This window comes from Gavia stellata, unplaced genomic scaffold (genome assembly GCF_030936135.1).
Source record: "Gavia stellata isolate bGavSte3 unplaced genomic scaffold, bGavSte3.hap2 HAP2_SCAFFOLD_146, whole genome shotgun sequence".
NCBI classification, from domain to species: domain Eukaryota; kingdom Metazoa; phylum Chordata; class Aves; order Gaviiformes; family Gaviidae; genus Gavia; species Gavia stellata.
In genome coordinates, this window is record NW_026776880.1 from 100,315 (window position 1) to 151,104 (window position 50,790).

The window sequence follows — 50,790 nt, forward strand, 5'->3', positions numbered from 1 at the left end:
GGCATGTTTCCAGCTGAAAGTTGTGTTCAGTTTGTGAACTGCACTCCACGGTCTAAATGTGAAAATCTTTCAAGATTCAAGCCCCCACTGAAACGTAATAAAACTGGGACAGTGAGTTATGCTTGGGCCCATGCTAAATTGCCAGTAGGATGGTTTCTTCTCTGTGGAAAGAGATCATATGCCTATATCCCTGCAAACGTCACTGGAGGACCATGCGCAATGGGAAGGTTAACAGCAATGTTACCAAAAAAAGGAAGGCTCACATGAAAAGAAAACTGTTAGCCAGAAGAGACAAGTCTCTACTCTGTCTCCAGATTGTAACTCTCAATTGACATTATGGAGCCCTAGTGAAATCATGGCAGCTGCCATCCTTGCACCTGGAGTTGGGGTAGCTATGAATTATCACCATATAAAGAGACTAGCTTGTGAATTAGCCAAAACTACTAACTTTCCTTCCCAGGTGCTCGCTGCCTTGGGAGAAGAGATGACACAAATTAGAGAAGCCACATCAGAAAACCGAGTAACTATGGACTCTCTGCTTTTAAGACATACCCATGGATGTGAGGAATTTAAAGGAATGTGTTGTTTTAATTTGACAGACGATTCTCAGATCACAGAAGAAAAGATCCAACAGTTGAAAGAATTAGCGGAAAACACCAAAGAGAGAGAAGGCTTGGATTTTTCTTGGCTGACATCCTGGTTGCCCAGTTTTGGATGGTTAAAGCAGCTGTTTATAGCTGGCCTCCTCCTGGTATTTAGGATTCTGATCAGCTGTTGCATGATACAATGCTCACCTTTAGGTTCTAATTGGCTGAAATAATCTCTCAGAAAAAGCCTTCAAATAATATTTTAATGGTGCAAAAAGAAATTAACCCCTTTGTTGACAAGATCGAACAGAAGGCAATGGAAATTAAGGAGGTTGAGACTTGTGGGAATTGTAAAACATATCCATAAGCCTCAAAAGGGGGAAAATTGCTGTATCTGGAACCAGATTAGAGCAACGGAATTCAGGTCTCCCTGAGGACGGGGACGGAGACTTACCCTGGTCGCTGGGATACGTGTCCTGGCAAAGACAACGGTGCTGTGCGAGGGCCTTCGAGTGGGCAACAAACTGCTGAGTGTGTGCGATGGCGTGTGGGGACGTGGGAGTTGTTGTGGAGAAGGAGTCTGGGATTTCATCAAGACCCGTATCCTAAACTAACCTCAGTTAGTGATTTTAATAGTAAAAGATGCCCCCCTCGGAGGAGATTTTAGGTGCAAGTACAGGTCCGCCTCAGTGTATCGAGTGACATTAAAACGAAGACAGGCGCAGACGGACTTTGGTGTGAGCGACCAGTCCGTGACTGCAACGTGATTCTGTCTCTGTCGCTGTTCCGTACGAAGGACCCCGCGTGTGTCCCAGGGGTGCGCTGGCTGATGGGCAGTGCCCGGCACCCCGCTCTGCAGAGCGGCGATACGGACCGAGGTCTCGGCCCCCGGTGCTGACGGGCGTTGTGCACAGCGGGCAAAGAGCCCCGGTGTAGGGACAGGGACCGCACCCGCAGCCCGCCCGGCCCCGCCGCCTCCCGCGGCCCCCACCCGCGCCCCCGCCCGCCCCTTCTCCCCCGCGGGTCTGTCCCCGCGGCAGCTGCAGCGGGATGGCGCTGCTGCCCATCCCCAGCGTGCGGGGCAGGGCTGCGCACACGGAGCCCGAGGGGTCCCGTCCCGTCGGGCAGAGCCCGGCGGAGACCTGCGCGGGGGACGGGCGGGAGCGGCGGCAGCAGGAAAACGCTCCCGAGACGGTCCCCTCCCGGGGCCGGCCCGGGCCGGGCTTCCCAAGCGGGGCGCGCCCCCGGGAGCGGGGCGAGCCCGGGCGCGGCTGGCTACCGAGCCCGGCTGGCTACCGAGCCCGGCTGGCTACCGAGCGCGGCGGCGGGGCCGGGCCGGCCGGCAGCGCCGAGCACCGGGCGCAGTCTGCCGCGGGTGCGGCCGAGGGCCGGCGCGGGCTTCGTCCCGGCCGGCACCGTGCGCCTCCGGGGAGCGCCGGGACGGCGGCAGCCGGCTCGGCCCCTCGGCCTCGGCGTCCTTATCGCCGCCCGGGACACGGGGACCCCCGGGGCGCTCCCCGGCCCCCGGCAGCGTCCCGCTCCCCCACCGCCGGAGCGGGGCAGGACGCGGAGCTGCAGCGCCCGGTGCGCGGTGCCGAGGGGCCGGTTCCTGCCCGCCACCGCCTGCGGCGGGAGGAGCCCGTGGGCAGCGCTGCCCGACCGGCCCGGCTCGGCTCGTCCCGGCTTGGCTCGGCTCGTTTTGGCTCTGCTCCGCCTCGCTAGCTGGGCTGGGCTCGGGTCGTTTCGGCTCGGCGGGACTCGGCTAAGCTCGGGTCGTTTCGGCACCCGCGTGTGCATTTGCTTTTCCTCGTTTCGCAGCAGTTTGTAATAACGGGGCCCAGCCGGGGTGCAATTTCTCCTTAATAATGTCATAATCCCGATTCTTTGCAGTAAAGCACATTATCATTAAATTGCCGTGACGGCTCTGCTCTGCTCTGAATTGTTTACTGCACCGGGATTTCAAGCGGAAAAAACCTCCAAGTCCAATCATCAAGAAAAAGCACCAAAAAAGGCAAAGTGTCCATTGGAAATGCTGAGAAACAGTTCAGTAACACCTGAATATATTCTCTGTTTTCACTGTGAGACTCCAGCTGTGAACGGGGGGAAGCAGAATACAGAGATCCGGTAATACCACACTATACCATCTTTAATTCTCAACAAAACCTACAAAACTCATGAAAATATCCACTTGCCACACAGCTTTTTTGTCAATACGTAAGACACAGGAGCGTACAAACCGCATCAGTTGTGTCTCACCGCAGCTGGAAAACATTTGACAAAGCGAGCGCAAGTTCGCAGCGGCCAAGCAACCTCATCGCAGACAAGGGCGAGACCTCAACCTTCAGACAAGCGAGAGCGCAGCGTAATACGCAGCAAGCTGCAAATGCAGTGTCCTTCACTTACAGCAGCTGAAAGCATTTCATTCCCATTTTTTCTATCCCTTGCTGGGTTGGGGATAGTTTGGGGTTGGGGTTGGCAGAGACGCTCGCCGGCGGGGGGGAGCTGCCGGCTGCCCTCCCGGCGCTTCCCCCCGGGCCGCGGAACCCTCGCGGGGGGGTCCGCAGACTGCCCTCCCGCACGGCGCGGGCGCTGCCGAGCGACTCCCGCCGGCCCCGACGAGAGGGGAGAGCCGCCCCCGAGGAGGGGCCCCGCCGCGGAGGGCCGGTCCCGCCGGGCCCCCCGGCCCGCGCTGAGGGCGGCGGGGCGCTGCCGGAGCCCTCCCCGGCGCGGGAGGGGCGGGCGCGGCTCGGCGGAGGTGGGGGGGGCGGCGCCTTCCCGCGGGGGTTCGGCTCCGCTTCTTCCCGGGTGGACGGCGTCCGGGAAAGGTCTTCTCCGCACGGAGCGGGGCGGGCGGGCGGAGCAGACGCGGGGCTGGGGGGCGGCTGCGGAAGAAGTCCCGGCTGGAGGTGCTGGAGAGAAGGGGGGCCCTGCCTCCTTCCCTCGGGCCACCCCTCGGGTTTGCTCGCGGGGGGGGTGCGCGGGGCGAGGAGCCCCAGTTCAAGTCCCAGGTATGAAATTCGTGTCTGATTTACTTCGTTTAGTTACTGACGGCTGTGGATCCTTCACCGACGTGTGTTTGCGATGCTTGTTTAGTGCTGAAAACGGCTTTAAAAACGTTTGAAACGGAGATCTCGCCAGCTTGTGTTCTGCTGGCACTGGCCCTGGACACATACGTCTTTGTGTAACACCACCCCCCCAAAAAAAACCCCACTCCCCCCCGAAACTGAAGTCCCGTTCTGGACCCCTTCTGTGCCTTTTAGCGGGGAGTCATTTTCTTTCAGGTGATGTGGGTCCAGACGTATATCCTGTGTCACTTCACTGTTGAGCGCACAGACTTCTTGTAAACCTCAGCTACTCAGGTCACATCCTCTGTCGGTGTCGGAATAAGAATTTCAGGTAAGACGGATTGATGTCTGCGTGCTGCGGGGATTGTATTTGGGAGATCACAGATGGTCTTCAGCTTTGAGGATCAAATGTAACCGTGATTCTAAATGAGAAGTAGAAATACCTTGTATATATTTGTACTGAACAATAGACTACAACACAGATCCTGAACACGTGAAACGGAATATTAGAAGTTATCATCTCATCTGACCATGAGGAAAATGTTTGTAGTACTTGCGTTACAAAGAGGAGAGCTGCTGATGCCTCTGCTGAGGGAAAGCGGGGGGAACACAACTTGATGTTCTAGACAAGTCAAATTGTTTTGGTCTGAATGCGACAATACGGATAATCGTGTTACTCAAAGCATTTGATAGATTTTTCTAAATAGGCTCGAAGCCTTGTAACTGTCCTGTGCTCTCACTGATTCACTTACTCTGAATCTTTGAGAATTGAGTGGCTTTAGGTTGTACAGTATTTGAACAAATATTACTGCCTAAGACTAGATTAATCTGAGAAGCTGTGCTTACCTGAAACATGTCATTAAAGAGTTTTAAAGAACCCTTTGCTTCCTGCCTGATGAAGAATGTCTGCTTTTGCTTTTTGATCAAAGTGTTTCTAAATACTTCACCATTTTCCATGGGAGATCATAGTGACGTGTGCAGAAGAAAATGACTTGTTATGGCTGACCTGCAACTCTAAATGTACTCCTGGTAGAGGCCACTATGGTAGAGCACAAGTTAGAGCTGAAGACTAAAGTGGATTTCTTGTCACTTTGTCACTTGCAGCTTCCTGCGCTACCATGGCCATTTACAACACTGCAGTGGTTACCAGCAGGGGCATCACCACAGAACAGTGGTGCACACCGCTCCTTTCTGAGGAAGGTTGATGTTGTGAACGTAGGGGAGCGATTTAACCACTTACTTCTATTGGTAAATTCGTATTTCTAGCAGAAATTCTTTTATTTCCTACAGTTAGGGAAAAAAATCCTCCCACCTTATACTCGTTACATAGGTAGCATAACTGAAAAAAATTTGCATCCTCCTGTTCATAAAGCTACTGTGAAAACTCAGTTCAGTTAACAGCATTTCTCAAATGCAATTTTGGTACACTTACTATGTGTATTTACAGTGGAATTCCTCTTGGAAAAGTGTGCAAGGTAAATATGCAGTAGAAGGCAACAGTGCTTTAATGAAGAGGAAAAGTTAATGTCTGGGGGAAGGAAAAGTGTGTAGGAAGAGGGGAGTCCCTGTGGTTCTTAGGTGCCGCTCAGAGCTTCGGTGAATACCTTCTCCATCTTCTGCTGTGTGGATGCTATTATCCCTGAATTCATGGGTTGTATGGATTTCCTATCTTGTGACAGATGAGTGAAGGCAGCAAATTCTGTGCCTGAGCCTTAGTCCCTGTGCATACAGGTATTGTAAATACTCTGATTTTCTAAAATAATCAAAATATGATCATATAGAAAGGTTAAATTTGATTAACAAATAAAATAATAAAATACAAAGGCATAAGTTAGGATTGTTAAGTTAGAAACAATAACCATAGGAACCTCACCAGGGAGTCGCTGTTGCATATTAAGGAACTAACAGTAACGAGATGGAACGATGAAGAATGGAATAGAAAAGTTTCATCTGAGTCCTGTGACAATGTGACCTGATATGCACCAGTGATGCTGCTTGGAAAGTTCCTTACCTTTCCCACCTTGATTCGAATATCAAGAATGCCAATCAATCGATATTAATAGAAATAACCATTGATTGTTTTAAGGATGGATATTGGTAGAATGGTATAATCCAGAGAGCGATTAATAAAAATTAAATTATATATATTCTGTATGAAGGTAACTAGGTATGATTTATCTGTGATTTAATCATAAACTAACTGCTGAACAATGTAGCATCGTGAATAGGTAGAATTTGCTTGTCAAGACAATGATAAGTTGTAGGCCTGGTCAGTAAACCGAGGAAAACTTAAGAAGATTCCAAGAATGGAATTTTACAACCAACCTGAGCATGCGCAAAGATTGGGTTCAACTAAAGGACACCATGAGGAAGACTATGGCCGACCACCAGAGGACCTTAGACGACCACCTGTGTCCCTGGAGGCGCATGCGTCACGAGCATTTACATATATTAATGAGTTCTCAGAAATGGTATGAGTATGTTAATTGTTTCTTGGAAATGTGATGAATATGTATACTTTGATTGTCTATAACTTTTGTAGCAGAGAAACTAAGCACGCACACGAGGTGGAGCGATCCCCTGTGCGTCCAGCGCTGCAATAAAGAAGTGCCTGCTCACCCTCGTACAGTGTGTAGGTGAGTTTTTATATTACAGATTTGTAACACAGGGAACAGTGAAGTTGTAAAAGAATGGGAAGGGGTGGGGGGAGCTATCTGCCTAGATCATCTCTGCCTAGAAAACCAGAAATTTTAACTAAGTCATAAGTAGGTTCTGACACAAGTTTTGTTTAAAAGAGAAGTAATTGAGCAAGCAAGACAGTAAGAATTACCTTCTTTGTAAGGTGTTGATGAAAGGTTGGGTGGAGCCAGACAAACTCCACTATTTCATCTGTTGGATAGCATTGCCCTCATCTGACCTAGGCACAGATCTCAAGTTTGGGACACGGAGAATTCGTGGTTTGATGGTCACAGTGGCATCTCATTGGGCACATGGAGACTGCATGCCTCTCGGCCGGGTTAAACGAGGCCTTCTGGACTTCTGTTAAATGCCAGGAAGACTGATACTCTCCTGGCAGTGCAGAAAGGAGAAGTTGCAAGCTTCTGGAAGATTGCATTGGGTTAAAGATGAGGTCACTTGCATCTTTAATGCAGCGTGGATGCGGCAGAGCAGGTGGCCTGTGTGTCCACAGACCGGCTGGAGCCTTTTTCTCTGGCTGAGTGCTTACGCTTGGAGCTGAAATGAGGTGTTCTCCGGGTCCTGATGGTTCCTTATGCCCTGACACAGTGCCCCCTCCAGCTCTGCCTGTGCCTGATAGCTCAGCTGAGACGGTCTATTTTATATAGCTTTGCTACAAGAAAACACTCACACATGTTTAACATTTTTAACATGCTTTGCTGAACTTGTGATTATAAAGGCAATTTACAATAAAGCGATTAAACAAACAGTAAGTTAAAACACCACACATTTATACAAAGTATTTCAAAGGGCTCAAATGACTATCAGGTTCCAACTCATTAAGACTTCAAAACAACATCAATCTTCAAAGTGTATCCACACCCATACTTAGCATTGTAACACTTTTGAAGACTCCCAACAACGATTAAGAGCACTACACGAGACAGGCATGAATGATGTGCTTGAAGCTTCCTGGGAAATACGGGTTTTACCTATAAATTGAATTGACTCTTTGGACAACAAATTGTAAACACTAGCAGCCTTTCTGGAGTACATGAGTGATACCCTTAGTGGGAACCAGTCTCCACGTCCCTCACTTAACACTGTAGTTTCACAAATGTTTCAGGTTAGTGCTGCCTAAAGACATACCCCACCTTTCTCCGGCCATCTGTTCCCATGCGCATCTCCTGCTACCCTTGAGCCAGTGCAAAGCACTTGTACGTTTGCTCAGTGAACCAGCCAGGGAAACTGATTGACCTTCAAGCTAATTCAGCAAACAAACATGGCAGAGCGCTAGCTGTAATTCTCCTTGATTTCCCTGGTCATGTTCACTGTGCAGATGTGCTGGCACCAGAAAGACACCAGCACAGGGGAGGGACACAGTGCCTGGGAGCAGGAAGACTATTTCTGTAGGCAGCAGTACTGTTAAAAACACCAGTTAAAACCATCTTGTGGAACTACAGCGTTCAGCTTTTTCATTTTGAAACAAGAAATGTGTTTTCGAAACAATTTATAGTGCCAATCAAATAGTCAGGAGCAAAATGGTGGACTACCAGAATAGACAATAACTTTTTACGATCTCTCTCATCCCTCTTTCTCTCTGCCTCAGCCAGCCGGTGCCCAGGGATGGAGTGGACTTCAGGTTCTCATCTTGAAGGGTATATGGTGTAAAGAGTGCAGGGCCACCAGGCCGCAAACACAAAACAATGCTCCAATACTGTAAACGGGATCTGTTCCTCCTCTCCGAGTACGGAAAGCCCACAGGATAGTTGGTACAACAGGGGCTGCTACAGTATCTCTTCTTTATTCCTGTCTTGACATACCCAAAGGCTTCATCATCATGAGGTTCTGTAAAATCACGTTCTTTCACGAAATGGTTTTCATTAACTCCGTGCTCCACCTTCCTGCAGGGAGACTCCACAGGAGACAAAAGGATGGCAGCGTTTAAATGACTTGGAGTTAAGTCCACTACGATACCAGAGTCACTGAACCTTCCAGGAGAGAATTCACCCAGTTCCTTCAGTGAAGATGGTGGGCTTAGAGGACAGGCGTCTTGAGCTCTGAAGATGTTTTGAATGAGCTGCTCCACATCTAGGCTAGATGGCACCACGTCAGTCTGGATGGCCTGTTCCACCATCACATTGCTGACTTTCTCCTCCTCCTGGAAAGAAGTTACTTTCTCATCCAGAACACTTTCAAGCATCTCTTGAGTCACAGCAGAACTGGAGGGAGCTGGATCACTCAACTCAGAGGTTATGGTGGTCAAACTGTCTTCACAGGAATCAGTCCCGTTAGCTGTGCCCTCATTAAGAAGCAGCCCACTATCTGCCACCTCCTCCAGAGCTTGGTCCTCTGTGGTGAGGCTGTCTGGCATTGTGGCACACAACACCAACGGCTTCCCCTCTGAGTCACACCTGTGCTCCAGGCACTGCTCATCTCTCACAGAGCTGCTCTGAGCCATCTCCATGCTCTGCAGCAAAGACTCCAGTTTCTTGTTTTCAATGCTTATGTCTATGAAGTATTGCTGCATTTTTTTGTCTTTCTCAGCCAAGCTGTTTTTCATGCTTTCAATAACCTGCTTGAGTTGTTTAACTTCCCTTCTTGCTTCCAAGGCGGCCAGCTCTGCCTCCACACGATGACACTCTTCCTCAACCCAGTCTTCCTTCATCCGTCCCAGCTGAGCTTTGAGTTCTTCTATTTCCACTTCCCTGTAGCAAAATAAAAAAGTTATAACGCTTCTGCTGACCGGTCAGTTAAAGAGTCAACGTGAGGCTCCACTGCACTGGGATGGCTATGCTGCAGAGATGCTCCAAGAAAGAAGCAAGTTTTTCCATGCAGCACTTGCTGCTGCCTTCGACGGAGCTGGCAGAGATGTAAGTCGGCTGCCCAGACACGCCGGCTGATTGCTAACTAGAGTGTATTGGGTTTGCGTGGCAGCGCTTTGGTAGCAGGGGGGGGCTACAGGGGTGGCTTCTGCGAGAAGCTGCTAGAAGCTTCTCCTATGTCTGATAGAGCCAATGCCAGCCGACTCCAAGACGGATCTGCCACTGGCTAAGGCTGAGCTAATCAGCAACAGTGGTAGCGCCTCTGTGATAACATATTTAAGAAGGAGGGAAAAACCGGGAAGCGGCAGCCGGAGAAGAGAGGAGTGAGAATATGTGAGAGAAACAACTTTGCAGACACCAAGGTCAGTGAAGAAGGAGGGGGAGGAGAGGCTCCAGGCGCCGGAGCAGAGATTCCCCTGCAGCCCGTGGTGAAGACCATGGTGAAGCAGGTTGTCCCCCTGCAGCCCATGGAGGTCCATGGTGGAGCAGATATCCACCTGCAGCGCAGGGAGGACCCCACGCTGGAGCAGGTGGATGCCTGAAGGAGGCTGTGACCCTGTGGGAAGCCCATGCTGGAGCAGGCTCCTGGCAGGACCTGTGGAGCCGTGGAGAGAGGAGCCCACGCTGGAGCAGGTTTGCTGGCAGGACTTGCGATCCCGCAGGGGACCCACATTGGAGCAGTCGGTTCCTGAAGGACTGCACCCCGTGGAACGGACCCATGCTGGAGCAGTTCGTGAAGAACTGCAGCCCGTGGGAAGAACCCACGTTGGAGAAGTTCGTGGAGAACTGTCTCCTGTGGGAGGGACCCCACGCTGGAGCAGGGGAAGAGTGTGAGGAGGAAGGAGCGGCAGAAACAACGTGTGATGAACTGACCGCAACCCCCATTCCCCATCCCCCTGTGCCGCTCGGGGGGGAAGAGGTTCGGGAGTGAAGTTGAGCCCGGGAAGAAGGGAGGGGTGGGGGGAAGGTGTTGCTTTTTAAGATTTGGTTTTACTTCTCATTATCCTACTCTGATTTTGATTGGTAATAAATTAAACTAATTTCCCCAAGTCAAGTCTATTTTGCCCATGATGGTAATTGGTGAGTGATCTCCCTATGTCCTTATCTTGACCTACGAGCCTTTTCCTCATATTTTCTCTCCCCTGTCCAGCTGAGGAAGGGGAGTGAGTGAGCAGCTGTGTGGTGATTAGTCCGGCTGGGCTTAAACCACGACACTAGAGTCACCAACCTCGCCACACAGCCAGCAGCCTTGTGGGCTGTGCTCTGATCCTGGACATTCTGAGGTGCAAGTGCTGGCTCTAGGTAAGGTCCAACCAGTGCAGCGCTTAACATCTCACCTACTGCCTCCCCCTGGAGGAAATGGAAAGCTGGAGGCTGGAAAGCTGCCCGGCAGAAAAGGACCTGGGGCTGTTGATCGACAGCCGGCTGAAGATGAGCCAGCAGTGTGCCCAGGTGGCCAAGGCGGCCAACGCCATCCTGGCCTGTATCAGAAATGGTGTGCCCAGCAGGAGTAGGGAGGTGATCGTGCCCCTGTACTCGGTGCTGGTGAGGCCGCACCTCGAATGCTGTGTTCAGTTGTGGGCCCCTCACTACAAGAAGGACATTGAGGTGCTGGAGCGTGCCCAGAGAAGGAAGGGCAAGGAATCTGGTGAGGGGTCTGGAGCACAAGCCTGATGAAGAGCGGCTGAGGGAGCTGGGGTTGTTCAGTCTGGAGAAGAGGAGGCTGAGGGGAGACCTCATCGCTCTCTACAGCTACCTGAAAGGGGGTTGCGGAGAGGTGGATGTTGGTCTCTTCTTCCAGGTGACAAGTGATAGGATAAGAGGAAATGGCCTCAAGTTGCGCCAGGGGAGGTTCAGGTTGGATATTAGGAAAAACTTCTATACTGAGAAAGTGGTGAAGCATTGGAACAGGCTGCCCAGGGAGGTGGTGGAGTCACCATCGCCGGAGGTGTTCAAGGAATGTGTGGATGTGGCATTGTGGGACACGGTTTAGTGGGCATGGTGGTGTGGGGTTGATGGTTGGACTTGATGATCTTACAGGTCATTTCCAACCTTAATGATTCTGTGATTCTATGAAATGAGGAACTGCTGCCTGGATGCGTCCCCCGTGCCTGCCAGCAGCTCGTCACGTACAGCCAGAGCCAACACCGGCCTCAGACAGCAGGAGGGCTCGGGGCTGCAGGCACCTGGCTTGCTTTGCACCCACCCAGCCCAGCGTGGAGCCAGAGGCTGCTGCCTTGACTTGCAAGCAAGTGGGGAGAGGGGGCCCTTACTGAGATCCAGCCCTCCCAGATGCAGAGGTCGGGCTATCCCGAGCTGGTCCAAGTTGTCCCTGGGACTCTGCCTTGGGGCTCCACTCAAACACCCCTTTGTGCCCGCTTGGGCTGTGTGTGCTGGAGAGCCAGCTCTCAGAGTGCAGCTTTAGCAAAAGAGATGACGTCTGTTGCTGTGGAATGCACGTTGTCGCTTCTTTGCTCAGCATCCATACAAAGGGCTCTTGCAAAAAATTCAGTATCTAAGCGACAAAACCACAAGCGGGCACACTGGTTTGTGTAAGAGCTTTTCTTTCATTAGGGGAGAAGGGGGACAGCTGTAGTCATATTTCACTGAGTAAGGCAGAACAGGAGACTAAGCTAAGACATGCCTGCAGGTAGAAACTGGTTTATGTAGAAAAGGTCTCAATGCTAAATCAGACTGGTAAAAAATGACCCTTTAAAAATATTCTGCTAGGGAAGTTCAAAAAAGGGAAAAAGAGACAGCCATATTCATAACTAAACTGCATGGTACGTATTCACGGAGCACGCTATGAAACCTGAAATATCTGAAACCAACCAAATCAGATTGATCACATTTCAAATTTCTTAATGAAGACTTTATGTGGCCAAGAAATGAGTAAAAACATTCAGGATTCCCACCCCTAAATGCTCCTGCATAAATCTTTCTGCCTCTGATTTCTGAAGTGAAATATACCTTTCTTTAAGTCTGCCCTCAGATTCCTTCAGCTTTGTTTTCAAATGCCGTACTGTAACTTCTTTCTGCTGCAGAGAATTTAAATACTGCTCTGGATTTTCTGGCTTCATGCTGTGATTGTCACCACAAGAAATGGTGACAAGAAAAAAAAACAAACATCACATGACATCACTCCTACAGTTCTTCAGTCCTGGCAAAAAGAAAAACATCCCATAGACTGATACAAAGCTTGACTCATTTGGGGCTCCTCAGTGTCCGCACTAGTGACTCCCTCTGGCAAATCAAAGTACTTGAGGAAATGGCTGATTTGTGGCTATAGTGCAAAATCTGCTATTTATTGTACTTGTTTTCAGTGTAGGGAGACATTTAACTTTAAAACACCCAGCCAACCCCTCACCCTAAACAGGTGTGGTGTGCCCAAGGGCAGGCAGCCGGGCCACCGGCAAAGGCACCCAGCTGCAGACACGGTCAGGTGAGGTAGTGTAGGGACTGCGTTCAGCTCCACATGTCAGGTAGGAAGCTGAGCACCCTGAAACCTAGATTCATCCTGTCTAGCTTTAGGTGCGCATCTGATAATGCTTGGCTGTTAAGAGAGAGAGAGGGAAACAGCAGCAGTGTGGTGGCAATTTCTTCTCTGCAATACGGGTTGCATGCTCTGACAGGTATCTGTTTTCTTTCCTGTACAGGAAACTGCACAGAGAGGTGCCTAAGGCTGGGCAGGGTGAATTTTCACCTGAGTGGATCATATTTTCTATACTACCCCAGCCAAGACTCTCCAAAGTGAAAGGACCCTTATACAAAAGAACCAGTAAATCCACATGGGAATTGATGCCATGAAACCCCATGAAGGAGCTTGCCTTGGAGTGACAACCAACTACAAAGGGCTTTGACTAAAAGTAACCTTGAATTTTACAGTGCTGAAACAATAAAGGTTTTACAGGGGATGGAGCACCCTGTTGACTGGCGAGCCACCAATATGAGGAGTCACACCTATGCTGAGGAGCAAGTTGACCTGCACGGCAACCGAGACAGCCAATGCCACATTACCGTGCAGAGACGGTAAGTCAGTGCGCTGAACACTGGCATGCTGAAATAAAGACTTGCCTCATCACTGAGCTGCTGTCGCTTCCTTTGCGTGAGCCTGACTTGCTCCTGCTGGCTGAAGAAGCTCTGTGATTCTGGCGGACGTTAGCAGGACACAGCTGGCTTTTGCCCAGTCTTGACAAAGGGTCCTTTTCACAGGAAGCAGGTGGGCTGGCTAAGAACTTGTAGGATAAGGATCCATTATCCCGACCATAAGGGCCACGGCTGCAGGGGAAGCAACACGGTTAAGACATATTGGATTATCCTCATCACGCAACCCATTATGCGTCTTATTTTACACACAAAGTTGTCTAAACACTAAAACAGACAGGAAACTGTGAGTGGCTGTGAAGAAAGTCAGTCCCAAAGTCATCAGCCACTGCACGTTCTTTCACTGACTGTGGGGCACTCAGTCTGAATTACGTGATCTAGGAAAACCTCGGCCATTTTCACATTTCTCAGTGGACAGCACAATTCCCAGTGATTCCATCAGATCATCCACGTTCCCTGAACCTCTGACTCCATTAAGTAATGAGAGAACTGCAGCCTGGACTAGTGCCAGAAGAACCACGCTTCAGCCTTTCCCAGCCAAGTCTGCATAGAGATGCCTGTCCACGGAGGTCTGCTGTAAGACTGCTTTCAAGCTCCTCAGCAAGCAGCCTGAAGGATCACAGCGTGCAGTGAAAACAGATTTTGGTTGAGCCACTGTTCTTTCCTGCCTTTGGCATACCGGCTGCTTCAGCTGCCATTGTCAGCTATTCACTTGCTTAGATATAGTTCAAAACCCACTGTGAGCAGTCTGAAAGAGTATTAGAAAAGCACAGCCTTTTCTTTCTTCCTTCCAGTTTCCCTCGTACATATCTACCTTTCTTTTCCCACTCTTTACTAAAGAATCGGACTGTCAGCTTTGTGCTTGACAGCAATTGGTATCTGCATTGCCCGACAGCTGCCAAAGGGCTGGGGTGCTCTGAGGACAGCTTCTCGAGGGGCATTCCTCAGTTGCTCACTTGCTTTGCCTTCTGCACTACTACGCTGCTAACTTCATCCTCTCATGCCAGTTGTTCTTCTAAACTGTAACGGAAGGGCTGTTTTCAAAAAAATATGGTAAAAGGCAAATCTAGCCAGCAAAAGAGAAAGCTTAAACATAAAAATTGAAATACCACAGAATTATGAAGCAAGCTCTCTTCTCAAAATCATCTGACTTGGTTTCCTCCCTTCTCCGAAAATGGAACCGTTTATAAGGAACAGGTGGTTGAGTGGCTGCTGCAGACCTTCATCGCACTGCTGCCGTTTGGGTCATTTTATAACCATTTCACAATGAAGTGCAGGACTGTGGCTTGTGACAACGTGGAAACGTTTCACAGCGACTTAAGCCAAACAGTTAAAAGAGAACATATTGCAAAGGAGACATCTCTTTCCACTCGGTACAGTACAGCATCAACTCTTGTGTGAGGCAGAATTTGCCCAGACTGTGCGTAACACAGCCATGCATTGGAAGGAGCATTCTTACAGAGGACTTCTGTCCAATTAAGTAGGTCAGTATGCTCTAACGTAAAGTTATATTTAAATGCACAATAATCTATGAAATGATACATCATCTTACTGCAAGTAAGGTGATTTTAGGGCTTCATATTATATCTAGTATTGCTTTTTCCCCCAGCCAGTACCTTTACTTTTTAGGTATAACCTAGAGAGCACTTAAGTAACATTTATTTTTCCAACAGTCTCATGACACAGACAGGAAACTGCTCATTAAGCATCATTCTGCCAACCTCTGTACACTGGGGCACGCTGCGACCTTGGAGACGTGTGTGCCTTAAGCACAGGGCTATCCCACTGCCAGTCCCAGCCTGCCTGCCAGCTCTTCCACAAAGGGCAGGAAACCAGTCCTGTATGTTTGAACTCTTTGGTTTTGGTCTCCAAACACAGCATTTGTATTTTTTTTTCTTCTTTCTCATATCACAGTTCTCATCAACATAAGTACTGCCCGAGAGCACAGCATCACCCAAATTGTTTTAAAACTCACAATACTGCTATTGTCTGTATTAGCTGCAAGACCTTACAGAGTAGTCTACATCTGCACTAGTGACGCTTGCACTATTCACGAAAGATTGCTTTGCTTACTTGAGAGAAAAAGAAGATCTTTTGCTTCCAGCAGCAGACACATGGACTTCAGGCGCTGAAATACCGCCCATGCTGCCTGAAGCACTGAAATCGGCTTCACTCCCTGGCAAGGAAAAGGGAAGAGTAAAAACATGATGATAACTCAAAGTCTGTTTTCAAAATAACAATGAATCACAAGCATCCTTCCTTTGTCCGTCCTGAGTGAATTTTAGAAGTCGCATGAATTTTCAAACATCCCTGAGGACAAGCGCTGGGCTTGTTCCAGATTTTCAACATGTCTTCAGATCTGGCACTTCAACAAGAGCAGAAAAAAACATTTGAACACAAAACCCTCACACTACAGAAACCATTTTAGGATGTAGCTAGGAACATTTGTTGTGACAACCTGTTTGCTTTCTCACAGCCATCAGCACGTGAATGAGGCTGCTCACGTGGCTCCTTCAGAAGCCCAGTGATTCGGAACACACAATTGTGATGTCAAATGAGAACCAAACATAGAGTGAAGGCATCTAAAACACAACCTCCCCAGGATTTAGGTATCTAGGTACATAAACGCAAGTAAAATCCCAGTGTTTAAAGGGGCCAAATGTTCAAAATGCCACTACTATCTCTCTGCAAAGACCTGCTTAGGTCTTTATGGTCAAGCTTCCACTTTTGAGCCCAGTAACCACCACTTACCCCATGGCCTTATACCACAGTGGAATCAAGTAAGTGAGATGTGCATGACTAAGATAAAGACATTCCCTTTGCTTTCTATGCCTACATATAAATACAGATACGTAAACAGAAGGAACGTACAGACATATCTACTCAACACTGCTCAAAAAATATTAAAAGGAATCGCTCTGAGGGAAACAAAAACTTTTAGGGAAGTAATTTGGCCACCAAAAAACAAAGTTCAGCGAACACTGAAACTATTTATGATTTGAAGTCAAACATGGACAGAAAATGGAAAACCAGAATTTTCTTTCTGTCTGAAACGACAGTTTAATTTTGAAAACTGTCAAATTTCTTTCTTCTTTTAAAAAGGGGTGAAAACATTAAAAAATCTCCCCAGTCATTCTAAATATTTTAGGTTGAGTATCATCTTTGCTCAGTCTGAAACAGAGGTTTTCTTTAATGTATTGATTTGGCAGCAAAGCCCCGAATCAGTTAGTCCCATAGTTCCACTTTGAACATAACAAGGTGTCAGACAAAAAAAAAAAATAGGGGATGTAAAGGAAAATAGAAAAAGAAATAATCTACCAATTCCTGAGTAAACATTGTTCAGAAAACAGTTCCAATCCCAGGATTCTCATTAAAAAGGCGTTAATAACCTGCAGGAATCCCAAAAATGTCAACAACAATTATAACAGGATTACAGGGCACTGTTTAGGAAGGGAGATGACGGGAATTTGTGTATTCTAAGATAAAAAGAAATACTGGCCACAGTTTGTCACAAGGAGGAGGAATACAGCTGGAAAACTGTGAAGAAAACCAGGTAACAGCAACACAGGATTCTGGCTGTGATGCGTGTTATTTCATGAAAAATGACTTGAAATAAAATCTGATGGTCGGTGGGAGTTGTGCATAGTAAAATGTAGCTGGAGTAGGTTTGGAATATTTGAACCAGAGAATCAGAAAGCTGTTTTAAACACTGGCATAAATAATGAAGATTGTAGTTTACAAGCAGAGCACACACACACACACACACACAAATCTCCTAAGGGAAGATTCATAATGGCCTCTTTCATATGCACAGTATTTCTTTCTGTGGAGGTGGAACTGGCTGAAAGTCACAGAAAACAGTCAGAAAGAGCAGAAAATTTGCTGCAGTAAATACCCAAATTGCAAACCATGTTCTAGCTTGACCTCACACCTATTTTAAAACAAATACTTAAGAGTGCGCAGTGTGTGTAGCATCGGCTTCTCTTTTTTGACTCATCTTCCAGACTGGATTAGCAGAGGAGAGAAAAAAAAACCTGCTTGAATATACAAAAAGGAATTTTTTTGACTAAAGATCACAGCTATTGCCATCTTCCATACCTGCCTCAACTCTGACCTCAAAACCCCAGGGCCCTTCTTATGCCAGAACTCAGCCATCTTTTCCAGATGCAGGAGCACGTCCCCACAATCCCCACGAGACCTGCATCTCTACCAAAAGGCATGTGGAGCTAAAAGATGAATTGGCTGGCATGGGTCTCACCCTGTCCAGCAGCCCGGCGGCTCAGGCGCTCCCTGCAAAAGTCCCATCTCTGCATCCCCTACTCACTCAGCTTTGCAGTCGGAGCCGTGGCTTTCTCATGGACCAAGCGTGAGGCTAAGCTCGAGGTGGCAGGCATCCTGAGGCGAGAACCTCCCTTTAACGGTGGGCATCCCACTTTCTGTACATCTGGAGCAGTATCGAGACCATCAATGGGCCAGAGAGAGAGAGAGAGAGAGAAAGGAGTTATGGTGTGCCTGCTGGGAACTCGGCTTCAAACCCTCAATAAAACCGTTACTGAATGATATGAAGTGGAACAGCTTCCCTGGAGCAGACTCCCCACATCCCCTCAGCCTGCCAAGCAGCCTGCTGTTAGGGCACCCTTCTCCTCTGTCCTCAAGTCCATCCTCCAAGAGGCAAACACATCTAAATAGAAGTTTCTTTTCCCTTTACTGAACTAAGTAAAAGGGATCTCTTTTTATTTTTTTTTTTTTTCTGTGAGGAAGGAGATAAGTACCTAACTGCGGAAGATTTGTGCCCGACACCCTGAATTGCAGGTGGCCTGTGCCGCCAGCCCAGGGCTGAGCAGTTCATTGTTTAGGACAGATGGGATTCAGGCTTTTGCCTTTTACTTGCCCATTCCTCCTTTGTAACTTGCTGACTTCTTTTTTGCATTCTCCATTTTTGCTGTGACGTCTGGGTGCTTCCTGCAGCCTGAGAGTCTTCTGAACAAAAGGAGATACATGTCTTGAGAGGCCACAGCCCAACCACGAATTGCCTACGTCTCCACTAAGCAACAGCAGCCATTTTGAGACAGGGGTGGCTCATAAATATTGCAACACAGAATTAAAAGATCATTTTTCCAGGCCACTTTAATACAACAGGAACTTGTAGATTTGGGTTCAAAAATACAAAACACTTTAAAGCCGAAACACTCTTTGTAGGTGCTACTTTGCTTATTCTCGTTTGAAAGAAATGCTTGGCTATTTGAACATGTTTTCCACATCAATTCAACTAAATTGGTTTAAATTCAAACTTTAAAATCTAAAACGTATAAAAATCCAAACTAAAAAAATAGCACTATGCTACTAATTTTTACCAAATTTTTAAGCATCTTTTGCTCAAAATATTTATATTCCGATTATATTCTAATATTACCTCTTGGAAGCTACAGAGCACCTTTTTCACTTCAGTGCAATTTAGTTAGCTTATGTCCTAAAAATAATTCATTCCTGCTGACTAACAAAGCTCATGGTGCGAAATGAGATGATACAGAAATTTCCCTGTGCAATGCTAGGCGCCTTGGGCAGCGGTCCTCAGAAACAGGACAAAAAAACAGAGAGTGCCTAAGCTTATTACGGATCAACGGAAGAGGAAAAGGCATCTAATTAGACCTACTTGAAAGATCCAAGCGTGATCTTCAAACACAAACTTTCTTCTGCAGCTGAATGCCCAAGACTGACTTTCTGTTCAACGAAAAAAAACCCCAAATAAACCTCCCTAAAAAAAGGAGAAATAGAAGAGACAGAGACTGTACTTGGCTTCCATAAGGGCTAACAGCAGAGCTGTCAGAGACCTGATGAGGACCACAGGAGACTGGGGTGGGATTCATCTGACTAAACACAGATGTCTCTAACGTAGACACCCACGTCTGAGCCAACCTCGGTCCCATTTATAGACAACAGAGAGTTACTCAGTAGAACCAGTGAGTTCAAGGCACTGCTTACCTTATCCTAAAGTAAATGCTTACATATTTGGGCAGAAAGACCGCACACTAGACTCACTGATTTTATTTGTTATATCTCCTTTAAAACAAAATAGGACCTCAGTCCACTTCCGCAGGCGGAGACAATTACAGCTACATTACAGATACACAACTGAGGTCAGACAAATGACAGTCCATCTCTGCTCTATCCAATTTGGCTCAAGACCGTGAATTTACATCTCCCTCACCTCCCAACAGCTCCCGTAACCCCCAGGAGAAGGGAAATGGCAGATTCACCTCTTAAAGCTCTTCCACTTAGGAAGTGGAAAGAGAGACAGTCCCCACCCACAGCCCACAGCTCCTGAACGTCATCTGAGACCTGTAGATTCAAATGTCACCTCTTCTAAATCACAAACACGGAGGGGTTTATGCCAGAGAGAGGAGCTCCAACGGGATCCACTGGCTGTGCTGGGTCCGTTGAGCCACCTGGGAGGGACCACTCACAAACTGCCACCGGAACCCAAACGTTCTGAAGCGTGCGGGGGAGGGCGGGGCTATGCAAATGACGGACCCCCCAACAGCCGCATCCACCCCCCACCACCCACCAGACTTCACAGTGCTGGTGCCTTCCAGACCTCACAGCTCCAACTGCTACAACACACCACACCTTCCCAGGGTGACGCCCCTCCATGCCCAACTCCAGGACGCAAGCTTTGAGGATAGCACGGGCTTGAACCCGGACATGGCGTCCTCGCTCCTGGAGGGCGAGATATGCGTGTTCATCTCCCTCTGAAAGAGGAAAAAATAACTTTAGAAACCCTCAACCTGACACGACAATAGCTTTAACTCATTTAAACCAGACACAGAAGATGTTTCTATGAACTTCTGATCCTAGTATTTAGGAACAAAAATACAGGCTTTAGACAAGTATGATTAGTTGAAGGAAATCACGCCAGATAATCTCAATGCCACTTTCAAGAGGATTTCATATTGAAGCAAGCTGGGAGGGGATTTTGTCAGCTAGGAATCCATCAGCAAGCACTTCAGTCTTTAAGGGAACTGATTTTGGAACACTGAAGGGATATTTTTAATGATAAAACCATTTACTCTAAACAGGAGAAGATCATTCATTGTACACTCACACTCTGCTATTCACACACCCCTCCCTCCCCGCCCTTTTTTATTAATTAAAACCAAGTTCCACTAAGCAGTATTTCCAATGGAAGGCAAATGTGGGTAAGCCTTCCAGAAATACAGGCAGCTCAAATAAGTTGTCCTCCAGTCCCACAGAGAGCATCCCAAAAGAAGACTGAGCTCCCCAACATGCCTTGCACAACTGCAACCCCTCCGCAGGAAGCCCAAAGAGAAACATGATGCTTTTGAAAAATCCCAGTCCTCCGCACTTGATGGTGTCAGAGCAAAAGTCTGGACAAGAACAAGAGCCCCACTTGAGGCTCTTCCATAAACGGCATTCTCAAGCCGAGATCCTCGAGAACACGACCTTGCTGCTCGCTCTCTTCCCCTACAGAGCCTGAAGGAGCTGCCCAACGGCTCAGGCAATCACCATTTTCAAGAGAGGCAGAGTCCAGCAGTATGTAAGGCTGCCAGATCCAGAGACATCTCCTGTATGGATCCTTCCCCTGACATACAGGCCCATGCTGGCCAGTCTGGTATTTATGACTGGAGCTGAAGTGCTCTGGAAGGTCTGCACACACTGGCCACGGAAAAGCTCTGCTCAGTGCTACCAGATGATTTCTAGTCAAATTCAGCAACAGAAAGACAAACGGGGAGAGGCCACAGTCCCGCGTGCAAAGGGAGCAGAGAACAAAACAAAAGATACCGGGGGCAATTCTGGAAGCAGCAACTGGCCGTCTGGCAGACGCATTTTTGCCCTCACCTGGTTCAGGTTTTGGGGGGAAGATCTCCGAACCAAAGTCTTCTTTAAGCAACTCCAGCAGGTGGAGAGGAAGGCAGTTGGGAATGGGGACGAGTTAGCCGTGTCACAGGGAGAAGAACTGCAGGAATAGAATGACAAGCGTTAGAACCACAAACAGCCAGGGGAATGTCCTAAGAGAAATCAAACTAGAGCAGTCTTCAGCCTCACCAAGATGAAAAGAAAGGACAGGAGGAAAGAGGTCAGGAGGCAGGCAGGGAGATTCCCAGTTTTGAGTTGTATGTAGATGATCTTCAAACAAATCCTTTGTCTCCTTTTTAAACAAAAAGAATGATATTGAGCAGGAATGTACATGTGGGACAAGGAAGCAAGGACTGAGTTCAGCAGGCTGGATCAAAGCAGTCAGGGAACTTGTTTCAGAATTCAGAAAGAACTTGCCCATGCAACTGAAGTCCTATCTCAGAGCAAGAACTTCCGACATCTTCTACCTCTGACTTTGCAGATTTGTTAGTGAGCTACAGAAAACATTTCCCCAAAGAACTGGAGTCAGGCAGCTGCACAGCTATAGCCTAATGGGTTTGACATCAGTAGTATGCAAGGCTCTGGAGAATTTGCAAAGGAAAGAATTAATCAACACCATCAAACTAAGCAGATGGAGTCCTACGTGCATTCACTTAAGAAGGAGCATGCCTGACTGACCTGCGTCTTTTCTCTGACTAAATGACAGACTGACTATCTCATTACAAGAAACAGAGTAGCTATAATTGTGCAAGTCAGAAAAGTGGCATGATCTGCAGGGAAGGGGGCAACAAATCTACTCCTATAGCCTAAAAATACTGTATAAAAGTTCTGACCTACCTTTCAGAAAAAAGGATTCAGATTCTCTCTGTCACTTTCAGGACTGGATGAAATAGTCCTTGGGCCATCTGGTTTTGAGGAGGAGGAGGAGGACCTGAAGAGCTTGACTAGGCAGGCTAACAAAATGAGGCTTCCAAAAATAAGCCTCGGTTTGGTGGGTTGGTTTTGAGGTGGTTGCTTCATGGGTTCTGTTTGCTGAGAAGACATCTGCAGAAGACAGCTGCACGGGCACAAAGAGAAGACCAGCAAGGGGGTGGAAAAGAGTCTCTTGGAAGTGGCAGTCTGGGACTTCTCTTTTTGCTTGCCACGTTTGCTCATGGTGTTTGGAGGATTCATTGAACCACTACATTCCCAGAAAGTCCCAGGCTGGACAGCTCCCAAAAAACCAAACAGCGCAGGACTGCAAGAAAAACAACCAGGTGGTGAAGCCCTCCTCCAGAGCCATATGGTGATGTGCTCCTCACACGCTTCAAAACTAGTGTGGGCAATCCCAGACTGTGGGCAATCCTAGAAAACAGCAGTGGAACAGGTATTTTTATTCCCATTTGGAAATTCCTAGCCAACAGCTGTACAACGTTCCTGCAGTCTCCTAGAGACAGTCATTCCTAGCAAGTCCTGTGAAAGTCCTTGAATGCATCCCAATTCTTCATCTCCTAGGGCCTCCTGGGAAAGTCCTCATTTCTCCCTCGTTTTGCTGTGCCAAAAAGCCACACTGCACATTCCCACAACGGAAAGGCTGCCTGCGCAGAGTCGGACTACACCTGATGAGGACACAAATGCCGCACCTCTTCCCAGACCCCTCCTGTTTATTGCACAGGGATTAGTCAACTCTGCGGCCCACCGCTCTTAATGCTTCCTAGAGAGCTTTCACCCTTCACAGGTGGCATTGGCGCAGGGGTGCAATCCACTTCTCTGCCTTTGAAGAAACCTGCAACTCACAGAAGGCCCCTTCTGGCCGAGATAAAAGGTGGCCCCCAAAACATTCCCCTCAGCCCCTTTAAATGACCACCTGGAGAGCTCCTGTTTCACCTGGGAGCCACCTCCCTGCTCCTCTGGTCACTCTCACCTCGCCCTCACCCGCTACCTAAGAGATACACAAGCAGCACAAAGTCCACGTCTGTGGCAACACAGAAGGCTCAGCCGAGCTCCCCAGGCTGAAGGTAGAAGACATTCAGACAGCAGAGACTTGGCAGACTGACAAAAGGGTTTCGACTATGTCCCTGCTTTCCATCTACAGCTTGAATAGAACTAGACACTATGTTTACTGCCTACACTCAGAAGAGTCTGGCTGAGGTTTTTGCACCAGTGAACAGGGCATAAACAAGAAAGTGTGTATTTTGCACTGAAGCAAAAAAGCCTCACCTTGCTTAGCTGAAGCTTTCTTCATTTTAGTTACAATATCTGTAGGTTGCGTATAGTCTACATACAGAACAAGTCCTGCGTTGCCCAAGCGAGGGAACTTCTGTCTGGATATAAAATACACACAGGTATGACACCATCTCGGTACCTTTATAGGCATAGAATATACACAGAAAACATGCAGCAAGTATAAACAGAATCATACGCATAGACGCATAGAGATACACATAAATATATGTCTTTTGCAAACTCAGATACACACCCCCCCATGCACGGTCTATACAGAACACCCACAGACACTATATTCTCTGCCTGCAGGAAGAGAAGCCTCAGCTGACCTCACCTCGCTGAGGCTTTTTTCCTCTCTTGATTCAGAAGATAGATTATCTACGCATAAAAAGAGTATACAGACACAGGAAGCACAACCATGTTTTTCTCTCCGTAGATGCACTCTCTACACAGAACACACACATAGAACATGCAGAATAGACATACAATGTGTTAATTGTGTACATACTACACAAAACAGTCAGGTAAGGGGAAGCTACGCTTCATGTCTTTATGTTGAATACGAATGTCGATGTCTTCATGTTGAATCGATACTGTCTCTGCACGGAACACAGACATTTTCAAGGTCAAGGGAGGAAGGTCATTTTTCTCTGTGTGTGGAGCATACGCTGTCCTGACTTGGAACACATGCACATGAATACGCACACTTTACATGCAGACATACACAGAGAGAAAGGCAAGGTATGTTTTTTCTCTCTGCATAGAGCTCACGTATTGCCGTTATATAGAATATGTCCTAACTCTACGTAGAGTAGATACAAAGAGCTGAGGCAGGTCTTCTCTGCTTACAGAAGAGAGCCTCTTTCCATAGAAGACTATAGAAGACCCATACAGTCACGCTTTTCTGTCTTTATGCACAAGAGATCCTAACTACCAAATACACACAGGGCTGAAGAGAGGATTTGGTTTATCTCTATCGAATATATTCGACAGGAGAGGAAGGCTTGTCAATCTTTTCTTTGAATACAGCCTATGCATATGTGGAATATAGGCAGGCAAGGTGATGAGAGGCTTTTCTGTCTGCATAGAGAATATATGGGCTCAATATAACACATGTACATATAAAGGCAGTGCCTCACCTACCTCTACATCTAATAACGACCATCTGTGTGCACACAACATGCCAGCAACAAGGGGAGGCTTTTCTGTCACTATACAGACTACATACTGTCTTCCTCAAGACTACGCATGGACGGGCAAAGCCAGGCTTGCTTTCTCAGTATGCAGCGTATACCAGGATATACTTTGCCTATCAGAAAAGAGATGGTGAGGCTTTTCTCTCCAGATACAGACTCTAATTCTTCTGCAGATAGACTGCATGCAGGCAAAGCATGTCTACTCATGGACTAGATACTGCCAAGGCAGGGCTTTTGGGTCTGCTTATGCAATGAAAACTGGCTGTATAGAGAACAGAAACCAACAGAATATGAAGGTGAGGCAATAGCTTTCTGTCACCATACAGACTATAAAATGGCTGTATGAAGAATACATATGGAGAGCACTACACACCACTTTCCTGTTGGGATGCAAAACGTATTCTGGTGATGGAGCAGAGACGGGCCAGGTGAGGCAGGGCCTTCCCACCCACCTGTGTGTGACATCTGGGGAGTGTCTCTGTACATCAGGCACACTCTGCCTATAGAAGCACACAAACAGGGGAGGTGAGGCTTTTCTCTTTGCAGAGCAAAGACTTGGTGCACGCAGGTAGTAAGTATGAGGCTCTTCTGCCTGTATGCGGAATACAGGCTGTCTACAGAGCAGAGAGGTATCTCTGTACTTAGAACATACACTGCTCATCTGCACAACAGACCCAGAGAGGCAGGGGACGGTGGGGCGCTCCTGCCCATACACAGGCAATGCCCTCTTTGTAGAGCACAGGCAGAAGGGTGAGGCAAGGCAAGGCAAGGCTGCCGGGGGGCTGGCAGCTATCAGAGCTCTCCTCTTGCAGCTAGGTAGAGGCACCCTTCTGCCAACCTGGCCTGAAGTTTCCAGTGGCTTGCAGCTCACTGGGTGCTCAGGGCCACCATGCTCCAGGGAGGCTGAGGAGGCTCATCAGGCCCTCATCCCAATGACATCCAGGGGGAAGAGCCCGGGGCTCTGGCAGGATTGTCCTCAGGAAGGCTCAAGTAGGAGCAAACACATCCTGCTGCTTAGCACCACTGGGCTGGTGGCACAGTCAGGGCTTCGGCTCCTATGACCACAGGACCCTTCCTCAAGGAGCACAAGGAATAAGGACTGCCGGCCCAGGGACACGGCTCCCTTGACTGAGCGCACAAGAGAGTCTCTGCGAGCAGGCTGGCTAACCCAGTGAGGAAGGCCTGCAACCACATACACCACCACAGCCTTCTCCGACCCTGCAGGCACGGTGCCGGGGGCAGCGAGGAGGCATCCAGGGGACAGCAGCACAGAGCAGTATCGTCTCACACCCCATGTGTGAAAGCAGAATGACGGGGCCACTGTCTCCACCCTCCGCTGGACTCCCTGTCCACAGACACAGAAAAACTGACCAAGGTTAAGGGCATGCTGGGCTGCGGCCACCATTCGGCTGTAGAATTTAAAAAACTGAGGGAAGTGAGCAAACCAGCAGGATCACAATGCTGGACTTCAGCAGAGTAGACTGCCGCTTCCTGAAGAGCTTCTAGGCAAGAGTCAACAGGAGACCGGCCTGGAGGGCAAAGGGGCCCAGGGCAACTGGTTGAACTTCAGGGACCACAGCCCCCACCTCCCCAGGCACCAGAAGGGTCCATGCCAAAACACAGGGTCCGTCACAAGTAGCAGAAGGCCAGCACTGACGGACAGGAAACTCCTGAGACACCTCAAACACCAAAAAGGAAGAACACACGAGGCACAGACAGAGATGGGATACCCAGGAGGAACAGAGAGACATTGCGCAAGCATACAGGAATGGACTGTGGAAAGCCGCTGGAGGCAAACTAGGAAGAGATGAAGGACAACAGGAAGGACTTCTGGAAGGCTACTGGAAGCTAAGGGAAATGCAAGCCACTGCTCAACAGGAAGGGAACTTACTGGCAAAGGACAAAGGAAAAGCTAGAGAAGATGCTACACGGGGCAGAGGTGTGTGGGCAGGGGGTTGGGTGTGTGTTTTGGGGGGGTGTTTGCCCCACTTCTCTCTCCTACTTCTCTCCCTCACTGGAGGAAACAAAGCCAGACTCTTCTTGAGGGGCACACTGGATGGACAAGGGGCAATGGACAAGGTGCAGATTCTGACTCAAGACAAGGGAAGTTGCTCACCACGAGGCTGCCCAAGCACTGGAACAAGTTGCCAGGGATGATGCTGATCTCCCTCCTTGGAGATACCCCAAACGGGACTGGACACAGCCCTGAGCAACATGATCTGACTGGACCTGCTCCGAGCAGGAAATCAGACCAGATGGCATCAGGAGGACACCCCCCCACCTACCAAATTCTATGAATCCCCAGAGATTTCTCACGTCACTCCAGTATTCTCCCAATTCATCACCAGCAACTGCTCATGTTAAGACCTCTACAAAAGCGTTTGCGGAGCACTACACTTGCTCCGAGGACATCAGGGGAGTTGCTGGAGACAACCAGCCTTACCTTCCATCACTTCTAGAGAACAAAAGCATGGCAAGCCTAGGCCACACTAAAGCCATTGCAAACAGGTAACAGAAAGGAAGGCAGAGTTTCAAGGCTAGGTCTTCCCATCTGAAGCCATCTGAGGCCAGATGGGGCAAGTAAAACAGTTCTGGAAAGCACAGGGCTGGCAGGAACATGAGAAGACACAGGACAGCTCCTCCTGGGGAAAGCTGGCCGTGTTCAGCTCAAGTTCCTCCCCCCACCTTTCTTTCCCCTGGCAGGAAGAAGGAAGCACATTCAGCTAACCTTGCTTTCACCCTGTTGTGGAGGGCACCCAGGAACTCAGTGAACTGGTCAGACTCTTGGGCAGTATCTGATACAGAGACATACCCCTTCGGGCTAAATAGAAGAGTCTTTATATCTATTTTATAGAAATCTACAGACAGATATCATTATTTACAGAATTATAAAATATCAGTACTTTTACAGAAATATCTTTCCTAAAAGCATTCCCATTTAAATATAACTGCCGGCAGGACTACGCTTCAAGCACAGAGAACCACATACAGCAAAGGGAAAGCATGTGGACTCAGGACAGCTATCTCAGGATGGCTCAGATGCGATATTGCTCTGCAAGGGTCCACAACAACTACAAACCTCGCTACTGGCCTCCCCACAGGCAACAAGTGTTCCTCGCTTGCTTTTCCCAAATGCAAGATGCTACCATAAGCACCAGATACGACACTGACTTTACCAAGCAGAAAGGGGAATCCCTCCACCCTACCAAATGAATTCACCTTGGGAAGGCAGAGAGGAAGGAACCAAGGAGATTGCCCTTCAGGAATGCAATAAGCCTTGGATAGAATAGGCAGATCTAAGAACAGAGATGAATTTTTATTAAATGCATCAAGTGGAAGGTATTTTGTTCTTGGCCTTTTCCCACTTTCTAGCAAGAAGTAATGCATTTCAAAGCAAAGGTTATTCTAGGATAATCTGAGGTGCTGCTGCTAAATGTCCCCATTTTGTGTGGCTGGGTGCAAGCAGACCTGTCAGACAGACAGACAGGAGGTGCCAGGTACTGGTACTGGCAGGATACGCACATCACAAAAGCTAGGAGAAGGGAGAACAGGCTACACATGGGTTTCAGTCAGGTCAAAGCATCCCGCATCGCCACTGAGCACGAGTGTGAACACGAGCTACAGCTACACTAGCTTGTGAAATCTGGACTAGGTGTCAGCTAACCACGGCATTCGTTTCTACCACATTTTGCTTCTGCTCAGCTTTTCACCTCCACAATACTCTTGCTTTGCAACTTGAATTTCTTACCATCAAGCTTGAAAGACATCTGAGAGCGGGTCCCCACTCTGTATCACAGAGAAGCCCACTTGGTGACCAGTCTGCTCTAGTCTCCTCACCTTAGCTTCAAGCTCATCAGAAGATGCTGCAACAGACGAACAGCATCACTACACTGCGATACAGAAGAAAAACAAAGCAGAGCGACTCATTTCTGGGCTGCCAAACACCAGAATGCAGCAAATTCTGCAAGCGGGTACTTAGCAGGGAAAGCAATGTGCAAGCCAATGCACTTTAAACTAGACCCTACAAGACTTTCACAAGCAGGAGGGCAGGGAGGCTTCTCTGAAAGCGAGTCCCCTCCTCCCACCGTGAGCAGCAGAGATGGGAGAGCAACAGGCACCCACACCACAAGCAAAGACACGCTCATGACACTGCTCTGAAAAGGTGACTACATACCACCATACTCCATACCATTCAGCACTGCCACTTGTTAAAAAGCAAGCAGGGTTTTACTAAAATGAAATAAGGACGGCTTTCTCATCAGGTAAGTATTAGCAAGTATCTCCAGCACTCTCAAATGCCCAAAAAACCAAAGCAGATCAGCTGTGGCCCATGCTGATGTGCCCGTTCATTACAGGGCATCCTGTGATTAGGTTCATCACCTAAGAACACACCATTCTTTGAAGTTTGCTGTCAGGTTCCTCTTTTGGCTACTAAAGAAAGGAAAGTTAGTCAGGACAGAGCACAGCCCAGCAGAAGTGTCATTCAGACAGGGTGCTACAATGAAAGACTGACCTATTAAAATAAATACTGTACTGTAGGACAAAAACTACCCTCCCACACAAAAAATCCCTGTTTTGTATTGAATGATTCCTGAAAGATTACCCAGATAAACTGTTCTAATTGTGATTATGAACCATTCCTTCCCTAGAAAAATGTCATCAAGACTGGTATTTTTATTCTTAAACAGAAAATTTGTGTATTTCAAAGGATTTAAATATTTTAAACCATTGTTTCCATAAATGCAATTTCTCCTTAATAATGTCATAATCCTGATTCTTTGAAGTAAAATACATTATAATTACATTTCCATGACTGCTGTGCTCTGCTCTGTAGTATTGTTTATTGCATTGAGATTTCAAGTGGAAAAAATCTCCAAGTCCAATAATCAAGGAAAAGCACCAAAAATTGCAAAGTATCTCTTTGAATTCTTGAAGAACAGACAAAATGTAAACAGTACATCCCCCTCTGTTTTTCAACAAGTCTACTTACTGGAATATGAAAGACTAGAACATTTTAGAATAAAACCTCAGACTCAGTTTTAATTATATTCCCTCCAAACCTCAGGAGAACACCCACGCAAAAGTGTGTTCTCTCAGCAAGAAAATCCCTGGTCCAAAGAAAGATTTTAAAACAGAAAAAAAAGATGGCAGGCATGCTTGCAATATTTGTTTTAGAGCATCCCAAGACTTTGGAATTGTGTGTTACCTGAGGATTGCCTATCAAAAGAAAAATAAGAATAAAAATTAAGTATGAAATCCATTTCTGTGCACACATTTTACTACGGGGATGGGAGAAAAGCTATAGAAATAATTTACTGCAGTAGCCATTTGAAATGCTGAGAAACACTTCGGTAACACCTAAATATATTCCCTGTTTTCATTGTGATACTCCAGCTCTGGATGGGGGGAGCAGAATACAGAGATCCAGTAATACCACACTATACCATCTTTAATTCTCAATAAAACCTACGAAACTCATAAAAATACCCACTTGCCATATGGCATTTTTGTCAATATGTTAGATAAGGAGCATACAAATCACAGTAACTGAGTCTCACTGCAGCTGAAAAACATTTGACAAAGTGAGTGTGAATGAAGGGTTAAATCACTGACGGTCCCTGGCTGAGACCCTACTGTCATACATAAAAGCTTTACTTGCATAGTTTTAGTTATTTGCTGAGTAGAGTTGATAATAGGATGTCTCAAGACGTCTGACTCCCTTCCTGACAAGATCAAATGGGCCTTGAGGTAGCTCATTATGCCTCCTGAGTATATCCTTGATGACAGGGACTCGGGACGTTTGTGTCAAGATAAGTGCCAAAGAACTAGTTCAAAGTGACCCTTTTGTAACATTCCGAGGCCAAAGGATGGATGGGCCAATTCCATGACCATGTATGGACAAAGGAAGCCCGAAGTTCAACTAGCAGACGGTGTGAGGAAGGCTATGAACGACCACCGGAGGGTGAAAAGACCCTAATCCTAATTTCACTGCGCATGCTTGGACTATGCAAATGAATTCCGGGAACTCATCCACATGAGACCGCCCTTTTTAGAATCCTGATGAATATGCATGATGTTTCTGTATCTGAACTGAGGTGCTTTGCTAACCCGTTGGAGCACTCGTGGTGGACAAATCCCCAGTGCTGCCCAGCGCTGTATTAAAGGATGCCTGCTTAATAACCAACTAGTTGTTACTGAGTTACTTTGTTGTTTCAGTTTCGGCGACCCCGATGGGACAATCTCTGTCCGGCTGCAGGAACCTCTGAGTCGGCGACTCCCTAGGCCGGCCCCGGAGAATTCTCTGGAGGGACTCACCGGTTCGGCGGATCCTCGCGGGGGCAGACAAGGACCTCTGGTAATTAATGGTTGGAGTTAATGGTTGTTATTTTACTGTGATAGTAATTGTTAGTTGTGTGTAGTGTTCGTGCCCCGACCCCTGTCCTTGTGTCCTATAAATTCAGAATGGGGAACCAACAAGGCGGAGTGTTGAAAAAGAGCCCTTTGGGCTGCATTTTAGACCACTTTAGAAAGATATCGGGGGACCACCTGGAGGGACTGTAAATCGTGAGACCTTCATTAAATATTGTAACCAGTGGTGGCCTTTAGACAAGCTAGATGATGGAGAAAAATGGCCTTTTAACGGAACTTTAAGGTACAACACTTGGTTGCAGCTTATGTTATTTCTGCGCCGAGAAGGAAAATGGGATGAAGGGGTTTATGCAGATACGTTCTTCACTTTGCGAAATCACCCTGAATGGCAAAAAGAATGCGGAATCAATTTAGCACCCCAGGACCCTATGGTCCTGGCGATAGAAAAAGAGAACAAGAAGCAAAATAGGAAGCTAAAAAGATGCTGCTCGGCTTGCAGCATTGGGCAAAGATGTTTAAAGATTGGTTGACAGAATGAGAGATTAGAGGATTGCTTGCCTCCACCAGAAGGAGAAGGTGATAGAGAAGGAGATGCTGGCACTGTTGGGGGTGAAGAATCAGAGGCAAGGGAAAGGGAAGAGATTAATGTTAAGTTTTCTCCCATCATTACCAGAATGCAAAGTAAAGTGGGACCTATCATACAGGCTCCACTAAGACAGGCAATGGGAGGACCTGTCAGAATTAAAGTACCTTTCGCTTTAGCAGATTTAGAGGGATGGCGAGCTACTGCAGGTGATTACCGGGATGACCCCGAAAAGGTTGCTAAAGGCTTTGAATTGATTGTTAAAACCCAGGGCCCTGATTGGGAAGATGTGGATGCAATGTTGGATGCGGTGTTTAGTGAGTCAGAGAAGCAGATGGTTGTGAGAGCGGCTAGAACCCAGGTACAGGCTCTGGTTTTGGCTGGAACTCTGCCCAGAACAGTGGATAACCATGTTCCGATTACTAATCCTGGTTGGGCCCCTAATCAGATGGGAGCCCGGAATTTGTTAGCGCGGTACAGGGAATGGATTGCTTATGGAATGAGAAATGCTGTCCCAAAATCAGTGAAGTGGTCTAAATTGTATGAAATTAAACAAGATAGAAAAGAATCCCCTGCTGATTTTTTGAACCGATTAAAAGAAGGAATGCAGAAATATACCCCTTTAGACCCTACCTCTCGGGAGGGAAAGGGTCATTTGACATTCCTGCTTTTGGGACAGTCGGTGGATGATATCAGGAGAAAGTTACAGAAAGTGCAAGGGACAGATATGAGAGATTTAGAGAAATTGTTGGAGGCTGCCTGGCAAGTGTATCGGAATAGGGATAGTCAGAAAGAAAGAGTAATGAGCAAAACAATTGCCAATGCTACAGTGGCTGCCTTACGTACCACGGGGGGCCAGGTACCCCCTCGGAACCCATCAAGAAACAACACTGTTGGAGGGAGGGGGGCCATGAGAAGCGGTGTAAGTGCCCCACCTAGGGGAAATCAAGCCCTCCTGAAAGATCAGTGTGCTTACTGCAAGCAAATGGGGCTCGGGGCTCACCTGTGGGCAGGGCATTTTGCCAGACGAGGTCCAAGCAGTGCCGGCCAAGGCCGTAGAGGGGCTGGAGAGAGCTGGGCAGCTCCAGGATCTCGGCGTGTTAGCCCCGGGCAGTGATGCCCCCTCGCCAGCTAGGTGCCAGCTGAGTCTTCTGCACTCAGCCAGTCCCTGCCTGCTCCCCCGGGGCTCCCGCAGCTCCTTCCCAGGGTCAGATCCAGCTCGCTGGCAGTGATGCTGGTGCTGGGGCAGTGATAGTGATGCCAGTACCGGGGCGGTGATGCTGGTACTGGGGCAGCGATGGAGGCCTCTGTCCTCCTGGCATTGATGCTGATCAGAGTGATGTCTCCCACGGGTGCCCGCCACCCGGAGCAATGCTCCATCTACCCATCCTCTCAGTGGCCATCCCCAGCCCAGCTCAGCCACCCGCGGGGTGGGCAGGGGCTGCATTAACCCCCCCATCCCCCCTCCCGCTGTGCAAATGACCGCCAGCAGAGAGAGGCACTACAAAGCAAAGAGCCAACTCTTTTAATGAATTAAGCCAAAAAGGGGGATCTGGGAGAGGGCTGGGGCTGGAGCATGTGGGTGCAGGTCTCTGCCTCCAGATGTCCTCTGCATGCGGGTGCTACGGGGGACGGTGCCAGAGTGGCGGGTTATGGGTACCGTACTCGCTGGCTGTCTCCATGTTGGTCTCCCTCTGCACAAAAAACTGCCGCTGGCCCAGTGACTTCTGCAGGGCCGCCCGCTCCCACTTCTCCTGGGCCAGCTTCTTCATGCGCTGCGCTAGGGCCGCTGCTCAGGTGTGATGGGCACCGACTCCTCCTGCTCCTCCAGTGGGGTGGGTGCAGCCGTGAGGACCCCAAGGCCCGAGGGGTAGCACAGACTCTTCAGAAGGTCGCGGCAGCCACGGCGGCACGTGCAGCTGCTGCGGCAGCCCCTCACATGGGGTTTGGCCCCCCGTGGGTGACAGGCGCAGCCAGCTCGGCTGCTTGGCTTTGGCACACTCCCTGGTGCGCGCCTTGCTGCTCGATGCCGCTGCCGGTGCCGTCTCCTTCTTGCCATCAGCCGGGGCCTTGGAGGCAGCCGACCCCGCGCTGGGTCTCGAGGCCACCAGCAGGGCACTGGGGACCCTGGGGGGCACAGTGGGGCCGGCCTGGGGCTCCGGGTTGGGCCGTGGGCGCACCGGTCCCACCACCATCAGTCTTTGCCCCAGTGGGTGGAAACTCTGGATGGAGTTGAGCAAGTACACCCTCAGGTTGGTGCGGGGCGTCCTCAGCCCCAGGGCGGGGATGCTGTTGTGGGGAGGCCGGTACCAGGCTGAGGTGGGGCTGCCGGTGGTGGGGCTGCCAGTAGCAGGATGGGGGAGAGACGGCGGTACCAGGGGTGCTGGTGCCAGGCCAGGGTGGGGACGCTGGATCCGTATCAGTTGTTCCTTTTTGTACCGGCGAGGTGGAGCCACGGCTGCAGCCTGTGCCAGGCAGGGGGCATGGCCACCTCTCCGGGGGCAAGGCCGGTGAGGGCGCGGGGCTGAGGTGGCAGAAGCGGAAGTGGCGGCTTCCTCCCGGCCCGGGGCCTCCCGGGGCTGCCCCTGGTCGCTGCAGCGGTGTGCGGCCCAGTGCTGCCGGGAGCCGCGGGCCCAGCCAGGCCCTGACACTGTCGGTGTTGGCAGCTGGCATCGCTGTGCTGCCTCTTCCATTGAACATATATCGCAGTCCCTGGGCAGCGGGGAGCCATAGCTTAAAGCGCGGGGGGTCAGGGGACTGCGGAGGCGAAGGTCCCTGGGCTGGGTGTGGGGCCGGAGCCCCCGTCCAGCGGTTTAATGCCTCCGTGCTGTGGGGTTACGGTGGACCGGCTGCATAAAACCTGTCCCGTCCGGCTGCATGAAGGACCTTTGCCCCATGGCATCTCCCCAGGTTCTAGGTCGCTTGGAGAGCACCTTGTTGTTGGTGGATGCTCTCCGCTTGGCCTTCTTGCTGCCCGCCTCTCCCGATCTGGCCACTGCCTGGCAGGAGATGACGCCCGGCAGCAGCGGCAAGCGGGTCATAACTACCTGTGGCTGCCTCCGCAGTGCCTCCTCCACCAGCTGGGCCATGCAAGGTGGATGACGCGGACGGGCAGCCGGGGGACTCGGCAGCGGGATCTGCAGGGGGCTCAGCAGGGCACTCTCCGGAGGAGCCTTGAGGGGATCCTGCCAGGGACTCTCCACAGGAGTGTCCTCTGCAGTCTCCTGTGAAGTCTCCAGAGAACTCTGTGGAGAGCTGTCCTCGGAAGTCTCCAAGGGAGACAGTGACAGCCAGGTGGGGAGGTCTGCCGCAAGTCCGCCCTGCTTCACCTCGGGGTCCTGCAAGGGGGAGGCCGCCACCCCCCAGAAGGGGTCGGTGTCCCCCAGCATCGCCGCCGCCAGGCGGTCCTCAGGGCAGTCACCTTCCACCCCGTCCTCCAAGAAGTCGGAGACTTCGTTGAAGGAGGCACTGCTGGCAAGGCTGTCGTGGACATCAGGGAAGGTGTTTTCGCCGTCCAGCAGCATGAGCACCGCCACTTGCTCCTTGTCGGAGCTGCCCTCTGCCCTGTAGTCCAAGAGGTGAGGAAGCTTGTTGAGGGAGGTGGTCAGGTTGGGGACATCGGGGACAGTGTCCTCGCTATCCCCCAGCCCCGCCGCCACTGCTCGCTCCTTGGGGCAGCCACCCTCTGACACGTACCCGGAGAGGTCGGGGAGCTCATCGAGGACCTGGGCGGTCAAGCTGGGGACACTGGCGGTCAAGATGGCGCCTTCGCTGTGCCCTGGTCGTGCCACCACCGCTTGGTCCTGGGGGCAGTCGCCGTCCGCCACGTACTCCGAGAAGTCGTGGTTCTCACTGAGGAAAGCGGCTCTGGCGAGGCTGTTGGGCAAATGAAGGACATCAGGGAAGGTGTCCTTGCTGTCCCCCAGCCCTGCCGCCACCACTCGCTCCTTGGGGCAGCCATCCTCCACCACGTACTCGGAGAAGTCAGGGATCTCATCGAGGAAGGCAGTCAAGTTGGGGACATCAGGGACGGTGTCCTTGCTGTCCCCCAGCCCCACCACTGCCACTCGCTCCTTGGGGCAGTCGCCCTCCGCCACGTCCTCGGAGAGGTCGGGGAGCTCGTGGAGGAAGGAGGCCAAGCTGGGGCTGTCGGGGACATCAGGGACGGTGTCCTCGCCGTCTGCGGTGCCGAGCCAGGCGAGCGTATGGTTGACAGTGGTGTCCTCTGCCTGCTCAGGAAAGGCCTGGGCCAAGGCGGCTGGCCCCTGCTCGGGCAGATTGGAGGGCTTCCCCGGGGCCGCCAGGGTGGTCACCGCTGCTGAAAAAGCAAAAAAGCCAACCCAACCCCGTGGCGATGCAAGCTTTCCTCAGCTTGGCCGCCCACCTGCGAGCTCTGGCACCCCCCAAAACACACCTTTGGCCTTTGTTGTGATTGTGCCGGTCGGCGAAGCCAAGGCGGGCTGGCGGGGGCTGGCGGCAGGGATGCTGTCCTTGATGGCTGCCCCGTCCTTGTTGGAGGCCTCCGATGGCTTCTGGGTGCTGCCAGGAAGGGTGTGGAGCACAGGGGGGCCCTGCACCCAATGCTGAGCTGCGGCGCAGCAGGGTTGTGGGGGGCCAGGGTAGGCAGGGATGTGCAGCAGGTGGGAGCCCGTGGGGTACAGGGGCTGGCCCTGGACCACGGCTCCCAGCCCCAGCCCCATGGGCTGTTGGGGCAGCAGCGTCCCCATCACCACCTGCTGTCCCCAGCCATAGGCAGGGGGACAGGGAGCAGGCACGCAAGGGAGCTGCACCCCACGTGAAGGCTGCGCCCCGTGGGGGAGCTGCGCCCCAGGGGGAAGCTGCACCCCGCAAGGGAGCTGCAGCACAGAGGGGAGCTGCACCCCCCGGGGGAGCTGCACCATGGAGGGGACCTGCACCAGCTGCCCTGGGGTCCCCAGGGGCCCTGGCACCCCATGCCAGACGCTGGCCGGCGCCAGCTGGAAGGTGATGGGGTGGACCTGGGCAAGCTCAGAGGACACCGGCAGCCCCGGGACAGAAGGCAGCGCAGAGGCAGCAACCGGTGGTGGCATGGCCGGAACGGTGAAGCTCACACCGGGCACCTCCGATGCCGTTGGCAGCCGGAGAGGGAACCTCTCTGTTGGGGGAGGCAAAGAGGGGTGATAAGGTGAGATATTGGCAGGCAGCGCCGGCTGGGGGGTTACCTGGAGGGCAGGAACAGCAGGAGGAGCGGGAGCCGGCTGCTGTACCTGCCATGGCGGTTGCTCAGGGTGGGGTTTGTTGGGGCTTCCGTCCCCATGGCGATCATTCCGCCAGCACCTGCTTCAACCAGCCAGATATTCCATACCACAACAACTTCCCATGTCAGTGATTTCCCATCCTCAATGATCATTTCCCATCCTCAATGATCATTTCCCATCCCCACGGTGGTTTCCCAGCCCAACAGTGATTTCTCAGCCCTGTGAGGGTTTCCTATGCCAACGGTCTCGCACCCCCACGATTTCCCATGCCAAGCATGGTTTTTGCAAGGAGCTCAATTTCCTGTCCAAGGGGAAGGGATGGGGCCAGCACTAGAGGCCCTGCGATGCCAACCTGTGTGTGCTGCCCCATCCAGCCCCGGTGGTGGGGATGGTGGGGGTCGGGGTGCTTTTGGGGTTTTTTTGTGCTCCCCCTCTCTGCCCCGGAGGGGCAACTGCTGCTCCCAACTGTGGTGGGACCGGAGACGGTTCCGGTACCTTGGGGCCAAGATGGGGAGCTGTCAGGAAAATCTAGCAACTGGCCTGTACTGCCCAAGGAGAGAGGCTAGGGCACAAAGTGTAGATTTAAAAAAGTAATTCTTTATTCATGGACATGAGGTGTCCCATTCCAACTGGGGCACCCCGAAGGTGGTTTTGCACATGATTCTTATGCCTTCCAGGCATTCAAGTACAAAGCAATTTGACCAATCACTACCTAACATACACACGCACACACGCTGCTGTTTTGCAAAGCAACTCTAATTCTACGGCGTCATCATCCATCTGCTTCTTTCTTGACCTAGACATCCCTGGAGTCGGTCTCGCTGCAGTTCTGTATCCCTGATGCCAGATGTTGGGAGGGTTTCCCAGAGGTGTCGGAGGGGCTGGGATGCATATCCTATGTTTATACAATGTCATGCTCTTAAGCCTAATTGGTAGCATAGTTAGGGAATGAGATTTTCCTAACAGTCACTCCTTTTGTTATGACCATCAGGCTCACACTGTACTCTTCATTATTTAGGTCGTAAGTCGAGTTCATAAGGTAATACAACACTGTAAACACACCTATAGAATTACAAAGCAAAACAAGCGAACGACTACAGCGACGCAAATCCTTGTAGTTCACGGTCCTCTGCCTAAGTCTGGGAGCCAAGAGGTTAGCCACCCAAATAGATTTAGGGGAGATCCCTGCCTTACTTCATGTAATATTGTTCAACGAGTCTTTCTCTTGTTTCTCTCAGTTTCATTTTTCTGGTCTTGATTTAAATAACCCCCCCAGCAGCTGTTATTCGATCATGCACATACTCTGTCTTGTACTTCTAAAAGGTGGTCTAGGGCTAATCGAGTCTATATTACCATTTGTGATAAGGATTTGATTTCTTCCTGTAGGGCTGTGATACTATCTGCGCTTTCATTAATGGCTTTTTCTAATTCTCTGGACACATTTGCAATAGCTCTTTCCGGTTTTGCAACCCCTAACTGTGGGTAAAAGCTGTTACAGACAGGTGGAACTTAGTGCCCCGTTCTGTCAGAGGGCTGTAACACTTTCTCCTGTAGCTATCAGTAGCTAGGAGCTACAGAGGCAGAAGACATACTGGCTCTAACCTGTGTGCATGGTCTTAGTGCACTTAGAATACACTTCTCAGCTCAGGTTGAGGGTAAATCCTCAAATGCCCTTTCCTCACCTATCCAGTATTGCCCTGGTAGTTGTGCAAATAGGGTAGTAGAGTCTTCAAATACATCTGAATCATGTAAATTCTTTCCTGTAAAAGGGTTGCAGATGACACCAAGTTGGGCGGGAGTGTTGATCTGCTGGAGGGTCGGAAGGCTCTGCAGAGGGATCTGGACAGGCTGGATCAATGGGCCGAAGCCAACTGTATGAGGTTCAACAAGGCCAAGTGCCGGGTCCTGCACTTGGGTCACAACAACCCCATGCAACGCTGCAGGCTTGGGGACCAGTGGCTGGAAAGCTGCCTGGCGGAAAAGGACCTGGGGATTTTGATCGACAGCCGGCTGAAGATGAGCCAGCACTGTGCCCAGGTGGCCAAGAAGGCCAACGGCATCCTGGCCTGTATCAGAAATGGTGTGCCCAGCAGGAGCAGGGAGGTGATCGTGCCCCTGTACTCGGTGCTGGTGAGGCCGCCCCTCGAATGCTGTGTTCAGTTTGGGGCCCCCCACTACAAGAAGGACATTGAGGTGCTGGAGCGTGTCCAGAGAAGGGCGACGGAGCTGGTGAGGGGTCTGGAGCACAAGTCTTGTGAGGAGCGGCTGAGGGAGCTGGGGTTGTCCAGTCTGGAGAAGAGGAGGCTGAGGGGAGACCTTTCGCTCTTTACAATTACCTGAAAGGGGATTGCAGAGAGGTGGGTGTTGGTCTTTTCTCCCAAGTGACAAGTGATAGGACCAGAGGGAATGGCCTCAAGTTGCGCCAGCGGAGGTTTTGTTACCGGAAGGTGGCAAAATAATTCACTCTCTAAAACTTAGTTGTGACGTTTCAGAAAGCAGGCATTCTTTATTGTGGCGCCGGATGCACGGGGGATAATTCCACCCAGCGTGCATACCCAAAGACAAAACTACTGAGTTTTTATACTATGTTTACATACATACTCATTATATTTCCAAGAATTACATGTCATATTCAGGGATTTCCAAGAACTCATTAGCATATGCTAATACCCTTTGCGCATGCTTGTTGGTGCCTCTGGGTGGTCGTCGGGGGTATTCAGATGAAGGCTCGTACTCTTCTTCACTGGGTTTGCCAAGTGACCTCTATTTCTGTGCAAGCTCAGTCCTGGGATGACGTATACCATGTCCTTCAATGCTGGCTTTGTACTCATCTTGCAACTTTCGTATTTTTATGGTTCCGTGCATCTGTTCTTCCAAGGCCGAGCTGCCTAAAGTGAGATTACTCCGGAGCTCCCTATCTTACAACTGTTCTAACTATTTCCAAGTTACAAAGATTCCCCTTTTCTTTTGGTTACATCTAGTGAGTAACAGCTCTAACTGCCTGACTGCCTGCATTGGTACAGGTATCAATCCCTCCTTTTCTTTTTGAGGAGTTGTAGCTTACATGCTGCAGTTCCTCACTATACAAACTTACTGTATCTTGAACCAAGGTTGGTACAGCATTGAACCATTATACAGGCAAGAATACAAACTGTGATAATAAAAATCACTGATAAAAACAGCCTTTTCAACCACGACCAATTAGGAAGCTAAGAAGTAAGAGTATTCCAGATTTCTTCAAAACCCCAGGAGGTACTACCTTTAGTAACTTACTCAATTGCATTTTTAAGGTTTGATCCACTAGATTGTGGCCCCCCCATCAGGCTTTGTTGGTGCGACATGGGAAGGCTTCAAGCCATCCTGTGAAAGTATCCACCAATACTAATAGATATCTCAGCCCTCCTTTCCTTGGCAGTTCAGTGGAATCTCTCTGCCAATGTTCTCCTGGGATGTTTCCTGGTTTTGTCAATCCAAACTGAATTTTATTCTGTGTCTTTGGATTATTCCTAAGGCATGTTTCACACCTTTCAACTACGGACCTTGTAATTTCTATCATATTACGACTCACCACTGACTTCTGCAGATGTTTCAGTAAATTCTCAGTTCCCCACTCAACACTGTTATATTCTTTCTTTACTATTTCATGCATCAAAACTGGGGTTAGAATCACCTTCCCCGTGGCAGTAAGAGCCCATCCACTTTTCTGTATTTCAGCTCTTAACGTCTTAATTAAATTCTTATCCTGACTATCGTAGTTAGGGGATTCTCCTAATTCTATTTTCTTTTCAGGTATTATCGCCAGTATATATCCCTTTACCCTTTCCTGCAACCTTACAAGCGGTTCCATTGGCCAATTGATTGCCTCTTTCTCGTGGGGTTCGTCCAGTTTGGTGAGCCTTAAAATGCATGATAGGCCCTTGCCTTGGTTTTTGTACACTTCTAAATAATTTAAAAATCTGCTCCGCATGCTTAATTCCAGTCCCTTGAGAAGACAAGAGTCATCTTGTCATCTGCTACTGAATGAAGGGTTAAATCGCTGACGGTCCCTGGCTGAGACCCTACTGTCATACATAAAAGCTTTACTTGCATAGTTTTAGTTATTTGCTGAGTAGAGTTGATAATAGGATGTCTCAAGACGTCTGACTCCCTTCCTGACAAGATCAAATGGGCCTTGAGGTAGCTCATTATGCCTCCTGAGTATATCCTTGATGACAGGGACTTGGGACGTTTGTGTCAAGATAAGTGCCAAAGAACTAGTTCAAAGTGACCCTTTTGTAACATTCCGAGGCCAAAGGATGGATGGGCCAATTCCATGACCATGTATGGACAAAGGAAGCCCGAAGTTCAACGAGCAGACGGTGTGAGGAAGGCTATGAACGACCACCGGAGGGTGAAAAGACCCTAACCCTAATTTTACTGCGCATGCTTGGACTATGCAAATGAATTCCGGGAACTCATCCACATGAGACCGCCCTTTTTAGAATCCTGATGAATATGTATGATGTTTCTGTATCTGAACTGAGGTGCTTTGCTAACCCGTTGGAGCACTCGTGGTGGACAAATCCCCAGTGCTGCCCAGCGCTGTATTAAAGGATGCCTGCTTAATAACCAACTAGTTGTTACTGAGTTACTTTGTTGTTTCAGTTTCGGCGACCCCGATGGGACAATCTCTGTCCGGCTGCAGGAACCTCTGAGTCGGCGACTCCCTAGGCCGGCCCCGGAGAATTCTCTGGAGGGACTCACCGGTTCGGCGGATCCTCGCGGGGGCAGACAAGGACCTCTGGTAATTAATGGTTGGAGTTAATGGTTGTTATTTTACTGTGATAGTAATTGTTAGTTGTGTGTAGTGTTCGTGCCCCGACCCCTGTCCTTGTGTCCTATAAATTCAGAATGGGGAACCAACAAGGCGGAGTGTTGAAAAAGAGCCCTTTGGGCTGCATTTTAGACCACTTTAGAAAGATATCGGGGGACCACCTGGAGGGACTGTAAATCGTGAGACCTTCATTAAATATTGTAACCAGTGGTGGCCTTTAGACAAGCTAGATGATGGAGAAAAATGGCCTTTTAACGGAACTTTAAGGTACAACACTTGGTTGCAGCTTATGTTATTTCTGCGCCGAGAAGGAAAATGGGATGAAGGGGTTTATGCAGATACGTTTTTCACTTTGCGAAATCACCCTGAATGGCAAAAAGAATGCGGAATCAATTTAGCACCCCAGGACCCTATGGTCCTGGCGATAGAAAAAGAGAACAAGAAGCAAAATAGGAAGCTAAAAAGATGCTGCTCGGCTTGCAGCATTGGGCAAAGATGTTTAAAGATTGGTTCACAGAATGAGAGATTAGAGGATTGCTTGCCTCCACCAGAAGGAGAAGGTGATAGAGAAGGAGATGCTGGCACTGTTGGGGGTGAAGAATCAGAGGCAAGGGAAAGGGAAGAGATTAATGTTAAGTTTTCTCCCATCATTACCAGAATGCAAAGTAAAGTGGGACCTATCATACAGGCTCCACTAAGACAGGCAATGGGAGGACCTGTCAGAATTAAAGTACCTTTCGCTTTAGCAGATTTAGAGGGATGGCGAGCTACTGCAGGTGATTACCGGGATGACCCCGAAAAGGTTGCTAAAGGCTTTGAATTGATTGTTAAAACCCAGGGCCCTGATTGGGAAGATGTGGATGCAATGTTGGATGCGGTGTTTAGTGAGTCAGAGAAGCAGATGGTTGTGAGAGCGGCTAGAACCCAGGTACAGGCTCTGGTTTTGGCTGGAACTCTGCCCAGAACAGTGGATAACCATGTTCCGATTACTAATCCTGGTTGGGCCCCTAATCAGACGGGAGCCCGGAATTTGTTAGCGCGGTACAGGGAATGGATTGCTTATGGAATGAGAAATGCTGTCCCAAAATCAGTGAAGTGGTCTAAATTGTATGAAATTAAACAAGATAGAAAAGAATCCCCTGCTGATTTTTTGAACCGATTAAAAGAAGGAATGCAGAAATATACCCCTTTAGACCCTACCTCTCGGGAGGGAAAGGGTCATTTGACATTCCTGCTTTTGGGACAGTCGGTGGATGATATCAGGAGAAAGTTACAGAAAGTGCAAGGGACAGATATGAGAGATTTAGAGAAATTGTTGGAGGCTGCCTGGCAAGTGTATCGGAATAGGGATAGTCAGAAAGAGAGAGTAATGAGCAAAACAATTGCCAATGCTACAATGGCTGCCTTACGTACCACGGGGGGCCAGGTACCCCCTCGGAACCCATCAAGAAACAACACTGTTGGAGGGAGGGGGGCCATGAGAAGCGGTGTAAGTGCCCCACTTAGGGGAAATCAAGCCCTCCTGAAAGATCAGTGTGCTTACTGCAAGCAAATGGGGCTCGGGGCTCACCTGTGGGCAGGGCATTTTGCCAGACGAGGTCCAAGCAGTGCCGGCCAAGGCCGTAGAGGGGCTGGAGAGAGCTGGGCAGCTCCGGGATCTCGGCGTGTTAGCCCCGGGCAGTGATGCCCCCTCGCCAGCTAGGTGCCAGCTGAGTCTTCTGCACTCAGCCAGTCCCTGCCTGCTCCCCCGGGGCTCCCGCAGCTCCTTCCCAGGGTCAGATCCAGCTCGCTGGCAGTGATGCTGGTGCTGGGGCAGTGATAGTGATGCCAGTACCGGGGCGGTGATGCTGGTACTGGGGCAGCGATGGAGGCCTCTGTCCTCCTGGCATTGATGCTGATCAGCGTGATGTCTCCCACGGGTGCCCGCCACCCGGAGCAATGCTCCATCTACCCATCCTCTCGGTGGCCATCCCCAGCCCAGCTCAGCCACCCGCGGGGTGGGCAGGGGCTGCATTAACCCCCCCATCCCCCCTCCCGCTGTGCAAATGACCGCCAGCAGAGAGAGGCACTACAAAGCAAAGAGCCAACTCTTTTAATGAATTAAGCCAAAAAGGGGGATCTGGGAGAGGGCTGGGGCTGGAGCATGTGGGTGCAGGTCTCTGCCTCCAGATGTCCTCTGCATGCGGGTGCTACGGGGGACGGTGCCAGAGTGGCGGGTTATGGGTACCGTACTCGCTGGCTGTCTCCATGTTGGTCTCCCTCTGCACAAAAAACTGCCGCTGGCCCAGTGACTTCTGCAGGGGCCGCCCGCTCCCACTTCTCCTGGGCCAGCTTCTTCATGCGCTGCGCTAGGGCCGCTGCTCAGGTGTGATGGGCACCGACTCCTCCTGCTCCTCCAGTGGGGTGGGTGCAGCCGTGAGGACCCCAAGGCCCGAGGGGTAGCACAGACTCTTCAGAAGGTCGCGGCAGCCACGGCGGCACGTGCAGCTGCTGCGGCAGCCCCTCACATGGGGTTTGGCCCCCCGTGGGTGACAGGCGCAGCCAGCTCGGCTGCTTGGCTTTGGCACACTCCCTGGTGCGCGCCTTGCTGCTCGATGCCGCTGCCGGTGCCGTCTCCTTCTTGCCATCAGCCGGGGCCTTGGAGGCAGCCGACCCCGCGCTGGGTCTCGAGGCCACCAGCAGGGCACTGGGGACCCTGGGGGGCACAGTGGGGCCGGCCTGGGGCTCCGGGTTGGGCCGTGGGCGCACCGGTCCCACCACCATCAGTCTTTGCCCCAGTGGGTGGAAACTCTGGATGGAGTTGAGCAAGTACACCCTCAGGTTGGTGCGGGGCGTCCTCAGCCCCAGGGCGGGGATGCTGTTGTGGGGAGGCCGGTACCAGGCTGAGGTGGGGCTGCCGGTGGTGGGGCTGCCAGTAGCAGGATGGGGGAGAGACGGCGGTACCAGGGGTGCTGGTGCCAGGCCAGGGTGGGGACGCTGGATCCGTATCAGTTGTTCCTTTTTGTACCGGCGAGGTGGAGCCACGGCTGCAGCCTGTGCCAGGCAGGGGGCATGGCCACCTCTCCGGGGGCAAGGCCGGTGAGGGCGCGGGGCTGAGGTGGCAGAAGCGGAAGTGGCGGCTTCCTCCCGGCCCGGGGCCTCCCGGGGCTGCCCCTGGTCCGCTGCAGCGGTGTGCGGCCCAGTGCTGCCGGGAGCCGCGGGCCCAGCCAGGCCCTGACACTGTCGGTGTTGGCAGCTGGCATCGCTGTGCTGCCTCTTCCATTGAACATATATCGCAGTCCCTGGGCAGCGGGGAGCCATAGCTTAAAGCGCGGGGGGTCAGGGGACTGCGGAGGCGAAGGTCCCTGGGCTGGGTGTGGGGCCGGAGCCCCCGTCCAGCGGTTTAATGCCTCCGTGCTGTGGGGTTACGGTGGACCGGCTGCATAAAACCTGTCCCGTCCGGCTGCATGAAGGACCTTTGCCCCATGGCATCTCCCTAGGTTCTAGGTCGCTTGGAGAGCACCTTGTTGTTGGTGGATGCTCTCCGCTTGGCCTTCTTGCTGCCCGCCTCTCCCGATCTGGCCACCGCCTGGCAGGAGATGACGCCCGGCAGCAGCGGCAAGCGGGTCATAACTACCTGTGGCTGCCTCCGCAGTGCCTCCTCCACCAGCTGGGCCATGCAAGGTGGATGACGCGGACGGGCAGCCGGGGGACTCGGCAGCGGGATCTGCAGGGGGCTCAGCAGGGCACTCTCCGGAGGAGCCTTGAGGGGATCCTGCCAGGGACTCTCCACAGGAGTGTCCTCTGCAGTCTCCTGTGAAGTCTCCAGAGAACTCTGCGGAGAGCTGTCCTCGGAAGTCTCCAAGGGAGACAGTGACAGCCAGGTGGGGAGGTCTGCCGCAAGTCCGCCCTGCTTCACCTCGGGGTCCTGCAAGGGGGAGGCCGCCACCCCCCAGAAGGGGTCGGTGTCCCCCAGCATCGCCGCCGCCAGGCGGTCCTCAGGGCAGTCACCTTCCACCCCGTCCTCCAAGAAGTCGGAGACTTCGTTGAAGGAGGCACTGCTGGCAAGGCTGTCGTGGACATCAGGGAAGGTGTTTTCGCCGTCCAGCAGCATGAGCACCGCCACTTGCTCCTTGTCGGAGCTGCCCTCTGCCCTGTAGTCCAAGAGGTGAGGAAGCTTGTTGAGGGAGGTGGTCAGGTTGGGGACATCGGGGACAGTGTCCTCGCTATCCCCCAGCCCCGCCGCCACTGCTCGCTCCTTGGGGCAGCCACCCTCTGACACGTACCCGGAGAGGTCGGGGAGCTCATCGAGGACCTGGGCGGTCAAGCTGGGGACACTGGCGGTCAAGATGGCGCCTTCGCTGTGCCCTGGTCGTGCCACCACCGCTTGGTCCTGGGGGCAGTCGCCGTCCGCCACGTACTCCGAGAAGTCGTGGTTCTCACTGAGGAAAGCGGCTCTGGCGAGGCTGTTGGGCAAATGAAGGACATCAGGGAAGGTGTCCTTGCTGTCCCCCAGCCCTGCCGCCACCACTCGCTCCTTGGGGCAGCCATCCTCCACCACGTACTCGGAGAAGTCAGGGATCTCATCGAGGAAGGCAGTCAAGTTGGGGACATCAGGGACGGTGTCCTTGCTGTCCCCCAGCCCCACCACTGCCACTCGCTCCTTGGGGCAGTCGCCCTCCGCCACGTCCTCGGAGAGGTCGGGGAGCTCGTGGAGGAAGGAGGCCAAGCTGGGGCTGTCGGGGACATCAGGGACGGTGTCCTCGCCGTCTGCGGTGTCGAGCCAGGCGAGCGTATGGTTGACAGTGGTGTCCTCTGCCTGCTCAGGAAAGGCCTGGGCCAAGGCGGCTGGCCCCTGCTCGGGCAGATTGGAGGGCTTCCCCGGGGCCGCCAGGGTGGTCACCGCTGCTGAAAAAGCAAAAAAGCCAACCCAACCCCGTGGCGATGCAAGCTTTCCTCAGCTTGGCCGCCCACCTGCGAGCTCTGGCACCCCCCAAAACACACCTTTGGCCTTTGTTGTGATTGTGCCGGTCGGCGAAGCCAAGGCGGGCTGGCGGGGGCTGGCGGCAGGGATGCTGTCCTTGATGGCTGCCCCGTCCTTGTTGGAGGCCTCCGATGGCTTCTGGGTGCTGCCAGGAAGGGTGTGGAGCACAGGGGGGCCCTGCACCCAATGCTGAGCTGCGGCGCAGCAGGGTTGTGGGGGGCCAGGGTAGGCAGGGATGTGCAGCAGGTGGGAGCCCGTGGGGTACAGGGGCTGGCCCTGGACCACGGCTCCCAGCCCCAGCCCCATGGGCTGTTGGGGCAGCAGCGTCCCCATCACCACCTGCTGTCCCCAGCCATAGGCAGGGGGACAGGGAGCAGGCACGCAAGGGAGCTGCACCCCACGTGAAGGCTGCGCCCCGTGGGGGAGCTGCGCCCCAGGGGGAAGCTGCACCCCGCAAGGGAGCTGCAGCACAGAGGGGAGCTGCACCCCCCGGGGGAGCTGCACCATGGAGGGGACCTGCACCAGCTGCCCTGGGGTCCCCAGGGGCCCTGGCACCCCATGCCAGACGCTGGCCGGCGCCAGCTGGAAGGTGATGGGGTGGACCTGGGCAAGCTCAGAGGACACCGGCAGCCCCGGGACAGAAGGCAGCGCAGAGGCAGCAACCGGTGGTGGCATGGCCGGAACGGTGAAGCTCACACCGGGCACCTCCGATGCCGTTGGCAGCCGGAGAGGGAACCTCTCTGTTGGGGGAGGCAAAGAGGGGTGATAAGGTGAGATATTGGCAGGCAGCGCCGGCTGGGGGGTTACCTGGAGGGCAGGAACAGCAGGAGGAGCGGGAGCCGGCTGCTGTACCTGCCATGGCGGTTGCTCAGGGTGGGGTTTGTTGGGGCTTCCGTCCCCATGGCGATCATTCCGCCAGCACCTGCTTCAACCAGCCAGATATTCCATACCACAACAACTTCCCATGTCAGTGATTTCCCATCCTCAATGATCATTTCCCATCCTCAATGATCATTTCCCATCCCCACGGTGGTTTCCCAGCCCAACAGTGATTTCTCAGCCCTGTGAGGGTTTCCTATGCCAACGGTCTCGCACCCCCACGATTTCCCATGCCAAGCATGGTTTTTGCAAGGAGCTCAATTTCCTGTCCAAGGGGAAGGGATGGGGCCAGCACTAGAGGCCCTGCGATGCCAACATGTGTGTGCTGCCCCATCCAGCCCCGGTGGTGGGGATGGTGGGGGTCGGGGTGCTTTTGGGGTTTTTTTGTGCTCCCCCTCTCTGCCCCGGAGGGGCAACTGCTGCTCCCAACTGTGGTGGGACCGGAGACGGTACCGGTACCTTGGGGCCAAGATGGGGAGCTGTCAGGAAAATTTAGCAACTGGCCTGTACTGCCCAAGGAGAGAGGCTAGGGCACAAAGTGTAGATTTAAAAAAGTAATTCTTTATTCATGGACATGAGGTGTCCCATTCCAACTGGGGCACCCCGAAGGTGGTTTTGCACATGATTCTTATGCCTTCCAGGCATTCAAGTACAAAGCAATTTGACCAATCACTACCTAACATACACACGCACACGCGCTGCTGTTTTGCAAAGCAACTCTAATTCTACGGCGTCATCATCCATCTGCTTCTTTCTTGACCTAGACATCCCTGGAGTCGGTCTCGCTGCAGTTCTGTATCCCTGATGCCAGATGTTGGGAGGGTTTCCCAGAGGTGTCGGAGGGGCTGGGATGCATATCCTATGTTTATACAATGTCATGCTCTTAAGCCTAATTGGTAGCATAGTTAGGGAATGAGATTTTCCTAACAGTCACTCCTTTTGTTATGACCATCAGGCTCACACTGTACTCTTCATTATTTAGGTCGTAAGTCGAGTTCATAAGGTAATACAACACTGTAAACACACCTATAGAATTACAAAGCAAAACAAGCGAACGACTACAGCGACGCAAATCCTTGTAGTTCACGGTCCTCTGCCTAAGTCTGGGAGCCAAGAGGTTAGCCACCCAAATAGATTTAGGGGAGATCCCTGCCTTACTTCATGTAATATTGTTCAACGAGTCTTTCTCTTGTTTCTCTCAGTTTCATTTTTCTGGTCTTGATTTAAATAACCCCCCCAGCAGCTGTTATTCGATCATGCACATACTCTGTCTTGTACTTCTAAAAGGTGGTCTAGGGCTAATCGAGTCTATATTACCATTTGTGATAAGGATTTGATTTCTTCCTGTAGGGCTGTGATACTATCTGCGCTTTCATTAATGGCTTTTTCTAATTCTCTGGACACATTTGCAATAGCTCTTTCCGGTTTTGCAACCCCTAACTGTGGGTAAAAGCTGTTACAGACAGGTGGAACTTAGTGCCCCGTTCTGTCAGAGGGCTGTAACACTTTCTCCTGTAGCTATCAGTAGCTAGGAGCTACAGAGGCAGAAGACATACTGGCTCTAACCTGTGTGCATGGTCTTAGTGCACTTAGAATACACTTCTCAGCTCAGGTTGAGGGTAAATCCTCAAATGCCCTTTCCTCACCTATCCAGTATTGCCCTGGTAGTTGTGCAAATAGGGTAGTAGAGTCTTCAAATACATCTGAATCATGTAAATTCTTTCCTGTAAAAGGGTTGCAGATGACACCAAGTTGGGCGGGAGTGTTGATCTGCTGGAGGGTCGGAAGGCTCTGCAGAGGGATCTGGACAGGCTGGATCAATGGGCCGAAGCCAACTGTATGAGGTTCAACAAGGCCAAGTGCCGGGTCCTGCACTTGGGTCACAACAACCCCATGCAACGCTGCAGGCTTGGGGACCAGTGGCTGGAAAGCTGCCTGGCGGAAAAGGACCTGGGGATTTTGATCGACAGCCGGCTGAAGATGAGCCAGCACTGTGCCCAGGTGGCCAAGAAGGCCAACGGCATCCTGGCCTGTATCAGAAATGGTGTGGCCAGCAGGAGCAGGGAGGTGATCGTGCCCCTGTACTCGGCGCTGGTGAGGCCGCCCCTCGAATGCTGTGTTCAGTTTGGGGCCCCCCACTACAAGAAGGACATTGAGGTGCTGGAGCGTGTCCAGAGAAGGGCGACGGAGCTGGTGAGGGGTCTGGAGCACAAGTCTTGTGAGGAGCGGCTGAGGGAGCTGGGGTTGTCCAGTCTGGAGAAGAGGAGGCTGAGGGGAGACCTTTCGCTCTTTACAATTACCTGAAAGGGGATTGCAGAGAGGTGGGTGTTGGTCTTTTCTCCCAAGTGACAAGTGATAGGACCAGAGGGAATGGCCTCAAGTTGCGCCAGCGGAGGTTTTGTTACCGGAAGGTGGCAAAATAATTCACTCTCTAAAACTTAGTTGTGACGTTTCAGAAAGCAGGCATTCTTTATTGTGGCGCCGGATGCACGGGGGATAATTCCACCCAGCGTGCATACCCAAAGACAAAACTACTGAGTTTTTATACTATGTTTACATACATACTCATTATATTTCCAAGAATTACATGTCATATTCAGGGATTTCCAAGAACTCATTAGCATATGCTAATACCCTTTGCGCATGCTTGTTGGTGCCTCTGGGTGGTCGTCGGGGGTATTCAGATGAAGGCTCGTACTCTTCTTCACTGGGTTTGCCAAGTGACCTCTATTTCTGTGCAAGCTCAGTCCTGGGATGACGTATACCATGTCCTTCAATGCTGGCTTTGTACTCATCTTGCAACTTTCGTATTTTTATGGTTCCGTGCATCTGTTCTTCCAAGGCCGAGCTGCCTAAAGTGAGATTACTCCGGAGCTCCCTATCTTACAACTGTTCTAACTATTTCCAAGTTACAAAGATTCCCCTTTTCTTTTGGTTACATCTAGTGAGTAACAGCTCTAACTGCCTGACTGCCTGCATTGGTACAGGTATCAATCCCTCCTTTTCTTTTTGAGGAGTTGTAGCTTACATGCTGCAGTTCCTCACTATACAAACTTACTGTATCTTGAACCAAGGTTGGTACAGCATTGAACCATTATACAGGCAAGAATACAAACTGTGATAATAAAAATCACTGATAAAAACAGCCTTTTCAACCACGACCAATTAGGAAGCTAAGAAGTAAGAGTATTCCAGATTTCTTCAAAACCCCAGGAGGTACTACCTTTAGTAACTTACTCAATTGCATTTTTAAGGTTTGATCCACTAGATTGTGGCCCCCCCATCAGGCTTTGTTGGTGCGACATGGGAAGGCTTCAAGCCATCCTGTGAAAGTATCCACCAATACTAATAGATATCTCAGCCCTCCTTTCCTTGGCAGTTCAGTGGAATCTCTCTGCCAATGTTCTCCTGGA

At 50.9% G+C, this 50,790-nt stretch overlaps 1 protein-coding gene across 1 annotated transcript; it reads right to left on the minus strand.

Annotated features, from left to right (window-relative positions):
• Positions 1–7,853: 7,853 nt before the first annotated feature.
• On the minus strand, positions 7,854–33,257 carry LOC132321380 (syntabulin-like). The gene is given in 9 exon segments (XM_059834884.1): positions 7,854–8,120; positions 8,122–9,036; positions 12,124–12,258; positions 13,168–13,431; positions 15,331–15,433; positions 17,582–17,701; positions 18,138–18,237; positions 19,858–20,006; positions 33,146–33,257. Coding segments are annotated over 9 exon segments (2,052 nt in total). The 3' UTR covers positions 7,854–7,966.
• Between the last annotated feature and the right edge of the window lie 17,533 nt (positions 33,258–50,790).